The sequence below is a fragment of the Melanaphis sacchari genome, unplaced genomic scaffold (assembly GCF_002803265.2).
Source record: "Melanaphis sacchari strain LSU unplaced genomic scaffold, SCAv2.0 Contig42_pilon_pilon, whole genome shotgun sequence".
In the NCBI taxonomy this organism is placed as follows: Eukaryota; Metazoa; Arthropoda; class Insecta; order Hemiptera; family Aphididae; genus Melanaphis; species Melanaphis sacchari.
The window spans coordinates 2,621,806-2,693,894 of record NW_020271275.1 but is presented as its reverse complement, the minus strand read 5'-3'; the positions used below and the strand labels follow the sequence as shown (position 1 = coordinate 2,693,894).

The 72,089-nt window shown below is 28.3% G+C and overlaps 1 protein-coding gene across 4 annotated transcripts; it reads right to left on the bottom strand.

The window, feature by feature from the left end:
* Positions 1–21,891: 21,891 nt before the first annotated feature.
* LOC112597619 (gamma-aminobutyric acid receptor subunit beta-like) lies at positions 21,892–68,899 on the bottom strand. Of its 4 annotated transcripts, none has more exons than XM_025343730.1 (9): positions 68,529–68,765; positions 58,868–58,953; positions 37,295–37,362; positions 29,874–30,100; positions 29,585–29,667; positions 29,196–29,333; positions 28,227–28,511; positions 25,928–26,346; positions 21,892–22,433 (listed from the first exon to the last, which is right to left on the bottom strand). In XM_025343730.1, exons 1-9 carry the CDS (start codon positions 68,663–68,665, stop codon positions 22,140–22,142), a joined length of 1,737 nt encoding a protein of 578 aa, XP_025199515.1. In that variant the 5' UTR covers positions 68,666–68,765; the 3' UTR covers positions 21,892–22,139. The 4 variants fall into 4 exon arrangements, with proteins under 4 accessions (XP_025199515.1, XP_025199516.1, XP_025199517.1 ...); XM_025343731.1 differs by having other exon boundaries at positions 21,892–22,430; XM_025343732.1 differs by lacking the exon at positions 68,529–68,765 and adding an exon at positions 37,601–37,639 and having other exon boundaries at positions 58,868–58,912.
* Positions 68,900–72,089: the final 3,190 nt, after the last annotated feature.

Below are 72,089 nucleotides of genomic sequence, written 5' to 3'. Positions count from 1 at the left end.
CAGCGACGAAATAATTTTGTAACTTAATTATTTCTCTTATCTACAATCCCGCAGACATTTAACTGTAATGTATACAATGTAATATATTACGCGCATAAGTGCATAACTACATCAGTCATATATTATTTTATAACCCGTGTATGATATTTTTAACAATATAGTTATTATTGTTATTATGTAATTAATATTTATTTAATGCGCGATCGCACAACGGGCCAGATGGAATATTACCATTGTACAATTCTGGTCTGAGTGATATTTTTGGTAATTCGTTTTTTCTGCATTAACTATAGAATATAGATAATACTTGCATACATAATTACTGAACCTGGAACCAAATAATAAATATGTATGTATATATTGTATATACCTAGATTTATGTTGGCTGTACATAAATTATGCATGTAGAATTAGTTCCAGATCGAATCATAATGAAATAAAAAATCGTTTTTAAATGAAAAACATAATCATGAATAAATATTATGATTTAATATAATATATTGAATTTGCTATAGTTTCAGTACAAGGGGATTTTATTTTAATATTTTCAAATCATTGATTTTGGAATCGCTCTTGGTTTAGATTTGTATCTACGTAAATAGGTATGCAAATATGCAAATATAAAATTTGCATGGCAATACGAATGGGAAAATGATATCAATAGGTCCTCGAAGTACATCCCTTTCTTCTACATTTCTCATAAATTGGACGAACAAGCTTTCAACGGGTATCAACATTTTTGAAATCTTTAACTGCAACTATATAGTACGTTGAAAATGATTTTCACTCAAAACGAACGTACAGACTTTGATTTAAAATATTGAAATATATTTTATTTAAACAGTGACAAGCATATACAAAATAATATTGTAATTAAATTTAAATTTATATGTTTCTAGTTTGATAAACAAATAACAGTGAAATAAATAAATCACTTTTGGGGATGCCAGTGACCTATTCGATGGTCATATATATTTTTACCAATTAAATGAGTATAACTAATTGAATTCCGTAATGATGATAATAAAAAAAAAAATTATGAAAATCCAGATTTAGAAATTGTGATTAATTTTGAAAAAGATCAAATTAATGCATTAAATTATATATTTCCTTTTGCAACTCAATTAACATGTTTTTTCCATTCATCAAAAAATATTTCATAAAAATGTCTAAATCTGGGTCTCTCTTCGAGATATTTTAATGATCTATAATTTAATTTATTAACAAAACAAATCCCTGCCTTATCGTTTTTACCAACTAATATGATAAGTATACAATCATTTTTTTGTAGAATTAAAATTAAATAATTTTATTTATTATTCAGGACAATGTTTTTGAACTTAAGTAGTTTAAATACTTTACACGTGCATGGTTGTAATCATAATATTATATAAAACTATATATATGTTCTCGTTATGATGGTGCTTTTTAAAAAACAAGGGTTTTATCATGCAAAAATGGATTGACGGTGAAAACCTAAGAAAAAGCTATATGATTCCGGTATAGAATATTTTTAGTACTTTACCGTCAATTCATTAAAACACAGTCATAATCTCAGCTAAAGCAGTTGACAAGCGATAAACACTTACGATCAATATTACAAATTTATAATATTTTTAAATAAATATGCTGTTGACAAAATCCATTAGATTTGTTTTAGTTATATTATTATGATGTGCAATATCAATAGTAGTTTCTTTCTTTTTTTTTTTTTTTTTTTTTTTTTTGAAACATTTTATTTTTATTATTTAAAATTTGATATCTTATAAAAAACATTTTAGTTTTAATAAAACAAGATTTTCATTGATACATGAGTATAATGATTCCTAAAAAAAATATATGAATGAGCAAAAATTATTTTAAGTCAATTTATTGTTATAAAATTAAAATAAACTCAAATAGCTAATAATATTTAATACAATTCGTTTTATCAAATTTAAATTTCTAAATTTTTCAAATATAATTTTATTGGTATTTAGTACAGTAACTACTGTACCGATTTTTCTATAAATTACAACAACGCAATACAAGAACTCTCATATTCCCTTTTCATAAATTGTAAGTAAAACTATAATTATAAATACTTTAATTAAATTACAATTTTTATACTCAAAAAGTTATGTTATCATCAATCTAATTAACGTTATAAAACGATTATTTTACTAATTTTCGAAATATTATGTAATTGAATAACAAAATAAAATCATAGAAATACGTAAAAGTTAAAAAAAGTACTTAAAAACAAGAAAAAAAATTAATTTAATGAAATTTGATTAATAAGAATGTATTCTTAAAATATGAGAATTATCATTTTGTCAAACACTGGAAAAATAATATATACTAAAAAATCTAATCTTAACCCCTTAAGTCATAACAATAATTAATAATCGTGTTGAGCACAGTGAATAATATACTAACAAAATATTTTGGTTGGTTATGTTACCTTGTTTGACATTGGATTCTTAGTTTTTAAAGTCTCTAAAACACCGTTTCTACTGATGATCATTTGCGATCTAAGCAAAGTATACGGCTTCGTGATCAAAACCCTATAAATGTAATATAATAATACTATAATAGAATATTAACGAGATTAAAAAAATACAGTCTTGTTATTGTGTTTTGAGATATAATAACTTTTCAACCAGCCATGGCAAAGCCGTATTTAAATATTTAAAAAAATGGCAAACTTGGCCAGGATTCGTTCACCACTGCTCAGAGATTTTATTGAAATAAAAAAATTCGAAAGACACTTCAACGAGCTCAATCATCTCAAAATCAAAAACATGTTATTAAAGGTGATGTTTATTTATATTAAATAATATATTACATAGCAGTAGATATATAATTATATCTGTGCTATATTTTTACTTCAAAAGGTTATGTTCTCTCATTTTCATTAACTTAGAAAAGTTGTAACTATCCTTTAACCTCAGAAAAATACCAATCGAAGATATCGATGTATAATATGATGTGCCAAGTGCAATGACGATGGTATAAATATCAGGATAGTATCCTAGAATCCAAAAGCCAAAATTCAAATCATATTTCTTCTAAATGTTTTTGCTTTTTTTTTAATTGTCTAGTTTTCAACGTTAACTCTCAGCTAATGGAAGTATAAAATCAAAATTAATTTCTGTGGGATGGGGAGTCTTAATATCTTATAAAACTATAATTTTATTTTAATACCATAACAATACATAACTAGTACGAGAGTACTGTGTATAATACATATTATATTACTTTATAATACATTCAAAGCATAATTAATTTATACTGGTGACAATATACATTATTTTTGTATAAAATGAGTTATATTCATTTTCAAAATCTGAATACCATATTGTAGGGTTTTAGAGTCAAATTTATAGTATATAAATTATACCAGTACATTTTTTAACCTGTTGAAATAATGTTATCTCCACCAATATTATAAAAAAACAATTTAATTCAGTGTTATACACAATTTTAATGAAAAATATTATATTTTATAATACAAAATAAACTATTTTATACTAAATTTTAATACTTACTATAATTAATTAAAAAGTCCCAATTATAGTTGAGCAAATTAATTCACTATAGATCTGTATACGCTTATTTAAACAGAACGTCAATTTCACAAAATATGTGTTCCTAAGTATTATAATTAATACGATAATAATAAAAAATAAAAATATTTATAAAATACAAATAATAATATATGGACATTGAGTGCGTTGAGTAATTGACTTTAGCTATAAATTTGAAAAGAAAATATAATATGTTATAATAAAATTTAGTTTTAACTTTTAATTTAAAAATAACATCAGTGATATTTATGTTTATTATGAAAGTAAAAAGTTAATACAAGGTTATGGAATTTACATGTTTCTAAAATCCTCTATTTTTTCAGTTTGTCTTGTGACTATGGGCTATAACAGAACTGCACGATTAACAACTTCACCATCTTTCACCCGCAACCTACTCCACCCACCATTCAATAATCATATTTTATAAAATAACGACTCTTTACTGTAGGTAATATTGATTTACTGGAACAATTAGATTTATTTATAATAATTATTTAACTGCTAGTTTAATAAATTTGTGTTGCAAATTTTAAATTTTGAGACTTCTAAGCACGCTTAAGCTTTCTCGAAGGGTGGCCTAAATAGTCTATGTGATAATAATAATAATAATAATAATATATATATATATATATATATATAAATGTTATATTCTATTCACGTGTAGGTCGATTGTCATCATTATACATAAAATCATTATGAGAAATTAAATTGTATATTTTTTCCAGTTGAATTGATATTTATTAAACTATTAAATATAAATCGATATCGTAATTTATATGTACTATTAATTAAAGTCTGTTGAGTGTGTTAATAGTAAATCTACTGCTTTATTGAAAATATCTTGTTTATATACTATGTTAAATTCATATTCTATTAGTTTTATTCTTATATTATGATTTAAACAATATGATATTTTGATTTTATATTTTGGAGATCTATTTAAAATAGAGCCGATAACTCAAGAATTAATGTGAAATAGTTTTTTGTGTTGATATAAATTTATTTGCACCAAAATAGACCGGATAGATGACTATCGTTTTCTCTCTCCTATAAAATTATAACTAAACCTAATGAACACGCGACAGTTACTAACATAGTGTTGGCTTCGTCGTAATGCATTAGTACTGCAGGCGGTGTTATTAATTTATTTTTTAATTCATTAAATATGTTTTCGTGGTCTTTCCCCATTTTATTTTATTATATCTTTTTTTTTTTTTATTACCTTTTGTTAACTTGATTAAAGAGAAACTGATTTTACTGAAATTTAGAATATACCGGTAACATTATTTGCTTATAAAAAAAAAAAAAAAAAAAAAAATTGATTTACGTTAGTCAAAGAATTGCTCGAAGTTCTTCATTGTCTGTAGGACGAATACCTTTACTATCAATTAAATTTTCTAAAATGTTTAACTCTATGTACCCAAATCTACATTTTAATAACTATAATTTTAAATTAAATTATTTTATTACTATTATCATTGTTAAAAAAAAAAAAAAAATGCTATAGCAATGTTTATATCATATTAATTTATCCTTAAAAATTTTCATTTATTCTACTTTATTTTTATTTTTTATTCATTACAATAGTTTTTTTTACTAAAAAATATTTAATTTACTTCTGTGTAGCATACAATTATTATATTGACTAATTTTGTATTATCCAAATCTCACTTTCACACAGCAATTATTAACTTGGAGTTGACGAACTACTATATTACTATTATTATTGTAATAACACCGCATAATATTGTTTAGTTGGAAAAAAATATTGTAAATTTATTTTTAATTAGAAGTTAATATACAATTTTAATAATGTTCCTTGTTAGCATATTTCGTTGTCAAATATAATACTGACTTTCTGATGAGTGTTCTATACCATCTTAAACATGTTTTGTAACTTTCGTATAAATAAATAATATTCTCACTGCTCATACAATTCGCCATATTTGCCAATACTTATAATCAAAATAATTCATAGTATCGATATAACCACAATAGGTAAGAAATAGAATTACAATATTTCGAGAAAAATCAATTGTATTTATTAAAATCTCAGCCCCCTGCCACACACAGAAAGTACTTATTAAAAATGTTTGGTTAGTAGAAGGTGGAGGGAGTATTTCGAATTTACTTATAATAGCTATATTAAAATTTTTTTTTCAATGATTTATCACTAATTATTATTTATTATTTATCCATAGAAATCGTTTACTATGGGATAAATTTACATCGGAGCATTATAAAAAAAAAAAAAAAAAAATTGTAGTATAAGAGTCTAAATAAATATCATAAAGTATCAATAAAATTAATTAATTCTTAGAAAAACGTTAGTACTGTAAAATCGTTATTCATGGTAAATTTTTTTAGTTCTTTAATAAATTATCTATATTTAAACTTTTATCAAACCCATCTGTGGTCATCATCAGAGAAAATGTTTTGAACAAGTTTATTTTATGCATTCATAACTTCCGGTTTGATGGAACTCGATCTTGACTAATCAAAATATGTAAAATATCAAAGAAAACATATTTCATACAACAAGACAACAATACATGACAAACAATAATTTATTTGTTTATTTCATTGTAATATGGTAATAATACAATTTTAATAATATAAAATAATTTAAGGTTATAGGCTTATTATAATATATCATGCAGGTGAAAAAACTGAACATCATTAATGAACTAATTAAAAAAGAGCGATGTAACTTATAACTCTTAAAAGTTTAAGGACACTTGAATTTACTTTTAAAATCTTGAGAAAAAACGTTATTTTTAATACATATTTTTTCTAATTTAATATAAAAAAGATTAACCATAAATAAATTAGGTTGAAAAAACAGTACTATAAAGTTTTTATAAATTTTAAATGTACATACCTATAATGTTAATTATTAATTAAATAATTTAATTGTCTATTTATTTAAACGTCTCTTAATTAAAAAAAAAAAAGTACTTACGATTGTTAGGATCCCATCATTAAAAATTAGATCAATTATAAATTTATCGATGTCTATAACTGGAGTGAGTTTGAAATCTATATTCTTAAAATAGCTAATAGAAAACACGGAGTCAAAATTCCATACCAACACATTGGCCATAAAATCGGCATACTAAACTGGAAAAATATAATTTAAAATATTTTCCGATAAGTTCAATAATATATTGATCAAATTTAAGTTTAGTGTTTGAAATTAAACTAATAAAATAAACTTATATATGGGTTGACTTTGCTAAAGAAGAGTAATTATATTTGAGTTGTTTAAATTACATGACTTTATACAGTGGTTAGTGATTGTGAATACTCTATAAATCTAAATTATTATCTATAAACGAAAATTAACGGCCATCATTTACCAACCAGAGTAATCAAAAAATTAAACATGCTATTCTGAAATTCAAATGAAGAAAATTTAAAAAGAAAAATATAGCATGTATAAAATACTAGCTTATTTTTTAATATTTTCTTAAATTATTGCTAACAATTATTCGTTTTTTTTCAACAACGTAATTTGAATGTTATCTTATATTATTGTTTATGCATTTTTAAAAATACAAACGTAAAAATTACAGTATATTATATCTATTTATAAATATATCATGAATAGCATATTCCATACGTTAAGTTATTTAGACAAGCATATTCCAATTCAGATTATTTAATTAAAACCATTAAATGTAACCCATTCACCTAATATATGCCCTTTTCGAAAATCAAATACAGATATTATGGTATCACATTTTTACTAGAGGTAAATATTAAAACCAACAGTTAAAAACCATTTTAATCATTTTATTATAACAAATTCCGAGTAAACTGACCAATGTTATTGATATTTTAAAAATGTGAGAATTTTTATAATATTATAGTTTAAAAAAAATATATGTATAAACATCGATTGCAATCAAATCTCATGATGAATTCATGTTTGTTTTTAGAAACTGTATCTAATAAATAGTATAGTTCAAACGATCGAGTGTATACTCGATAAATAAATAATATACATAAATACATTTTACCATAAAAAAAATTATAATAATAATAATAATACTCTTGCAGTGTTTGTCATTTGCTAATAAATTATTAATTATTATTCATTTTAAATAATTTTAGACTTTTTTAAAATTTTAACGCGTATTGTGGATTTTTTCAAATAAAAATAATTTTACCTTTAATTTTGTTAATTTTGCTGTTATACTTAAAATATTTTAAATGCACATTAAATCCCGAGTAACTTTATAAATAACTAATTTTCTACTTTTTCAATATTATAACTATATTGCAGCTTTAAAAAACCAATTTAAAAATTTACAATAAAATACTAAATGTATAATATTATATAGAAAGGTTCATACTTTTTGTGACTTGCGTGCAAAATCGTTGCTTAGGTTTACAGATCCTTTATCATGAGGTACATTCTGTTTTGTAGTAAGTTCTAAAGATAAGTTAACGTCACACTTAACTGTGATTTCGGGAAACACAAAATGATCACTTTGTGAATATTCTGTAGCTTAGATCAAATAGTAATTAATATTGTATATTATTTACTTATCTACATAATTATTTATGTATAGTGTACACGATTGAATCTCAACAAAATGTACGTTGTATACTGTAGCGCATCCCCCCCCCCCATCATAACCATTGAAGACAAACCTAGAGTACGTTTGTTGAAATTCAGGTATGTTGTTATATTTCGTTATTAAACGTTAAATTCTGAAGTTAACTTACAAATAAGGCTACATATCTAATTTGATAGAAATTAAACAAAACTAATTAACTTACCAATAGAAATATTGACTTTTACTTTTTTCTGATAAATTTGTCGTCGCCGTTATCCAGTACTGTTCACTTTAAGTTAAATAATGTATCTATGCATGTACTTAATGTATAAACTGAAAGTACCATTAATCTTATCAAATTATTAGTTAGTATAATTTAATATTTAATCGCTAATATATTTTATAAATATAGTTATAAAGACGCTTTTTTTTTCTTTTTCAAAAAGACAAAAATGTATTTACACAACATTTTTATAGAAACCCGTAATTAAAACCGATCACTGAATATTTTAATATACTGGATTTCCAATAAAGTAGTTAAACCTATTGTAAATTTTTAAAAGCTAATAAATCAGTCTAATATTTATGAAAATGCGTTTATTTCTTTATATTTACACAATAAAGTGTATGAATGCCACCATAATTATTGATTTATTCATAGTATATTGGCATAAACTGTAATTTTTTATAACCTTGCAAAAAAATATTTGTAAGATCCCTAATCACTTCTTTTTGGTATGATTGCTGTTTAGTGTTTGCGTTTAAATAAGAAGAGGCTTTTAAATAAAGTTGACACGAATTGACTAAAGCCGATAAGTTAAAACTAGTTGTTATAAACTTAAAAATGAAAATAAAAATGTATTATAGAGTTTGTATAATTTAAAACAGAATATACAAGTACTTTTTTTTTTTTAAGAAGTATTATGAAATTATTGACTGAAAATAAATTCAAGTAAGTGGTTATGCAGCTTTGAAAAGGTCTGTGAACCACACTAGTTAATATATAAGCTGGGATGTTAAGTAGGTATCTCTGAAACTCTGAGTACAGATAATTTATTTTATATTAAAATATCTAAAAATATAGTATGTTATTATTATTAAAATTAATTAATAGTAAGTAGTCTCTTAATATTTCAACAATAAATGTGTTAAATATTGACAAATATTTTCATTATACAAGTGTAATATCCATTAATTATTTTAAGAATTTAATTATTTTGTTTGAATTTTTAATATTAACTAAATTGTAGATTGTTATTGCTTTAAAATTATTTAGAATATTTTAAATATAACGTATAATTTCTTATTTGTTTATGTAGCTTTAAAATTGTTACAAAAGTGATAATAATAGATAGTGTTAATAAATCGTATATGAATTCAAGTTCAATATCTAGTTGTATAATATTGAACTGAAATAATTCAGTTTAATTACAAATCAAGTCTATATATATATATATATATATATATATATATCTATAAATTTTATAATTGTTTCTAGTGTTACAAATCAAAACCTAAATGTTATATGCTTAAGATTTGTTATTTCTAATAAAATAAAATAAAACAATCAAGAATGAGTTCAATATGGGCCGTTAAGTCAATGATATAAATCAAATTTGGTCATTATTTTCAAATATATTATTATTTATAGCATTTCGCCAAATTTAATGGTTTTTTTTTTTTTTTTAATTTTTTTACCCGAAAAAAAATTGTTTGATAGTTTTTGCAGTTTTTAGCTGGGGTGTTGATATATTCTATAATCATATTTCGTGTTCATACAACATACTATTATAAAACTATACTAAATGTAACTACTACATAATATGTCTTGTACTCTTTCCTTCACTTGCACACTATATAAGTCGTGACCGCTCTATCGCTCTTTATTAATATTTAGTAAATACTATGTCTGGGCGAAACGTGAAAACGATGGCATTACGTGGATATATTGTTACGAGCGTACGTCCGCAAATCCACAGCAATAACACGCACCGGAAGTATATCACACGCATGTAACACGTTATTATATATTAAACGAGCGCGTACATCACTTTATATATAGTATAATATATATGTTATTTTTATTCCACGGAAACTCACGGTATTTCAAAGACGTGAGGTTTTACGAGAGTCTTATGTCGTGGACTTTGGGGTTTGCGGTGGGTGCAAATCCTCATGCAGTATAATATAAAAACAACGATCAAATTTCTTGTGTCTGTATTGACGCCTATAGAAACTTTTTAATCTTCGTTGATCGCGGCAATGGAAGATAATATAAAAGTAAAATCATCCTTTGACTTTTGTATTGTATGTTGCTGACGTATGTGTGTTCTGTATTTAATTACTAGACTGGAGCTGGTTTCTCGCTGTACCGACCAACTAGCTGTGGATATATTATGTTACAGTCAATGAAATGATTTAGTTAATAACGCAAACACCTAGTCGAAATTATAGTAAAATACATAAAATTCATACAAGCATACAATTTTATTAATAAAGACAATATAATAAAAATGTAAAAAGGTAAGCGAGTGAATTACACTTTGCATTATATTAAATATCAAATAAGTCACTGTTATGGGTGTGTTAAGTTTGAAGTCAATTATATTTCATATAGTTACGAAAAATGATTCTGAGCGAAAACGGATTATCATTTAGTGTCAGCATATGTCCTAAAAATTAATATATTCCATGATATAATTTTTTGTATACATAGGTTAGGTTATAATATTATGGTAAATCGATAAAATTTATATTAAAAATATTGCATGTATTATATTATTAATAAATTATTATTATTTAATAACATGTATTATACCAAATTATATTAAAAGTTTATATAACTCAAAATGTAATTACATGATTTTGTAAATACTATAAAAATGTAAAAGTAGGTACATATTATAAATGAATAATATCGTAAAACAAACTAAAAATATTATTACGTACCTATAGTAAAATTAATAATAATGATATAATAAACGTAAACTTTTAAGTTCTTATGAATGTTTTTAAATTATAAAAATATAATTAACAATGTTATTCATCGTTAAACTGTATTAGAAATTTAAGTTCGAAATGTCTTTAAAAAGTAATTCTCTTTATTTTTTTTTTAGTTTTTGTGGTTTCAGTAAAAACTTATGTTACTTATGAAGAATCTTGTATTAGATTTTCAAAACTTAGATAGAAAAGTTTATATATATTTTTAACTACAAAATAGTTTGCGATGTATTGTGATTTATGTTGATACAATCATACATTTTTTCAAACTTTAACTTCATATGGATATGACGATATAAAAATACATTGTACATAATATATATTTTTAAAAATTGTTTACATATATGAGAAAAAATATGTGAGATTTTGTATAACATTTTGACTTAGTGAATCATTTTTTAATAATAATTTAATAAAAAAAAAAAAAAACTAAAGAAAATGGATAAATTGTCACACCTATAAGAAACTTAAAAATAATCAATTTTTTTGAAAATTTTATCATATTTTAAAATAATATAAAAAGTGAATAGTTTAAATATTTAGTGAAAATTTCGAGTATTTACTGTTGTTAGTAATTTAATTCGTAGGTAATTTGAATCACAACAAAAATTGTTTGGGAAGAAGTTGTTATTACATAAGTGCATGGGTTTTCAGTATTCACCGTCATACAATTCAAAATTATAAATATTTTTTTCATTAAAATTTGCTAAAATAAAAAATATTTAAATTATAATTATATTAAAAAAAAAATGTAATATTTTATTTCATAACTATTTTGTTACACTTATTGACTGTTAATAGTATTTTTTTTTTATGTTATTACTCAATTACCATTGATATTTGTATGTCATTTGTTCTTAAGCCAATTATAAGAACATATATACATAGTTGATAGAAGCTTTTAACGTGTGCATTTAATTGACATGCTGATGTTCTATATAGTAGCCTCATCGAGCGATTACCTCCAAAAAATCCTCTTTGACTCTACAAATCTCTTAAATATAGTAGCTGAACCTAGTATTCTTGATTTCTATATGTATAATAATTGTTATTGGCCTACTAATTATTTTACTGAATAATAAATTATAATATTGTTAATATTTTATGATTATTTTCTAAATGCAATTTTAAATTCTAACAATGTTTATGTATTACAACACTAGTAACAACTTATTGTATATAACATGTTTAATATTTATACAAAATAAATGCATAATACGACAGAATAAAGTTTCTCAATAAATTTTATTCAGCAACTTCTCGAATAGTTTTTATACTAAAAAACTTAAAAAATAAAATAATTTTGAATACTTAAATAAAATTTTTTAATTCACAAATTCCAATTGTAAAAACATGATGATATTATTTTTGTGACCATGTCACTGTGAAAATGTATCATTTGCGTTTTCGATTCCTAATCCAACCATAACTAAATTAATAACATTCCCTAAACAATTTCTTTCATATTTTTAAGAATACATGAACTAGAACAGGGGTCGCCAAAATTTTTTTATCCGAGGGCCACATAAAATAAAAAAATCTCTTAGCGGACCAAAATGTATGCACACATTTAATTTTCATATATAATTTATAAATTATAGCTAATACGGCTGATAATTGCTCGCGTGTGCGATAATGACTATGGAAACTATACATATTTTTAGAATATTTGCCGTTATTTGGCGGGCTGGTGAAAACTTATTCGGGGGCCTCATCCGGCCTACAGGCTATAGTTTGGAGATCCCTGAACTAGAACATTATATATTATATATGGTTCAGAAGTCATTTTTTTTTTTGAGCCTACAAATTTAACCCTTGGTCCACTACTGCATTTCTCATTATTTATCATGGATACACCATTTATAATCCATTAATTGTTTTTTAAACTATGTAATTGTCTAACTGTCCAAAGAGTTTTGTCAATTTTAAAAAGAGAAATAAAATTATGATGGAGAAAAATTCCGGCAATACCCCTAAAGAAAACAAGAAGAAAAAAAAGAAATAAAAATAAAAATCTGATAGATAAATCGAGGAAATCGAAAATGAGAGGTTAAACCCTATGACGTTGCTTTTCGTGCAGAATATATGACCATGATCATCTCATGTGTTGACATCAACACAAGTGCGTCCAATTTTAGCTTGGCAGTGTTATCGAATTTCTCAAAGGAATGGTGTTGACTTCGACACCTTTCACGTGGCTTGTGATGACAGAAGTCTTTAGCTATGTGAACAACAATTCTTATGTGCTGGCCTAATCTCTGAAAATGAACACCGAGGTAGACCAGAGTGACTCTGGTGATGTGGTCGTGAAAACTGTGACATCTGACCCCACGGATAAGAACGAGAAAATGATTTGCGTTTTTTAATTTTTCCGCGAGCAACTGCGCGACCGTGCCATTTGTCTCAATATACGTTCAATTATTGCAGAACAGTCGCCTATTTTTGAAAGTTCTCCGAAGTGATCTCTGGGGAGTTTTCTGGATCATAAATTCTGATTTTACGATACCGTGCTACCGAGATTTGAATTATATGAGCAGCCAAAGGGTAGTCAAGCTTGATAGATGTTCAAATAGGTTGATAAAAAAAGGAAAATAACCGAAAGTGCTCAGACGTGAAAGACAGTATGTTATCTGGTCGTTCATTTCAGGCGAACGTGTTGTGGATGTCGATTGCGGATGCAAGAGACGACAGTTTTGTTATAATATGTCGAGACTATACGACTGGTTAATTAACTTTAAGCGAGAGTAGCGGACAGTGCCCTCCCCCCCCCATGGATACCGGATGTTGACCTACCGGTACCCATGGATATCGATTATCGGCAGTTACGTAGATTCGGGCAAGTAGCGACGGAACGGATGTAGCGCCGTACAGCGTAAGTGACGTTATGGTTGGTTGCAAGACGCGCTCGTAACCAACCACATCATTTCCGAGTTCGAACGCTACCATCGGAGCACCTAGGCGAAAACAACATTTTGGACATGAACCAGTGCGGTGGTTCACCGAATTGTTGCTTTGTCATTTCAAGAGCCGAGCGCAAGCCGTTCCTGCCATTACACTCTAAAATCTCGCAAATGCACTTGTACTCGCCCAAGTCTCTATTATGGACCTTTAACGCCGCCGCTACTATCCAGGTGTACGATATTGCACGGGTCGCTGTTGCGCAATCCATGACAGTCCATACTAGTTAGTTAGGTCACACGCCCGCAACCCTATATCCAACACTGCACTCGTCCGCCCAGGTCCGGCTGAGATAATACGAATATAGATAACTAGTGACTAGAATATTGTTCGATTTGCGCGCACGCAATCGATTCCGTATCCAAAATTTTATTTATCTTTTTTATCACAGTAGTTTTAAGTATTATTGATTAGTTGATTCTTCTATTTGGTTATTGTTCCGAAAATGTATTTTGTTATATTATATTTTATTATGAATTACATATTTTCATGTGTACAGAAAAAAAAATAAAATATATTTATCATTCAATCATTTATTACTACTATTATTAGTACCTACAATATTTATGTTTTATTATTCGAGTTGAAATGGTTAGAACCCGGCAAAAATTCCAGGAGATCTATCGTTCTTTTTACGGTGTTGGTGAGTTGCGGCCCGTCCCAAAATAACGTACGAGTTGCAGCCTGGGTTTATGAGAGGTACATACGAGTTGCGGCCATACAATAATGTATATTATATATTACATATATATATATATATATATATATATATATATATAATATATACGTGGCAGTGAGATGTAAGATTATTTGAAGCAATTGCTTTATATCTGAATTAGATGGGTTAGTAGCCAAGTCTGGGTGGATGTATAATTATGAGATCTCAACATAAATATCATGACAAATATTATAATTAATATAATATAATATAATAATATGCTAGTATGCTACCAAGTCACTGTACTGACATGCGTGTGTTGTCGTAGTTATTTTAGTTCTGTTTTATCAAATCTAACAAAAAATAACAAATTTTTAAATTTAGTTTAAGTATAAATGTATACCACTAATATATTAATTTTTAAAATTATAATATAATATATAATATATAATATAATGATAATAATATGACCTTAAATAAATATAATATTATAATGTATATTTTTTTAGAATAGTAATTTGCATTAAATTGTTAATTATTTTAAGCTTTAGTAAAAAATTATCATTAACATTAAAGACTGTTGTAAGAAATTTCATTGTATTTATTTATTTATAATTTAAATTTTAAAATGTATAAAAAAATTGATTTTTATTGAGGTGGTCCGTGACGTATCGAAAGTTCTCAAAGTGGTCTGTAGTAGCAAAATGATTGGGAACCACTGATCTATATCATATAAAAATATAACTTACCATATACATAGCGAATCTTTTATTTATAGTTATGTATATGTAACTTAGGTAATGATAATTACTCGGCCGCAACTCACCTGTAGCTAAGATATTACCGGGCCGCAATTCACCGGTCATCAACACCGGAAACGACAAGTCGGGCTGCAACTCACCCTCAGCTCTATTTTAAATTAAGTTTTGAGTGTAGTACCACGATGGCTCAGTTTCTAGATAGATCACTGTAATGGGTGCGTTAAGTTTTAATTCAGTCAACTTCTTTTACTAAACCACAGTGGTATTATACATAATTTACTATATTATTAGTATTTAATTATTATAATAACATATATGTGGTCTGGTGAGTGGTATGACATGGTGGTTAGCCTCAGTCGCTGACGTGTTCCGAGATTAAGCATCGACCGAGTATTTAGTAACAAATCCGCGCCACACATACACGTATTCTAAAATAATACCTTCCTCCGTACCTAGTGAAATCCGACTAACACACTAATAACCATTGTTGTCGAAGCCTACAATTTATAAATAAAAAAATAATATTTATATTAATTATACCATATTGTATTACTGTTATTGAATGTTTAGTTAATAAAAATTAAGATACTGTAAATGTCACAAACTGTGTAAATATATTTATACAATAAAAAGATTATATTTTAAAATTATTATATTTTGAAAACTGTATTTAAACGTTACCTAGAAAAATTTTTAATATACGTAAAAGTTAAAAGTTCCTAAAAATAATATTTTTGAATGATAACAAGGTTATAAATATCTTTTTTCGTTTTTATAATACATAATCTCGACCAAACTTTTTTTTGGCGTTCAAAAAACAAAGAACGAGTGGGAAATGATTACCACAATACTGCCATCCTGACTAAATTCGAACTAAAAATAACTTTAAAAATAATTATGTTGGTATAATTTTTAGAATTTTAGTTATTATATAATGTACTATTTACCTGAAATTTTAAATTAAATATTCAAATCTTAAGTATAATTGTATAAAACATAATTATTTATAAATTTCAATTTTTTTTTTTTAACTACAAAATAGTTTGAAATTTTTAAAATTAATTTATTGTGAAATGAAAAAAAAAAAACTAGGAACCTTGTAGGTATTTAATTTTCAAACATTTTTACCCATTCATAAATTGTTATTGGCAAATTGAATAAAAAAAAAATTGAAAATTTCAATTGTCTATAAATAACAGAAAAAATTCAAAGTATTTTGAAAATTATACTATTTAATATATAAAATTATTATGTAAACATTTCAAATATTTACGAATACTAATTTTTGAATTACAACAAATAAAAAAATTGAATTAGTTGAAAATTAATTTAACATAAAGATTGTCGTTTTTCCTTTATTTTTTATTTGTTTTTTTCCGATTAAAAAAAAAATTGATTTAAAACAAACTAGATTCATACATGCATGATACATATCAATAAAGTTATGTTAATAAGAAATATTTATATTATTTTATTATCTATAAATTTTTTTTTGACAAAAATTTGTAAATCTATTTATTTTGATTCATAATAAAATTACTATTATAATATTATAGTTAAAGCGTCGTTGTAATAACATTTTTTGGAGATTAATTTAATTATTTTGAGTTATAATTGATGTTTTAAGTTAAAAAAAAAAAACATTTTCATGGTACAACGGTACATGGACATGACTTCCACAGAAATTTAATTGTAAATAATTTATAATCTTGTATTTTATATAATATGTAAAAAATATTTTCGATTAACCTACGATCATTCATCAATTATAATATATTGTATTATAAATTAATATCGTTGTCACTCTTAGCCACCTAAATAAATTAAAATAAATACCTAATAAACATTGTTTTATACATAATATGGGAATTTTTTCATTTATTTATTTTTTACATAATATTATTATTGTCAATGTCATAATACTATATATTTTGTGGAGTGTTTACTGTAATTATTATAAATTATACAGAATATTTTTATATCATGAACTATTTTCAATTTAATGGAGAAATTATTATTATATTATGTAGATAAATGAAAGAATAATAGGCTCACAAAAACCAAACGAAAGAACAAAACATATATTTGCTTCACCATATTTATTGAGCGTATTGAGATTCAGTTGACTAATATAATTATTTCATACACTTCAATTGAGTATTTAATTATATTTATTGTAACTTAATCGACGTGTAAAATATTATATATAATATACACACACACACACATATATGTATGTATATTATATATAATATTAGTCATAATAATAATAATTTGATAAAGAAAAAGAATGAAAAAAAAATAACGGAAGCATACAATTAAAACAAACAATATAATAATAATAATGTATAAACTATTTGTATGTAATTAATAATTATTATTGGCATAAATAAGGGGAAACATAATATAACATATAAATATATTATTATCATAGAATACAAATAATAATAATAATATATTATTATTATTATTATTATGTTATTTATGAACGCAAACGAATAACGGTTTTACAATAATAGACTACAAAAACTTAAAATAATAACAGTTTAATATAATATAATAATATTATTATTACCTAACGAGATTTAGAATATACGACGGTAGTTTCACATTTTTTACAATTTTTTTTAGTTTTTTCATTTTTTTTTTTTTCATTCTTTTTAAATAACAACACGCTACCGTTTGCTGATTTAAACACTAAGGAAGTCAAATTGTATTATCGTTTAAAATGTGCGAATCACAATCTGAAAGTGCTTTTAAAAATATTTTCGTTAAATAATTTATTAATGTCTAAACATTTGCGATATCTTATAAATATATTATATAATATTATATCGTATTTAATAATATACAATAACAAAATTCCATTGTAGTTATTGTAACAACACATTATACAACGTGGGTACATAATATTATCATTATATAGGTAATATTGGTATAAAGATGAACAAATTAATACATATAAAATACGATTTGAGTTTACTTTTTGTCGTCCAGGATGGTTGCATTCCAGATCATATTGTTATAATACTACATAGGACATCGCTGACGACCAGTTTTTTCTTGATAATATATTTTGATTTCACATTTTTAATTTTGAGTTACAAGAAAAAGATTACAAGGGCTAGATTTTTTTTTAAATCGAGATAGATGCTGTTTTCTGACAGCATTTTGGTTTGTGGTCGGACTAGGATGTGTGGAAGGTTGATATTTTCAGAATTTATATTTCCGTTAACGAAATTAAAAGTTAATTTTTTTTTTTTTCAAACGGATTTTTTTTTACAAATCGTGATTATGGCATTATTATAGTTTTACTAATTCCATCACATGTCACAGTGTAGCGTTCAATTTGGGTTGGTCGCTACGAACCAAGTGAAATTACTTCAACGACCACGCGATTATTTAAATTATATTACATTACTATTACCAATATTTAAGCAAAAACCGTCATAAAATTCAATTGGAAAATTTTGTGATTTAATCGTATTGTTACCTATAGAAAAATAAAGCGTACTTCAAATCGTATTATAATATATATTATTGTACGTTTCGTTATAGTATTGTTAATTTTTTATTTATTCTCGATATAATATCATATAATACCGCCGATTACGAACACTGTTTATAATGTCCAATCGGCCTTAATTTAATATATTTTATTATTAATACGCATAAAACGCCACATAAACACATTTTATATAGTAAATAATTAATTATGTATATTTGGTAGTGTATGGGCGTACACCACCATGCGCACATACCTACCACACGCACGCGCATACAAATATATTCAGATTATTTTCACATCACGTTCTATTCTAAGTATTTAGTTTTGTACACGTGGATATAATATTATCATATTAATAATAGTACATATATATATAATTTGCGACTTATAAAAATAATTTTGAGAATTGAGAACGGCGATACCTATTCAAATAATAATAATAATAATATAATATTGGGAATCAATAACAAAAAAAAATAAAAAAAAATATGTCTTACCATTATCACTAATTATTTCAATACTCGTTTTCGTCTCCTCTTAATATTACAATACAATCGTAATTATAGAACCTATACATGTTATAATAATATATAAGTTGTATATAAACTAAAATATGCCACTGTGAAACAATGAGCTAATCACTGGGCAACGCTATATATAAATAAATAAATATATATATATATATATATTTATATAAATATTACCTTAATTATTTAATAACTACTGTTAAGTATGTATTTTGTATGTACACATGTCATATACATAATAATAAATTAGTGTAATGTATAATATATAGATTTTTTTTCAGTATAAAACACTACAAATAGTCGACTTTTTTTAATATTATAATATAATAATAATTATTACATAAATTGCTTTAATCTTCATAATTTCAGTCCTAACATAAACTTAACGTAATAATAATAATATAATAGAATTTTAGTACTTATTTTACAATAATAATAATCATTAACAGTCGCAGGTGCATTTCGCGACTATGGAAATACGATGATACACATATCACATATTAAATATTAAATATATTATAATAATGAATACGTACATTTCACTTAGGTATACGGAGTCGTTTAGTATGATAGTGCATAAACTGAAGGCAAACGTATTACTAAAAATCTTTGCACACTTTGTAACTATGATTATGCAGGATGATTAATTAAGCATGCTCGCCTCTTTCTTCTTCTTTTAATGCAATTATTTAAAATCTCTTTTTTAAGTTATTAAATATATTTAAAACCCATATTTTTAAGGTTAAATACTAATAATTCAGATTTTTTGTGTTATTATTAAAGACTGTTCTGCGGAGATACAAACTTCTGTTTTTCAAACGAGAATTATCCACCCTTCCCTCTATAGTAAATTATTTACTTATCCTAAGAATTTTGAAGTAAAATACAAACAAATGACAGGAATTTCATATATTTGTAAACTTTTTTCTAATTTTGAATTAGGTAGATCATAACATTTTCAAAAAAAATCATCTGTTTAATAATATACTATACATGGTGCCCATGGTGGGTTCTCGTTTGGAAAACAAAATTCTGTATCACCTTACGAAACATCTTACTTAATTAACAAAATTGCAAAAGTATGACAATATAGTTTTTAAGTGAATTAAAAATTTTTAAAAATCAGAAGAACTTTTATAAATGAATTGTTAAATGGGGACAAGCATGCCCTGTAAACCACCCTGTATATGAATAATGCATGGACAGTTAAACCTATGCATTATCTTATTATTGGGTAAGAGGTTTTCTTTTTTTTTTAGTGACGAATTTATTTTGGCGAACAATTTATCGGAATAAATTGCGAGTATGAATTTTGGTATGTACTTTGCATTCGATTTTGTTTTAAAATGTTGTTATTATGATGATATTTCTGTACAAGCATTAAATTAAACATAGACATTATCGTACATATTATAAAATGCATATATAACTATATTAATAATCTTATATTATTTATAAAATAATATCTATACATATTATGTATTATGTATTGTGAGCTAATATTGGTTTAAATAGTTGTTGAAAATGTTATAAGTATTGTCATCTATAAGTATTAATTTTTTATATATGAGTACAGAGTACATGCATTTTAATAACACATACTATTATTAATTTTCTTATTATCACGCTTTTGGAAAAATAATATTAATTGATGAATTATTCACCAACCAAGGGATATAAGTTATAGATTTCAGTATATAATTTTATCATCATAATAATTATTCATATCAGTCTCCGTTTTGGGCGTTTCCGGCGTCGACGACCACAATGTAATATTGTCAAAATATTATTGCTCTCGCGTTACAAATTATTGTTTATTGTTCATTGGCGTATAATTATTGCTATAGTTTTTCGTGAATTTCGTTGTTTTCGGACGAAAACGACGGATAAATATTATCATTACTGGAAACATTCAACGAGAAATCAATTTCACTTGAATAAACGAGGTTATCGCCGCGGAAGTGCCCGGTGTACCATCATAATTATAAAATAATTTTAAAATAATATTATATTTTGATCAACAATTTTGAGAACGCGATGATCAAAATGCTACACCTTCAACGTCCATCGAATACAATTAATGAAATCATTGTCACCCGATCAACATATCGCTCAACATAATAATAATTATAATAATATATGTTAATTGTTATTCTGATTTACTTGATAATAATAAATTATATCATATTATTATTATAACGTAGTCTAGTTCTACGCGAATGAGAATCTGTGAAAAACCCTGCAGGTGTTAGATCGATCCTGTCTATAGACTTATATCATAATATACATAATATAGAGAATATTATGTCATACGTAGTACGACAAAATTTAATAATAATAATTGCATTAAGACTACTAAATATCGTATAGTACAATATACATAATACATATATATATATATATTTAATTTTAACGGAATTTGTATTTCTTTGAGCTCTTATCACCACCACTAAGTCTAAGTGTACAATAAAGATTATTTAATCGCATTTAAGTAATAATATATATATATATATATATATATATATATATATATCTGTGTGTGTGTGTGTAGGTATATAAAACGGCGATCCGGTAAACACGGTGACCGATGAGTTCAGTCCGCGCCTAGTAGCACCAGATCGTCGGCGACCACGTCACTGATGTGTAGGTATATAATCCAGTACATAAGATTAAAGCAGATGAAGCACACCGGAAACACGATCCTCGAATACTTGTCGATATCGCTGGGCGTAATGCCGTAAAGCTTGTTGATATCCTTATTAGGGTGCATGACATGTTGTGTGGGGATGGGCGTGATGTTGTCGTCGTCCCCGCGGCCATTGATGGTGTTCTCTAGTGATCCCCCCTTGAGGTAATTTTTTGGATCATGGGCCTTGAATCGCACCTCCTGGAACAAACGGGAATCACTTACAAGGGGCACCGCAACTTATGTCATAATCGAAGATCGATCACAATAGATAAATATACATTTTTCCGAAAATATTGCATTTGTTTTATTATTAATATTTGATTACTAAAATAATATATTTTTTCACCTTATTAAATAAGCTTATACAACTCAAAATATATTACTATTTTTTTGTGAATACTGTTAAAAAGCAAAAATAGATTCATAGCATAAGTAAAAAAATATATTTAAATAAATCGTAAATATAATTTTGTAAAGTTAAATTTAAATTAAATTAATTTTATTTATAATAATAAAATATACGTAAAAATTTGAAGTTCCAAAATTAATGTTTTTAAGTTATAACTAAATAATTAACAACGTTATTTATCGTTTTAATAAATAATTTTGTCGAAATTCAAACTTAAATTGTCTAAAAAAAAAAAATGTTTTTATATATTATTAAGATTTTATGGCTCTGGTATAAATTACTTATAAAAAATATCTTATTAAATTTTCAGTACAAAGATATTAAAAAAAAGTTTTTATGAATTTTTAACTACTAAATACTTATAGTCACTTCTTATAATTTTGAAAAATATTGTCGAAATTCTAACTTAAAATGCGTGTAAAAATATATCGAGGTACCTAATATATTTTTTAACAACTTTTGTAAAATTTTCAAGAATTTTGACCCAGTGAATAATTTTTATCGATATTTATAAAAAAAGAACTAGTTTAGCATAAACATTGTCGTTTCATTTTGTTGTTTTTCCCAGATTATAAAAAAAGACTGGATATTTTTAATTTTGATCTCATCAAAGTACAATATTTATTTTATTTTTATCCAAAACCACACTAAAAGTTAAAATATACAATTTTTGCCCTTAGGCACAATAATCATATGTTATAGGTAATGAGGATTTAATATGGGTTACGAGAGAGAAGAAACCATTCAGTGAAAGCACTACCTATTTGACTTTTTTTTTTTATTTATAAATCAATGTGCAAAATTGGTACTGTTTGATTTGTGATCGCAATAGACGAATTGCGGTTGTAATATCATTGAAGGTAAAATTACCGTCTTAATTGCGGTTCTTATTTGGTTATCGATTATCCAATAAGCTCTTATCCAAATTGCAGTTGGTCAAAGTTCAATGCAAGACGTTGTTAAATTGACTTTAATTTTTAAAATCTCACTAATTTCGATAATGTGTTGTGAAAAGGGAAAAATTTTACGTTTATTAAATCATTTTAAATTTAGACAATATCGTCCTCTAAAAACAGAAAAAAATCTTTTTATTGTACCAATAAAAATTGTAATGCATAACTATAGATAATCGAACCTGTGTTTTTAATAATAAAAATAATCATAAAAATCACCAAGCAGATCCTATTCAAATATTAAACAGACAAGGCTAATGAATTATCATTTTTGGAAAAACCAGGAAAATAATTGGTCTAGAGGCGGAAAAATATATTAATATTTTGAATAAATTAACAGGCAGAGACATGATTCGCATAGGTAAATAAATAAATTAAATTAGGTTTTTTATTCATTAATTTTGGAAATAATTACTTATTTATATATTAATATTTTACATAATACTATAATACTATAAGAAAAATAATATTATATTATCAAGTAAATTTTAATAAGTAATATAAAGTTTATTTTTAGGGAAAAATATTAATCATGCTAAATTACAAAAGTTACCAAAATTACCGAAATGTGTGGATGAAGTACATGATTATTTGTATATGGACGAAGTGATATTCACGAAAGGAAAAAATTTAGTTATACTAAACGATAAATCATGCAATTTAATAATATTTTCTTGTGAAAATAATTTGAAATTCATGTGCAGTGTTGAAATTATCTTTGTGGATAGCACTTTTGACTATTGTGTAAATTTCTTTCAGCAGATGTTTACAGTAATTGGTTTCAAAAATAATAAATATGTTCTTATTGCACTTAGTTTATTAAAAGATAAGAAAAAATTATCGTACAGAATTGTTATTTTTACGCTAAAAAGTAAATGTTTGGAAATTTAATATTTAAATCACAACATATAGTTTTCAGATTTTGAAAAAGGAATTCTTCAAACTGCAAGAAAAAAAATCCCGAACACCACTTTGGTTGGATGCAGATTTCATTTCTGTCAAGCCTGGTGTAGAAAAATTTTTAAATTATTAGGACTGACTATAGAGTACAAAATAACAACTCGGTAAATGAAAACTGATTGCACTACGTTGTTGAATTGACTTTTCTTCCTCCAGATTAAGTGGGGAATGTGTTTTTGAAATTAATCGCCGAAAAACCTATAGATTTAAGAGTTACTGAATTTGGTAACTTTGAACAATTATGTTTGGAGAACGAATAATAGAAGTGAAGTGTTCAATTCTACATTCAAAACTGAAAACCGATCGCCACATCTCAATATATTTGAATTTTTTAAGTTTAACTAAAAAACTCATATTGACACATATACAAAAATCAATTTAGTACGTCTTATGGAAACCAATAAAAAATGTGAAAGCATAAGTCAAAAGTTTATTAAAAATAAAATTAAACAGTATTTGAATAAAAAAATTGTCTCGCTGACGTTTGTTAAAAGCGTATCTATAAATATAACTCATTATAATATTATATATTTATTATTTTTATTTGATAAATGTGTATTTTGTATTTTAAATGTAACTATATATTATTACGGAATGTGTAAGTGTATCTATAAATTTGTATTTTGAATTTAACCGTCGCACAATAATATGTAACTATACATCAATATTTAAAACATAATAATCAACAATGATTAATATTTAATTAATAATTAACATTAATCATATTTCCTAACCGTAACTAAATTTTGTTTTTTATTTGTTTAGATTCCGACCGCAACAAGGATTTTTTTTTGTTTTACCTATCTTAATCCTGACCACAACTCGGTATCAACCGCAAAATCAAATTCGCAAATCATGACACCAAAGTTAAAAATTGAAGATAAATAATTATCGTGTACACATACAGACACGCAGAGATACACTGACAGACACATACACATACAAAACACATTATTTTAAAATCATTACATTCACATTTTAAAAATCATTATAACAGACCTGAGGGTATTCCCTTATCACACAATGTTAAACAACTCAAAAATTCAAAAACTTGTAATTCGAATTTTGATTTAAATATTTCAACATTTTCAAAATGATTATCATTATAATCACAATAGAAAATGGAAGTTTTCATTTAAAAACCAAATTTTGCATTTTTTAAATTAATACGAATATTTTTTATAAGTTAATTCCGAAAATTCCAAGACTGGGTTTTAAGTGACTGCATTGTTAGAAAAAAAAAATGGACTAGTAAATTCGATTGTTGATATGCTCTATCATTATAGAACATAAATTAATAAACTATATCATTAACACGTCCAGTGTTTTTTTAAATAATTCAAATGGGCATAAACATTTGCGACGCTTACGGTTTGTCGAGGCGTGTGGTCCAGGTCTCCGACCATCAGCGATCCTGACAACGTGCCGGTATGGCTCATGTGACTGTGCCGGTGACCTCCACCATCGTAACCATGACTGGACATGGTTCCATGCGACGCCAAACCATGGCTGGACATACCGTGTGGAAGGGTGCCATGGCCAGACTGGAGCCCGTGGCCGCCGGATAGGGTACCGTGTCCAGACAAGGTGCTGTGACCGGATATCGAGCCATGACCGTGACCGTGACGTGATGAATGTTGAGAATGGGCGTGCGAGTGGCCGTCGTGAGCGGAGTGACCGCCTCCTCCACCACCACCACCTTTCTTCTGTTCGGCAATTTTTTGTATTGCTAAAAAGCGATTCTTCCGCATTTGTATCCTCTTAGCCATGTACCCTACGGTAGCATATTCTGTAAAATCCAACAGCAATCGTTTCCGGTTAAAAATTGGATATAATAACAGTAAAATTATAATAATATTAATAATAATAATAATAGCGTACAGTCGAATTCATATTGTGTTAACAATATTATTCGTGGAAAAGTAATTTAAAATGTTCCAATTTTTTACTAAATATAAATATTAGATATAAAAAAAATTGTCTAACTTTTTGATCGTTATTCAAATTATATTGGTTATTTTTTTCATTGATTTTATATAGTATATTCGTGTTTTGTGTTACATTTGCAATGGGAACCAAAAACTAGTACAAAAATATATAATATCTTGATAGCCAATTTTTTGTTATGCGAATATGCGATAAATTGTATGCACAGAAAAATATTAAATTTTTTTTTACCGTACATTAGAGAAAATATTAAGTGGTGTACAAGCTACTGTATTAAGTAGGCCACAAATAAATATCCCGTATACAGTTGATAATTAATTATTCCCAGCGATGAAATTTTAATAATGATTATTATTTTGATGATGTATCATTCATCCTGAACAAATTTCCGGTGATAAATTAACAGAAGTGACCAATGGCGTTTTGTATGAAGTGATGAGTGTTTGTTTCAGATGTGCTCAACATTATGCGGGCTTTGATATGCAAACTAATTACACTCTGGACCGTTAATTGGTCGGTGAGAGAGACAAACATTTTAACTTCATCATCAAAGGTAAACAATATGGTATCCATAATGAAGTTCGATATAGACGTGGTTTTAAAACGGTTGTTATATTTATGATGACCCAACAGATGTGTTTATCTGCCATAGCTGTTATAATAATGACTCAAAGTTGTCGCCGAGAGTACAATTTTGTATTGTATTTGGTAAATATATATATAGTGTACGGGAGGTGTGGTAACATTATTTCGCTGTCTTGTAAGATTGTTGTTTGGGTTTGGATGGTAGTGCATGTTTAATACTATATTTTACATCAACAGAAAGCTTTATCGATGCCATCAATGATATTTTTTATGACTTGTTCGAAAGATCATTATTTATGTTTATTACTGAGGAGTCATTTGTTTTAGAGCAATATCGATGTCTGAGTGTACCAATATTCTTTAAAGTACTGGAAGAGGAAGTAACCTAACCTAATCTAACTATTCCGCTTGAAATTATCCGTAAGGTCATATAAATAAACAATCATGAAAGGTTTAGATTAGTGTACTGGAAATTAGAGTCTTCATGTAAGCGATATGATTTTTAAAAATAATTAATACAAAATATAATTAAATTATTATATTATATTATACAGTTATAATATTATTTTAATTAAAATAACAATAGAAAAATTACAACTGTGGAGGAGAACATGTGATCAGTATAATAATATTATTATTAATTGGGGTATTTACTGAGATAATTTTATCAGGTTTTGGATTTTGAACGCTGGTTGTAACTAGGTATTCAAACATTGAAATAAAAAGAAATCAAACAAACGTTTTAGTATTAATAACCTCTATTATTCTAGTTATGTGGTTTAAACAGGTGTATAAGTTATGTTAAAACCTAAGAAAAGTAAAAAAAAGAGATACACGGCATACTACATGGGGGGGGGGCATAAGAAGTAAAAAAATAAAAAATAAAATGTCATCAGATAAAAAAAAGCTTAGCCCAATAATATTTTTTTTTATTTAATTTTCGTGGAAGTTAGGATTTATAACCTTATGAAAATACGTTAAAAACATCATAGCGCAATTAAATTAATATAAAAACAATACCTACCACTATAACAGTGGTAGTATGGAAAACATAAATACGGTAAGCAAAAAGCTTATCACCGATCATATGGCATCAACAGTATACAGTATTAATAATATCATAGTGTAACCACTCACCTAAGAGTGAAGCGAAAACCATGACGAAACACGTGCCCAGGTAAACGTCGATAGACTTGACGTAAGATATCTTCGGCAGTGCAGCATTGGTGGATGACATGAGCGTAGTCATGGTCAGCACAGTGGTAACACCCAACGAGACGCGGGCGGGTGTCGCGCACCTATTTAGCCAAAAGCTTACCCACGATATAATGACGATCAGCCCGCTTGGTATATAGATCTGAATTAAGTAGTATCCCATGGACCGCACAAATTGGATTTCGCAAGCCAGTCTCGAATAGTTTCCTGCAACAGTTGACGGTTGTCGTCACTACATTGCAACATAATTGATCATAGAGCGGAACTGATCTTGGCCAAAATCAAACTATCATCTTTCGGTCAGTAAATTGTTTTATTCATAAATTATTTAAAATACCAAAATTTTAAGAACCATTCGATACAATCATAATATGTTTACACTCATTAAAATTTATACCTATACAAATTTCTCCTTCCTCCCAGATAAGGATATTTCCAATTTGCCCGTTAAATAATAATACTGTACTAACGTTTTTTTTTTTTTATTATAATATTTATAAGAAAAATTTTCTAGATTATAAAGTTAACAATTACAACAAAAAATATAAAATAAATTGAAATATTAAATTATCGAACACTTAGATACGTATTTAATGCAATTACTTTTTATAAATTTTACAATATTATTCATTAAAATAAATATCCATTAGTGATTAACACGAAACTTAATCTATAAGTTGCGGTACGTATACACGTTCAACGCAACCGTGACAAAATAAATATAATAAATATATGTTTACAATAAAAATCGGCAACAGAAATAAAATCTTACATTTGTGACCAAAATAGTTTACTGACTGAAAACAGTTATTACAGAATGGCCGAAAAGGGTCCCACGCCCCAGCTACAAACTATCAATTATTATTATTGATCGTTTATCGATCGTCGTACCCGTAGTCAAGCTTATTTCCATCGCTCGCTGACGGTGCCCGAGCACTTTGAACTGCGGCAAAGACACTTCGTTGGACACGCCCACCGAGTTTGGTCCCTTATTCCATTTATACCTGATGTCCCTCATCGTGTATCCGACTAAAAATAAGACAGAAAAAGAAAAACACTCGTCAGATGAAAAACGAAATTTATTATTACACATCATAGGTTTTTAGATTTATATTATCATATATTTTAAAACCGTCATTCGTCGTAGCTAGCGCCTAGCATATTATTATTATACAGTTTAAAAACAACACCGTTTATTTTTTATATAATATAATATACGTGGTGGTTGCTATTTGTACGACAACGGTTTGTAAAAAAAAAAAAAAAATTATTAATCTTACAGCTCTCAATCTCGATGTGGCACAATTGTCGGTCCATCGGGAAGTACTGCAAATTCATGGGACATGACGCGGTGATGGTTAGGCTGTGAAAATTAAGAATGAAAAAAAAGTAAGTATATATTGAATTACAGATATAACATTTTAGGATGCAAAGAAGGAGAGTGAAACATGGGTTACGGAGAAAATTTCCCAGGAATATCAGAAATGGTTGAAAATGGAAATTTATCAGAGCCCTCTAGTACTTATTATTATAATAATATAATATAGTCGTGATGCATTATGTAGTTACCGAATGCTCCGCGTTATGCTCCCCGAATGGTGTATCCGGATGAATTCGTTACTGGTGGTCGCTATGTGGAAGTACGACTGCTTCTCGTTAACGAAGAACGTGTCAGGCACCCAGATATTCTTGATGAATTCCGATCCCACAGATAGGGTCTCGACACCCTGCCGCTTAGTGAACGCTAACCGGGGATCGGTCCAGAACTGTCTGAAGTAAAAGTCCAGCGTAAAGTCCTGCAAAATTCGCGAACAACGACGGTGATAGTGAGTATATGGTAAGTATAGATATTTTAATGTGATCTATTATATACGCGTATTGGTATATTAGAATGATAATATAATAAATTACTATGATAACAGTCTTGTAAAAAGTACGTTTTAAAAGTATTCAAGTACATACATAGATACTCAAAAAAATAATTTACATCTAGGTATTTACCAATAACTTTATATTTTTTGATTATATTTTGTTTTAATTTAGAAGCCAAAAAAAACCACATTTTTTTATTATTGTTTTACGTGATTCAATTGAAAATAGAAAATTTAATATGAAAAAAATATTTAAAAAGTTGGTAATTAATTTTAAATTTGGGCACTTTTAAAAAATATTGAAAATACCTTATATAGTATTATTTAAGAATTATTAGAATACTTTTACACGAGTGCTCTACAAGACTGAGTTTATGAAATTTAACGATAAACTACGATCTACGATCGTCTAAGTCATTGGTCGGCCGGACCTGATACGATCAAACGTCTAAAGAGATCGCGAATGGTTCTTGAACAGCTGATTGATCAAAAGATTAGCGTTCCTTCCGGTTCTTTAAGAATTTTTACTCGAATTTAACTCACCGCTAACGACAGAGCTTAATAATAATGTGTCGGAAAGTTCATAAAACTACAAGTCATTGTAGTATTCTACGTTGAAGTAGGTTTTTTTTTTTAATTGATGTGATAACCGTAACCGTAAGTTATACGTAAGCGGAAAATAAATTCATTTTTTCAAAGTCAAATTATACGCAGAAATTTCACCAAGACGTTTGAAAGTATCCAAAAATATAGTATTCATTACTACTATAATATTATTGTCTAATATATATTATATATCGTAATGGTAACGATACGTAACTAATATTTTCGTTCGTCACAATATTATATTATGATTATACTATATAAGTGAACAAATATTACTGTGAGATCAAGTATAATAATAATAATAGTAATAATAACAATAATAATAATAATAATTAATAATAATGATAATAATAACAATGATAACAATGTAAAATACAAGTATAATAGATGGGTAAGACATGCAACAGGGCTAAGAATTAAAATGCACACGCTAAGGTCTTTCGTAGGTTTATCGTGCATTATTATGCATAAGTATGTGTGTATAATGTATATACATTTTATGCGCGGTGATGCTCTCGTCGTAAACGAACCAATATCTTAGCATACACGAAGAATTTTTTTCAAATCAATTAATTATTTGTTTTTTTTTTTTTTTTTTTTTTTTAAGCGTTCAAAGACGTGATGTTATATCATTCGACATTTTTTTTTTTTTTTTGGTCGTTCAGTATAATTTATCCTTAAAGCTTAAAATCGAAATACCCCTCGTATTTTCTAAGATATAAAAACGACAAAAGAATCACCTTATTGAATAATATTTTATAATATTGTATACTTCCCGCAGATTGAAACAGTTTTAGAACAATTGTTCGTTTTTTATTTTAAATTTTTTCGACATCATGCTTTGACGCGAAAAACCATGGCGTGTATTAATTGCAATCTACGTCATGCATCAAAACATGCGATATCATCATTTAATAATATTATACATAGGTAATTTTACTGTGTATCGTTATATTGTCTGCTATTCCACATAAATCAAACAAATTGTTTATTGTATTAGGTGTACCAGTACTATAACATTATGAACGTTCAGTGTTCGTTCATTATGATAATAATTCATTTTCATTTTTTTATCCTTTTTTTTTCTTAGAAATTTTACCAAGACATCCGTAAGTTTAAGTTATGTTTGAGGGAAGGTGTTTGGTTGCTTGCTTAAAGAGAAAGAGATGGCGCCCGTATTCAAATTTGCGACTGTACGCTAATTGGAATCACCGTCTTGGTCCACTTGCGGGCCACTTAGCGTTCATAATAACAATAATAAACCTACCCATAGTTCATGATAAAAATAATCTTTGTTTACATATAGTATTAAACCATAATAATTTTATGAATTTTCCATTTTATAAGATTGAAGGACTGCGCACGAAAATAATTAAGGTGTTTCGGAATTGTCGAACCACAAACATCGAACGTGATCTCTTGGTATTGATAGAATGGAAAATATATTTTGCAATTAGTAAACGTGAAAATTTAAGGGATATTATACGTCAGATTTTGAACATACTTCTGTTAAACCACCTAATACATCACAAGAATCACAATCAAAACAAAAAATGTGCTAAAAGTCTCTTATAGACAGTATGATAAATAATACATTAAAGCCGAGTTTATAGCTACATCGTTGCCGTGTCGTGACTTAAAGTTGAGCTAGGCCCAATTCTGGAAATTTTTCAGTAAATCGTGATTAATGTAAACTATTATGACAAGAATCAATTAAAATAAGATAAAAGGTACACTACATAATAGACTATACGTAGCCTTTGATCTGACTTAATACGACGTAATAATATATAAATACACATATCAGGTTTCATTTGATAAATTAATATATTGTCGTTACATAACAGTCAGTTTATATTGTAATCCTCGTCTAGATTTTAATTAAAATATTTTATCGAACGCATTTATAATTTACATTAATCAAAAACGTTTTATCCAATTGCACAATAAGTACAAACGATTCAATCCGTGTCGCGTCTCCAAATATTAAAATATACAATTTCATTTTACCTAAATTATGATAGATACGCATTCTATTTTTGGTCGTGAAAACAAATATTTATGATGAGAATATGTATTTTTTAATACCAGACGGTCACGGTTTTTTTATCTGTTGGTTTTCGTGCTTAATTTAACGTTTTTACGTTAAATATTATGCTAGGAAAAATATTACGAATTGAAACTTGAATATAATTATAGGTACTATAACTTCAAATACCGAAATGGGCAACGATGACATAATAAGAAAAATAAGTTTGTGGTCGGTGTCAATAAGGACCTTTATTTATTCATTTTTAATTAAACTCATCACCGAGAATACATGTGAAATTAAATTCGGCCGGCTACGGAAGGATTATTAAAAAATTACTTTCTGTGTAGATCGTAAATTTGATACTCCAATATGCATAAATAAGACTGGCAATTATTAACGATTTATAAAATTAAATTAAATTTAAATAATGAAGTTTCTTTTAACTAAGTTACATAACGTTGCATTACATTTTTTTTAAATGTAACTTTCATCCCAGCGAATTTTTTTATTACCACGATATGCGAGTTATTAATTAGAAAATCAATTTAATTATTATGTAAGGTTAATTAACTTAATATTTTTTCTATTTAAACCTTATTCAAACGAGATATTAAAATTAGTTAATTATAGCCTTGCTAATACAATAAAATGCCTGTAACACGAATGACTGTTATAAAATCATGCTGTCCGGGATTTTCGCTTGTTGACAATGACGTCATTTTTATAAACTTTTGCGATGTGCAATAAACAGTTTTGCTAGAATCCAACACGCGCAGAAATAATATACAAACGCAAAATCGGTGTATATTACACGCACATTATATAGAACAACTCGAGTGAAGGGTGTTTGTGTTTTTTGACACTCGGTCGTTGGTGGAACGTCTATTCGATGTACAAACACGACCTTAATCGGGGGTTTAGAGCGAAGGGAAAAAAATATTAATAATAGAAAGAAACATCACTCACAAGCGTTTCTTTACTCATTATATACATAATTTTATTATATATATTTATTTATTTATTTACGCTAGACGTCATTATATCATGTAACACACCTTTCGCGTCCATCTGATCGACGATGAAATTTGATCGACACGTTTTACGTATGACGTATTACGACGATAAACATACTAATATAAATAGCATAGCGTCGCGCGTGAACAAAAAAATGCACCTAAGAGGACTTCGACGACGGAGATCGCGGTCTCAGCTGAGTGCTCGTGTCTCGCCAAACAACTATGATCGAGCATTGCCGCCGACGTGCACGACTTTATTATAAATAAAATTATAATAATAATGTTATTACGATGCATGACATCGTTATTGGACCCATAAAAGAGTCGTTATAGCTAATGTACACAATGTATAACGGCGTGTGATGTGATCGCAAATAACAGTGTGACGCGCACCGTTTGCGTCTGTGTACATTGTATAAATCATGTCGTAATGCAATATTATTATTATTATTATCTTATAATGATATGTGTTGTTGCATTGTGTTTTAGGCGCCGCGAATTCGGTCTAGCGTGATATTTCTGTACTGGTAAACTTTTCGATGGCGGTGCAATAATAACGAGACTCGAGAAAATATTGCGACAAAAGAAACTAATAATAATAATAATAAAATCCAACAAACCCACACGTATATTATAATATACTACATACATATTATGACTATAACCATAATATATATTACGTATACCGTTATATTATCATTGATGCTATTTTTCGGAACATTGAACGGAGTTATACAAAAATACATGGCGCTATTTCTCACAACTTCTCGCATTTCAATAGTTTTCTTATGATAAGATATCATGACGATTCGAGAATCTATAGTAATGGATAAGCGTGTTTCACAAATTGTATCAAAGAGCATTAATACCTACTGAGTATCGAGTAAATTTAATCACACAAATTTTGCCAACGCCCTCGTCACCCTAAAGGTTTTGATTTTTTTTACATTTTCAAAAAGATACTTACACTATAAAAACAATGTTCTCTCCAAATTTTAAACAATGATAACTGACAAACAGAATTATTTTGGCGGTTAAATAAAAATTTCAGAGTGAATATTTGGTATAATATATGTTTTTTTTTACCGTCATCTATCTCGCTCATGTGTGAGTTAAGTACAAGATTGTAATTTGAAAAAAATTCTAAGAAAAATTAAGGGTGTCGCGTTCGACTCGAAATCTTGATGCGGTCGACTTGTGACCTTCCTTGTTAATAGTTAGAACGTATTGGATAGTTTGAATTTCGCTTCGTACAGAATCGTTTGCGTTCAAAATACAATTTTAACGGGATCACCACACTAGTTTTTGTGGCGTTCCGGTTCGTATATTATTATTTTAAGATTAGGTCCAGTGACGGCGATTGATCGACATCGGTGCTTTTGAAAATGATTTAATAATGTACGTCACGGGGACCGTTCGCATAGTATTATGAAGGAGAATAAATAATTATACGAGTCAGGGTTTTTGTCATGAAATCATGTTCAATGCCATTCTACAGAACAAAAAATAATTATTTGGATATTTCTGCGGAAAACTATCGTAAGTATTACATTTTTATACAGTTACACATGTTTTGATTTCGTTACACACGTTTTGTATAACATATACATGTATTATATTATTATTATTTTCGTGACCGATCTTCTTCATATTATAGTTATGTATAGGAAATCTCTTGTGTGGTGTCATTCAATTCAGTCTCTCTTTGAGACGTGACAGATATTTTGGATTATTTAAATTAAGGAATTTCTAGAACTTAATACTACTTTAATATGTAGTTTAATTGTTCGTCAATCATCGGTAGCCTCCAAATTGATTTCCGGTCAGTTTTCATAACGAAATATTATTAACAGTGATGAATAGATAAACTTCCTCGTCATGATTTTTACACGCTAATGGATAGACTAAAGAATAAAAAAATGTACGTCAACAAATAATTTACTAAGCAATATAAATACGTATTAAATCAATACAAATCGTGTTTGTACTATCACAACCTCCATTTCGCTATAGCTCAAAAAGTACGTATAATTACCGATCGAGCTATATTATTAATCTGATAATAATAATTGCTTGATCGCTGACTCGTTCATAATAATTATTAAGTGTCGATTCGAAGTCACACTACAATTATGCAACGATAATAATGTATACAATAATATGCTGCGTCAATCAAACATTTTCTTTGCAAATAATGTAGACTGCCATTGATCATTGATTTTTTTTTTTTTTTAATGAAACGAAACATAAATGTATTGCTGCGACGGCATGTAAAATCGTTCCGATTCGGTAGTAACCATTAAGCACAAATAATAACCTATAATATTGTTACTAGCCATCCCTCCCATTTGTTTTGATCAACTTCGACCACTGTACAACATACGATATGATAGAATTTATTATTTTAGTTTTGATAAACACATGTTATCAAATAATAACAAAGCGTCGTACGCATATTATGGTGACGCAGATGGTTATGTGGACACCGCAATTGTCAAGCACCAGAATTGCATGCAGGGAACGTCATTTGGTTCCTTTCGTAGTTTTCGTAGCGATTTTTAGTTATGACGAATCATAACTTAAATAATTATAAAGTCAATAATAACGATAAAATTGGCTCGCTAAAAAAACGACATTGTAAATAAAATATAATATTATATTGTTTCATGTTTCCACGAGTCGTTCAAACATTATGTTTTGAAACAAAATAATAAGCAAAAGAAAGCGTCTGTTCAAACGGACGTATTATTGGAACACAAAATAATAAAAACAATTCAAAAATAATGATAATATTATACGCCTGTGTATGTATATATATACATATGTATACAGTATGATCAAAATTTCGTTTTCCAGCAATGTTCTTCAACATGAATATTCGAAATGGAGAAGAATATTATATTATTATAATACGATTAAAGCGTTAAAATAAATGCAATAATTATTGCTTGAGAGATTTTTTTTCAAACTCCTCTAAATTAAATCTGATAAACCATGTAATATAACAAGCTTAGAAACGAGAATATACATTTTTAACGTAAGAAATCAGGATCTTTATAAGTTGTTACTCAGTTTCATAATTTTTGATTAATATAATAACATATTTCCATTTATACGATTTTCTCAATTTTGCATATTTTCATTAGAAAATTGCCGTCGTGAATTTTCGATCAGCCTGTTATACGTATATACAGCATACATATAAACACATAATATTATGTAAGCCTTTAAATATGTATGCGTATTACATACATATATATAATATATAAATATTAATATTATATTTGAGACATATTATAATATCGATTAATACAACATAATATATTATACGAATATAGAAACACTCTTAAAAATAAACAAAATCATATTATTTCGTATCATATGATTAATGTCAAAAATTTAAAAATAACAAAAACGTTTTAAAACAAAAAAAATATTTTATTATTATTATTAGGTTATTTGTACCATGAGTACTTCGGACACGGAGCTTATACTGAGAACATACATGGTGACTCCGACCTCTACTGGGGGACCTGCAATGATAGGTTAAAACGTCAATACTAATTATGTATGACTATTCCACAAGTATACATAAAAGGGTTTATTTTTCTATGTATTATAATATTAATGGATTTACAATTTCAATATAGTATGATTAAAAAAAAAATAATAATAATAAATAAAATAAAAACTAAACGAAAAAAGAATAAAACAACAAAGAATTTTGTTTAATATTTGTATCGTTTAGAATTACAAATCTCATATTTTTACCTTTATTCCCCTCTGATCCCGTTGACAAACATAATCAACCTAAAAGGTTAAATGTCGTATTTTAAATATCATCCATAAAATTTTTTTTTTTTTTTTTTGAAATTTTTGAATAAAATCATCAGATTCAGTCGCGAACGGATCGACTACTGAACGTGACATATTAATACAATCCGCACATACATAATATACAATATAATACAACTATTTTATATACCTATAGCTATACTTGTGTTCTAACTATAAACGTACACTCGTGATATGATACATATAATCGGAGTTGAGTTTTTTTACGTCTGTTCAAAATTCCACAAGTTGGATGTCATTATAGACATCGTTGTCAATAGCAGACATCGAAAAGATAAATTTTAAGGCTTATCCAATATTATTGTATGAGTATCATTGAGCTCGTATTATATATATATATAGCTGTTTAAAATGTCAGTCAAATAAGCGTGTATTGTCACAAAAGAAATTTGATATAGGTTTACCTGTTTCATATCTTTTAAAAATTGGAATATTATTCAATACCATCGGCAAGAACTAAAATGATGTATTTATAGAAAAGTGTAGATTAAGTCACGATGTTGAGTTTTTTCCCCGTGATATCAACATTTTCGAGATTCATTGATTCCACTATGTGCGTTATCTCATGAATTACATTTTGTTTACGTGCTCTAATTACAAGCTGAAGATATACAAGATTACAGAATAAATAGTTTAAAATTACACCGGATTTCATGAAATTTTAGGTTTAGAACATAAATATAAAGATTTCTGCAAAACTACTATATTACTAATATATCTTAATTTTATCGGTTGTTATGACGTAAATTATTTGTGAACTTAGACAGATATTTTATTCATGTTATGAAAAGTAAATAATCAGTGTCAAATTATATGGCTAAATATATGTTCTGAAACAATATTTTTCTCAAGTTTAAACAAAAATATAACAAAATGTTTATATAGTTAAAAAATACTGTAATAAACAAAAAACAACAGACTTGTTTTTCAATTTGTTCTTAAAATGTATTTTATTTATTGATAATGGAAATAACTAGGATAGAAATCTAATACAATTTTAACAGTTTTGTAATATATAATATGTATACTTATATTTGGTTGTTATGCATATCGGTTATTATCACATAATTTTCTTGGTCTCTTGAACTTTAAGATAAGTTAATTTTACTATATATTATTATTACTTCCTATGGGATTGAATTTTGAAATATTTCCACTTACTACGAATTAATATCATTGAATAGATAATAAAATAAGACATACAAATTTTTAACTGAAAATTAATTTAATCCCTTTTGCCTTCTCCTTTTTTTCATACCTAACCAAAAATCAAACCACAAAAATTTCATAGTTTTAGATTGATTATTCTAAAAAATAAATAGATATATATTTATTTTATTATCGATTATTATCAATTTTTCAATATGAAATTAATTTATTTTTCTTTTACACTTTTACGAAAATCATTTAACAAGATATCAATAATATTTAAATTAAATTTTTTAATACAAAATAAGAAACTGTAAATTTACAGTTGATTGCATTTAAAAAAAATGATGACCTAATCTTTGTTTTAAACCTTTGTATGGTGTAAAATTTTACTTAAAATAATGTTTAGTAGAGTAAGAAATTTATTATATTCTATACGTTTAATATTATAAATAAAAATCTTCTGCAGCGTGAATGAAAAAATGCCGAACTAGCCAAAACTAAAATAATTCATATAATGTAATAAATAGTAAAAATATAAATTATTATGTATTGAGTATTGTAAGGTAATTTTATGAATAAATATTTCTTTATGAGCACAGTTTTTTCATATAAAAATAAAAATACAAATCAAATAGAATAATATAATATTGAAAAGAGAAAAAAGTTTACAAGTGAAGGTTATCGAAAAGTTTGGCCCGTTATTTAGCAACCTTATATAATATGAAAATTGAAATGTCACCCCTTTATCACCAAAATAATAACATATTTTATTTTGGTCAATTTCATTCCGTGATTTTTACTTAATGATTATAAAATTATTTATTGCACGCATTCATTTATCTAAGTGCATCGAACTCGAAACTTTGATTAGTACAATATTATTATAATTTATTTTAGAGTGCTTTACCAAATATGCTCATCCCCTTTTTTCTTTAATAATACAGTTGTTCAAAACCTTTTTTTTTTTTTGGAACTTTTTAATATACTTAGAGTACTTTGTAATAATTATGAGGTTTTATATGAAGATACAAACTTTTATTTTTTTTAATTTGAGAACCTCCTTTTCTACTTAAAATATTAAATGGATAATTTTCTGAAAATATCGACTTAAAAAAAAAAACAAACTTCAAACAAGTAGTTTTTGAGTTTTTTAATCTTAACAATCTATAATAATAATAATAATAATAAAAATAAAAATAATAATAATAACATGTTTGAAAGATATAAATAGGCAGTATGATAATTTTAAATATTTAGTTATTGATATCAATTTATCAATATTTATAATTTGTTAAAATAGTTTGATATTATAATACATATAAAATATATTTTTTTAAACCATTTAAAATGATAACTATTCTTAACATGTTATAAGTATTTTAATAACGAAGATATTTCGTTTATATTTTGAATTAATACATAAATATTTTCAAAACAGTTTACACCTAACCATGTTCAATAAAAAATCAGAGTTCTTATTTTTAAACTAAATGTTTGTTTCACCACAAGACACACAGTAGTAGAAAAAATCTCAATAATTTTGAATTATGATCTTAAGTTATATGTGCATTTTAAAATTCTAATTAAATCAATTTTTGAATATATGCAGTATAAACTGCGAAAATTGGGAAAAACATACTAAGTGAATCTCTCTGTATAAGATAGTTCTGGATGATTCATTTTGGTTATATGAAAACTTGTTGAGCCGTTGAAAAAGGAACGTGGGTGAACAAGTCTGATGGAAAAATTTACGCACGTGGACAACAAGTTTTTTTTTAAATGGATTTTTTCTGCCACCGTCCACGTTATAAAAAAAAAAAAAACCAGTTATTAACGCTTGAATTAACTGTAGGATTTTCATAATATTTTCTTTCTCTAATCTCTCCATCGCAATCACTTCCACTTACTTATTTCAACACCGTTTCAATGTAACTCTGTGAGTAATGTGAAAATAACACACATACTTAATCAAATAGTATAACCCTGTAAATAATATATACATTACAAAATTATATTATCTCACTGTTTTAACTACCCTACTACGAGACATATTTAATTAATTTTACTGAGGGCTAAAATTTTCGTACGTGTTATAACAATATTATTGCATTCATCGAGAGATAGGTCCTATTTGCATACATACAGAGTGATTGCTAGGTAAGTATTAATTTTAATCATTATCTATAGGTAATTAAAATTTTATTTTCAAGATCTTTTGCTTGGAAAATTTGTAATACAAGTGAAACCAACGTTTTGCTGTGGCTTATGACGTTCTTCTCGCCATTACAATAGTATATAGTAATTTATTGTCAAAATTATTATCAAATTTTGATTTCAAAACAGAAATCCGTGCTCTTAATTTTGTTATATTATTGTACTTAACCTGGCTTATTAGGTAAACGACTTATCTGTACAATTTAAACGGTTATAAAATAAAAAACTATGGCTTATCTGAGAAATAAAAATATTTTGCAGTAGGTTGGCCGTTTAAAACACAAATATTACTTACGAGTTTACGACCGTTATTTATCATGTCTTTAGAGTTTGTTGTTAAAAATCATCATCAGGTATAAAATGTATTAATCGATTATAGCACAAAATCGATCTGATTAATTTACAAAAATATTATTCATATCATGGTTCATTAATTTGACACTCCAAAGTGAATGCCATGATATTTTAATTACAAAATAATAAATATCAATATGTTACAATCATATAAACTAACAAGTTCAGTGCTTATAATTTGTGAACAGAACGTGTGAAAAAATGTGACATTTTAATAACGCAAAGTAATAAACTCACATTACCGTGCTATAATATACGTTTGCGATTAAAACAAAGACGTTATAATGTTGCTATAAATATATGTATTGTGTATAATACTATGGGCGTACCATTATTGAAAGTTTAAAGACATCAATAAGTCACTACACAACTTTTTATGAACAATATATTATGTGTATAGTTGCGTTTTCGGAAGAGCAAAAACATTATTAATTTCACTTGTGTTCTTGATCACTTCGATATGAATACATATAAAAAGGTAGGTACTGAAGGAATGTTTTTTTAGCAGTTTTTATAATTTTAGCTGTTTGTATTCGACGTGAATAAACGTTTCAAGATTACTACATGTAAACTAACGATAACTTTGGGTACACTGAAAAACCGAATTTCCATAAAAAATAAATCGTTTATTATATGATATAACATCATATTAGTAATCCGTCATTTGACATTCACGTTTTTGTACACGTAAAAAAGCTTATATCGCCACTGGACACTTTTTCAATACATAACAAATCTAAATAGTTAATAATTGTGGTCTTTAAGTATACCTATTCAAAATTTCTAAAAATCAAAATTTGAATTGCTGTAGAAAAAAAATGGAGGTGAACATTTTTTGTAATGGTGGTTCACATTTTATATATAATGTAAAATATAAGCTTCGATTTTATAATTCTTTTTTTCATCAATCCTGTATACGCGCACAGAATCAATAGTTAATAGTTAAGGTATTGTAATAATTACTGTATCATTTTCTGGAGCTTGGTTATTGTCAATTTTCCATCAATTTATTAATGGTTGTGGTGTACGGCGAATATTTCGCGTTCTAAAATCGTATTGACCGACCGGTACTATGCGACCGAGTCCTGGGAATTCGTAATAATTGGCCTACGAGCTATTTATAGCATTATCATATACACATAACCAACGAGTGTATATCGTTATATTTGCCACCGAGGGATGGTATGACGTGTTATTAAATTATTATTTTAACGGTAAACAAGTATTAAGCATTGTATGAAAAAAAAATACATTTGAAAATATTGTTTTTCATAATTTTAATTATTTAGGTAAAGAAAAAAATATTAAAAAATATATAATTATGTGATATATATATATATATATTTTAATATTTAAAACTTTGAACGGATCTATAATTATATTGGTAACGGTGTATTTTTTTAGTGTATCTAAAGATAAAAAAAAAATTCTAAGAGCAATACAATAATTGTATTAATAACTGTTTTGTTAACTGTTAAAATAATCACCATGTGTATGCGTTTTATTATTAAATAATAAGGTGTACTAGCCATCTGATATATTGTTTTTTTTCTTAAACGAAACCGATGACGTTTCTATTTATTTTTATCTTTATTTTACCTATCTATGAATCTGATTTTTTTTTTTTTAATTTGACTTTTGGTTCCTTCTCATCACGAATTACCAAACATGAAACAACTGTATATTTATAATAAGAAATAAGACAGACAATTTCTTATAACATACCATTATATTATTATTTTTAACTTTTATGACCGAAATAATAATAAAAAAAAAGTTAACACATGGTGATATATTAAGTGGGAATACTCATTCTTAGAAATCTACAAAATCTTGAAAATTATCCAAATCAAGAAGATTAAATATTATATCATTATTATAAATAAAAAATAAAGTAATTATCGCACACAACCACGGTCGAATATACAAAACATAATAGGATTTACCAAGCATATTATTATAGAATAGACGGTGATGTCCATCATCTTCAACTCGGATTCATACAACATATATGATATAAATATACATTTATAAACATATATAATAAATATATCTATTTATAAATATACAACTCCCGACAGTATATTATATTATTATTATTATTACTATTATTGTTATAACGAACGGCTTCATATTCGTTACAGAAAGCATGATATATAACATTATAATACACGACGTATGTAATTTTACGATGAAACGTTGATTAATGTTTTTCACCATTTTCCCGAAACGTTGCACCAGGGGCCTACCCGAGTTGTTGCGCATTTATACAAGGTACACTGCGTTATTTATGTTATTAAGTAATATTATATGCTAAATGATTCCAAAAATGATCATCCGACATCCGGCACTATGATTGTATTTGATAGAAGTGCATTATTTTTCGTCGCGGTCCAAAAACAACTGCAAAATATCGGGAACCGGAACCGAAAACTAACTTATATTTATACGCCATGTCAGTTTTGTTTTCTGCTTTAGGTATTAAACTCGAAATATTCTCATAGGATTATGTTAAATTTGAAATATTTTTGTAACGTACGATTTTGTATTGGCGATATATACCGTATCGTACATAAGTAAAAACGTGTTTTAAAAAATTAACAAAAAAAAGAAATGTATTAGTACGCAATAACTCTTCCTGTCATTAAGTAGAAGAGAGGAAATTAAGCTTTTGATGTAAATTTTTTTTTTTTTTTTAATCACATTATGAAATCAATATTTTTATACTAAGACATACTTTATGTCTATTTTTCGTTTATTATCACTAATACATTTTAAACGACACGATCAATCGTAATTTATGTACATATACGGAGTGATCCATTTAAGTTTAACGTGAGATACTTATTATTTAAGAAAAAATACTTATATTATTGAAATTATTGGCATTGGAGAAATAAACACTGATACGTATGAAATATACTATTATTACGATATGTTTTAAAATGTCGGCGAAAACGAATATGGTGTTTTCGATTGAAATTTGATGAGAAAATTAATGTGTTTACGTGTGTAAATATGTAATCATATAGCATTGTACATTATTATATTATTTAATAATAATATTATGTATTTAAAATATCATATTGTTTTCTCTACCCATAAGATGTTCGTGCCACGTTACGACGAAGTCACTGTTCGGCGCTACTATAATATATAATACAACCCGTCGCCATCCATACGTAACGATATTATACTATTATTATTGTATTACAGTTTTGCGTATTACCGCACTGCAGACTTCCATCAAAATCGTGAACAGCGTTTCTTTATTATACATTTTTAGATTTTTAGATTTGTTGAGTCCTTGTTCGTGTTATTTTATCAAAACTTGGGCCAAACATAGTATGTATCATTTAGAAGTTTAAGACCATAGTAGATGGGTATGATATGACAAAATTATATAAAATATCGTTTTACTAAAGAACGTACCCGGTACACGATGGCGCTGTTATATGCGCAGAGATCCAATGCCACTGTGAGCGAAAATTGTAATTATTATTATACAATATTATGTTGTCATAAAAGATATTTTGATTTTATTATTATGATATTACAAGATGTATTATAACAACTGTCGTCACGATACCTCAAAAAACCTTCGTCGTACATTACTATTAAACATTTGGATGGCGATCCTATGAACATTGTACATCATCAAAGAACAGAAGTGGTATACATTTTTTCAGATCTTTTGTTTAGCTCTTTTCTATTTCACTCTAAATTCATATGGAAATTTCTCAATGCTGTCTGATCTTGGCGGTTTTCCTTTCGGTGTTTTACTCTCATTACACTTAACGTTGCTATTGTTATTACACTTCCATCAACCCGATGACATACGCATTACCGGCTCATTCCCATATTGAACTCTTACACATTTTCTTTTTTATAATTTATGATAAAAAAATAGGTTGTATTTTTTCTTTGAAAAGATATACAAATACATATTATAACTATCGTCAAAAATATAGTTAAGAGGGCTTCTAAATTCACAATAATAAATTCTGTCAAAAAAAGATTATCTATTATTCCATCGTTGGCTAAAACGTTGTGTATAATATACTTAAAGCTCGTACAGTTAATAATTATAATTGTTTGAAATTGTGTAAACATACTGATACTAATAATTAATCGAAATAAAATGATCGGGCCAAATGCACTAGGCCATAGTGTCCAATACTTTTTTCACGTTATTTCCGAATAATAAATATGTGATGTTTGTTCTTTGTTACTCTAGGACTTAAGCTACAGATTTAATTAATAATTAATAATATTATTAATACTACAAACCATTATCTTGCATCTAATCTGGCGCAATGTATAGACAAAATAATTATATTACTGAGTCGGTATAAACTAGTTGTTCAATGCAATTACAACTGTTTACGAATACGACCACTATAAAGATAACGATTGTATGATACTGATAATAAAATATTCAATCACCAACATTTATTAAAAAAAAACTCTTTACTAAAAAATTAATATCTTGATATTCACGCAGGAAAATAAATACATGACACGAATAATAATTATAAGATGCGTACCTACACATTTCATTTTGTACATCGTTGTCAAAGATTATTATCCTTAGAAAAAAGAACAAATAACCGAAAATCTATTTTCTTTAAAGTTTTAAAAAAATTTTAAAAAGTCGAATTTGAATAAATTCATTATTAAAAAGAAAAATAAAGGTTATTACAGTCGATAAATTTTCCTATTCTTAAATTATAAATAAATTGCCAAGATGATAGAACAGAAACTATTTTATCAGACTATTCATCGCACTATATAAAGTAATAATGTGGTATAAACATAAAAATGTAATAATATCTTTGTGCTTTAGAGAATTCATACGATGGAATAATAAAAAAATATATATAAAACCTCGTGAAATTAACCCAATGGATTTTATGAGCCGCGAGTGCGTATAAAACTGATCGTTTTATGCTGGTGACGCGATTATAAGGGGGTAAAAAAAATCGCACGGCCATCTAACAAAGGCGCTGTAGTTGTATACCATAGCTATATAGTACCTGTATAACCTGTATACATAAGTCTTTAATTCGTTACGTGTAGTTACAGAGGAAAACCGTGACTCATTGTAATAAAGCGCTTACAACAATAAGTTTTAAATGAGAAAATATATTTTAAAAAACGTGTATTATAATATTTATTATATGACTATTATTCGACACTCAACCGCGAGTGTCGTTATTATATATTTTCAAAAGAGTAGAAAAACGATCAGAACACGTAAACTCGTTTTTATTTTTTTAATTACGAAATGCAAAAACCACCATCGCAGCACTTAAATGTATATTATATAAAATAATAATAATAATGTACCTACTAGTATAGTCTGTTTATTTCCCCGCGGCGATAGCGTTTTGACGGCTTATTCTTCTGCATTTCTGAATCGCGAGTTGACCTAATTACGGTAAATAGTTTCTCATTGGTTGTTTTTACATTATGTTAACTAGTAGACCATCGGATGGATCGGCTACCAACACGTCATAGGTCGTACGATACAACGTGTATGTCACTCAAGTTTTCGACCAATACCCACCCAACTATGGAACAATATTGTAGTCTCTAAACGGCCACCATATATTATAAAGACTAATTTACGGAGAAACTATTTTCCATCATTTTTGACATAATATATAATAATATGTCGGTCGAAAACCAAATCAGGAATGTTAAACGTCAGGGAAAAAATAATCGCACAGACAAAAAGACTGCTGGATTGAAGATTTTTTTCAAAATATTGTTACAAAAATATTAAATTGAGAAAAAAAGCTATTGACCTGGACGAGATCAAACGCCTAGACGCAAAAATCGACTGAAAGAAGACAGAAGTGTGTCACCCTGTAAGTCTCATATATATATATATATATATATATATATATATTTATATTTTTTTCATAATATATGTATTCGTCGCGCGCAGGTTTCCATTGTAATAATGACACAGACCAACGCAGCTGCTGTACAGGCCATGAATATCAAACAGTCGGCCGCGCTCAATAATGCAAAGCCATCCTCGTCCGAACATAATATCATACGCACCTACGTCCGACTTTTGGACGATACGAAAAAGTAGCATATTTTAGGCAGCAGATGTGAAACCGTTGTCCGAAGAAAAAATCATTCACTTTTGACTGTGAATTTCCAAGAAAATATAAAATATTATATTGAACGCGAGCTTATATTACATATTATTTATACAATCCTAATATTGTAAACGTTTATAAATGATTTTCTCCGTGTAAAGTTTTCATAAAACATATATATATATATATATATATATATATACATATATGACAATAATAAAAATAATAACACCCATTTCCGTTGGAGTGATATTTTCCAGGTTAGCTAATGTTTTGATTGATTTTTGTTTTCACCGGAAATTTCAACCACTAAATCTTCGCTTCGATATAAAAGGTGATAATATTCTTTTAACCTTTTTTCTTTACTATCAACTACTTTACTATAGATTCATCGTACTTATAGATTATATTATACACAACTTTATATTTTACGAGCGGTGAACGACACTGCTACTATTTCCGATTTTTATACATAAACCCATATGGTTTTCAGATACACATACCATAATTTTGATGGTTTTATATACATAAATGTTTATGTTTTGATTTTATAGATGCATCATCAAATACGGGGTGATTAATCTGACTTGCATCAATTTTCAAAATCAAATTTAAAGTTAAATTGCATGAGATGCTTCGCAAAACTCAATATGTATTATATTTAAAACCTCATATAATAGCAGCTAGGTACTGTAAAAAAAAAAATTAACACATTATATTTGATTATTTGATATAATGAAAAATATTTACTTTTTTTAAAACATCTTTTCACACAATTTTAAGTCATTACAAAGCAATATTTTCACTATTTTCATATTTTTTAATCGTTATTGTTTTCAAAATATTTTCTCTTTTAAATAAATTACAAATATTTTTAATTGCATACTTTGAAACAAGATATTATTATTCATGGTATGTTTTTATAGATTTTTTTTTACAAAATTTAGTACGAAACCCAAATGGTATAAAAACACAAATGTCTAACTAGTTATAGAAAATAAGTGTGTAGTCAATTTAACGGATTGCATCGTTGGTGTTCTATACTTATCATTTATATGACGTACAGAACGCGTAAAAAATATAAAATAATAGTGTATATAAAAAAAAAAAAAATCGACTATCCTTATAATATAATATTGTACACGTTGCAATATATTATATTGTATGTTATATGTATATTGTATATATGTAGCTATTGATAATATTATTATTACGCAGTCGGTTGGGGTTGCTCGCGCCATAGAAGACGCAAGATCCGTAAAATGCGGCGGCGGCGGCCACTATTAAACTTCATTGGTATTCCCACGAGAAACCTCACGTGTTATTATATTATTTATAATATACGGATGCGAACATCGTCGGATTTACATAAAAACGTACTAAAACGCAAATGATTTTCTGCAAATACCGTTTCACCGCAATTCTCGGACGGCCGCCGGCTGGCGCGCGGTGCAGTGTATACCACGTACCTTATGTACCTACGTGTGGTCCGAAGCCCATCAATAGATCAATACGGTGATTTAACTAAAATATATTCTCTACAAAAGTACAGAGAAACGGCGTACGAATTCACTCCCGAACCTGTGACGCGCCGCGAGTGTGGGTGGTGTGGGTGCGTGGGTACGTTGATAATATATAGGCGCGTATATACTATATAATATACAACAGGCAACGCAATTGGTAAAGGTTATTCGACACCGCAGTTATCGTTATTTGAATAGTACCCACATCATGCTATAACAATACTATTGTAACGGTGCCAATAATTGTTTTCGTGTCCAGGCGTTGGTCGATGGTTTTTTTTTTTTTTTTTGTTTTATCATATTGCATTTTAGTACAATATGAGTACATTCAACATTTCAACATTTTAGTGAGACACAGTGCTGTTTGTCAAGTTGCAATCCGATATGAATATATATATATATATATATATATTAAAGTATTTCTATCACAAGACAATTTTGCTGTGCATTGAGAAGAAGAAAGTTCTAACACTTATCCCATTAATGCAGGTATACCTCAAAGAAAAATTCAAGTTCCAATTCTCTATGACATATTTATTTTCGACAATTCACTTTAGAATGTAACATACATTCGCAGATGATACTATCCTCAAATCCTGACACTACTTACTCAATAATTCACTCCAAGAACGCCTAAAAAAACTCCAAAATTGTTTAAAACTCTGGAAAAGAAAAATTAATGGAGAAAAATCAACCTACGTAATATTTACTATACGCTTCATCAACGATCTTCACTTATCAATCAATATCAATACAATTTCCCCAAAAAAATAATACTAAATATCTAAGCATCTCTCTAGACAAAAAATTAACCAATAAAATCATTATTACATATACGCTTACACCTACGTGTGCCTTTTATATTATGCATTTTGTGTTAAAAATGTATTTATTATATGAATATTTATAGATTTTAATTTTTTTTTGTAGTTAAAAAAAAGTATTTCTAATGCTTTTAAAATTGTACAAACGATAATGTAATAAGGAGAACGTTCATATCAAAAAATCCTTATTTTATCTCATAGACGTATAAATAATGCTACTAGTATTACATAGGTGCTTATGTATTTATAATAATATTAAACACGCAAAGGTGTGATATTGACAAAACAATATTTTTTAACAGCCGCAAAATACATCACTCCTTTACATTTTATACGCTTTTATCTGACTCTATTCTGTCCATTTATAATATGTACATGTCTAAGTGTACATGCTACGCGTAAAGCTCACTACAATAATAAAACCTGTTGCGTTATCAAGTGCAGAGTGTGTTAGGATGATTATCATACAGTTTGTTTTATATTAAATTATATAATACTCTTGTCGTTGTTGGTTTGTAAAATAAAATTGTAAAAATAAATGTATACACATATATATATATATATTATTACGAAATTTCTTGGATATATTTTATTACACTAAAAAATATATATATATATATATATATATATATATAGTATACACCTATATATAGACAACAACGATAAAACGACAGTCTACAACGTGCTTCAAACCCAACGTTTATGTATTACAACAAAGCGTTCCAAATGGTTTGTAACATAATAATAATAACAATAATGAGACTAGATGAGGTTAATGATTTAAGAATATATTCGTTTGGATGCAACTAGTTCAGCTAGAATGATAATATAATATAATAATAGATAGAGTGTATTTAAGTTACTTAAAAATGTTTAAATTATAAAAAAAAAAATAATAAAATTAATAATAGTAATAAAATAAACACATTATAATATAAGTGGTCCGATATGCATAACATTATTATATAATGTAGTTTGCTTAAAAATATATATTTATTGTACCATTTGCACTTCAGACAACGAGCTGATGCTCAACACGTACATGGTGACACCGACTTCTACTGGAGTACCTGAAACCCGGCAGATTAAAAAAAAAAAAAAAAAAAAAATCATAAATGATACGAATTATTGGAAATTTTCTGAAGCTGCGATAATATTATACACAAATGTAACATACATTTTATTGTACGTATCATCATGGTATATATGTGTAGATATTATAAAACACGTCATATTATATTGATATACATTATATTGATAATTATATCAATAATATTAAATCGACAAATACTTAACCGTACATTGTCAACGTATAATTCGTTTGTAATATAATACCGACAATCTTATAAGTAATAACTAAAGACTAAAGAAACGAGACTAGGTGCCTGTAAATATTATATTATAACTTATAACACTAATAAAATAAACCTACAATAATTTCGATGTCTGAGCTAAACAATATAATATACGTTATTCGTATATTTTAACTCGTTTGCAAATCTATATATCTATTATTATAAGGCCAGTATAATGCACATTGTGACTTGAATTAGGCATATATCTTTATAAACCAATATTAAAATATCGTTCGTTTATGATTATTTGTACGTACTAAACTGGATTTTTTCTATATTTTAATTAAAAGTTACAGCTCGAACGACGTTAAATTTAAATTTCATTTCAATACCTGCTCAAAGACGTCAATATTTTTACTAAACGATCAAAAAATATAATAAAAAAATATATTTTCATAATATTATCGACACACACGCACGTCAAATGCGTAATGTTATGTAATACGTGTAATATAGTGTAATGGGACGCATACCTGTCTGAAAATTATCAACGGGCCGTAGCGGTCATCGTGCCATTAAAAGTAAAATAATCATAAAATGTAGAAAATAAAGTATGACTTTCGAACTACTTAGATGTATTTTGAAGAAAATGTGAAGAGAAACGTTTTTTAACAAGTACCATATAATCTGTTGTAATATTATTATATTGGACAGTTCTATATGTATTAAAAATGGTAATTATTGTTTGACAAATGGAAATCGATATTTTTCAATCTGTGTTTGCAAATAAGAAATTCAGACGCCATACGTGTAAGTATATAACAATAATAGGATGGCTTACCAAGCATGCTCATTATTTTCTGTTGCTCCAATAATGCAATTACTCTAAATCTGAACAATAAGCAAAGCATAATATTTTTGAACTTTTAAAATTTATTGTTAAACTTAGACTTATGTTTTTTGAAATAAAAAAAAACCTTCTTCTAAGAAAAGCAGTTATTATCTAAAAATCAAAAGTTTGTATTGCCTGCACAAGACACTTTCTCAAGAGTACAAAAAATCTCAGGAATTCGGAAATATAAAGTGTGTATTTAAAAATCCATAATATTAGAATTTTGATAAATTAATTATCAAAAGAAATATAGGTGTGAGCGTGCTTGACAATTTACTAGGTATGTATAACACATTTTAAAACAATAAAACTGAGTCCAACGACACTGGGTAGTGTACCTCACGACGTTTTGCTGGTGAAATCCACGAGATTTTAATTTATTTCGGTTGACCGGTCGCGTATGCGGTGAGGTGGTTGGGGCTGAGGAGAGGATTAATGACGTCGGATAATAATAAAGGTTTCGTTTTTTTGTAGTCTTTTTTTAAATTTTTTTTTTTCGTTCAAAGGCCGCCACCGCGTGAATATAAAATAATATATTATATATTTTCCAAGCCGATTTATCATTATTTCGCGCGGTTGAAATGCCGAGGTCGCGGCGCTATTTGAACGCGGTCGTCGAAAAGACAACGTAACTATATATTATTATTGCAATGTTATAATAAAATATATTGTCGTTATTGTTTTGGAACAGTTTTCTTCAAAAAAGTTTTATACGCATTGTTATGGTCTAGACGAAAAATAATACATTATCGACTAAATATCGATAAATTAATATCGATCGAGATAAAAACGATAATAATCGATAATCGTGCTCGTAAATCAACATTCCTTTAAGAAAAGTGAACACTTTTAGCCGATGTACAATGACATAATATCATACATAGACCAACTAACACAGTACGACCCGTCGATGATTAAAATTTTGCAAATAGCGTTCAGCCCAGACGATGTAAACTATGTATATAAAAATAATACAATTATATTTATATACGTATATCATGTTCCTAAAGCAGTGGTGATGAGCGCAAGAGGGTGGGTGCGTATGTGCGTGCGTGCATGTGTGCGTGCATGTATTTGTATATGTATGTGTTTATGTTACGGGTAAAGTACGAAAGACGTATAACGTGAACACTTAACACTATATATCCAAACCTATTGGATAAAGTAAAAAAAAATATATTTATGAAACGAAAATAACGGTTGTACCTTTAAGTTTTAGACAATACGGGTAGAGTCAAACTAACAGAAGTAGAATGTAGAAATTTGCTATTTTCGACAGTTTCTATTAACGGTAATCAGCACTGTGAACTCGGAAATAAAAATGGCACCATTCTTTAGCTGTATTAGAGAAATCAATAAATTTACCGTATGTCCTGAACCGATAATAAATAATGTAGAATTTTCAGCCACAAAAATACTTTTGCGTGAAATATTTGCACAATATTTTTCAAGTGGTCAAGGCTTAAAAAATGTCAAACCAAATGTCAATAAAATAAATATAAACGTAAATCCGGGAAATACTTCACAATTAAAAATGTCAGTTAAAATCAATTTTCTCTAATAAATAATTTTATTGTACCTATTCATGTTTCGTTTTAAATTTAAATTAAATAACAACATTTCGTGTAACACGATCAAATATTACGATAACAGTTATCATCTCATCAGTAATTATTTTTTGGGTTAGTAATTTAGTATGATTTGGTTTTCAATACTAGAATAAGTCTGTATAATTGAAGTAGATACATGAAGTATATGGTGCGTTGATCGTGTTGAACAAATATTGTTCTTTTATGATTATAATATAGTAATATTTTATTAAGAGTTCACTGGGCAATGTATACATTATACATATTTAAGATGGGTAATTTTATATTATCCAGGTAATATATACACTACTCCTTTTTTTATACCTTACCCGTAACACAATATATAAAATAAATTATACATTTTACATTGTATACCACGAAATGGTACGACGTAAGCTGTTGTAGCTATCAAAAAATTAAGTATTATTGTCAAGTTCAAAGTTACAACTCTATAAAACGCGCATTACCAATGACGTTTACGTAAACGTGCGCCCATTGTTCTTGGTTTTTTTTTTTTTTTTTTTAATTTAAACGAACCTGTGCATGCATATATTATACACAGTTTTGTAAAGTATACTCGAGTTAAAGTATTCAAGTACTTTTTGAATAATCAAATACGTATTTTAAATAATTTTAAAAAAAATACTCGTATATTGAATAAAAATGAAAGCATTCAGCTCAGTTGATTTATAATAAGACAAAACAAAATGTTGTGTAAACAATTCAAAAATATTCGAAACTTTGAAACTGTCTATAAATACTTTAAATTATCCGTATTCGTACGGAAGTAGTTTTTTCTCGGTGTATTCATTCTAGTGTTTAAGTACGACTTTTTTCGAAATAAGTATTTGTATCTGTATACTTGAGCACTTTTAAAAAGTATCTTTTACAAGACTGAGATTACGGTGTACGTGTTTTACGCACCGCATAGGCTGTGAATACAGTAAACGAAAACGGAAAGGAAAATACGATAGTGCTGTGCGGAGGTGGGAGGAGGGTGAGAAAACGATGACGTACGCTGACAAAAAACTGCCGACGAAGCTAACACACGTAAGATACATGAAATTGTGTATGGATCGGCGTACACCTCCTTCGGGAAGCCGTCGACCGCGACGTAAGTCGAATAACGCGTATATGCGTGCACGCATAATATTATATATATATATTCATTTATAAGTGCGCGCACGTATGTCCGTGTGTGTGTAGCTTAGGTCTTACACTCCTTAAGTGCGCGTGTGCATTTACTAGCTAGATATGTATACATATATATATAATATGTATAGTGTTCCGGGGTGTGTTTAGCCTAAAAAAGCCGAGAGCCGGTGAAATCGAAAATAGAGTCACGGCGCTACAGGTCAAATCGATTTTGGGAGAGATGATGGCCGGAGTTTACACGCCCACATACCGTTTCACCGCCACCGCCACGGCTCAATCCGCGCGCGACCCGCACCGTACAACGCTACACCCAAACCCGGTGGGTGTCGGTGTAACAGTGGTCTACGATAGTGCTGCTGCTGCTACTGCTGCTGCTGCTGCTGCTGTCTCCCCGTACATTGTATACAGTGTACACAACCGCCACCAGAAGCACCCAGCACCACGACAGTGCGCTATTACACACACACACACACACACACACACATAATATATATATATGTACGTATGTATTCAACTCGTCCAGCCACACCATCGCTCGTTTCTCACTATGTCTCGCCCTCTCTATGTCTCTCACCCTCTCACCGCACGGTTAGGTATATATATATATCCTATCGCGTGTATGATTTAGATCTGGTACACTACCGATGTGACCTATATATATATAGTTATCTTCGTGGAGGACGGGTGACGTTGGTCGAGTGGGTCGGATATGTATGACCGGAGGGGTGTACAATATGCGTTCCGCACACCCACATATCGGCCACCCTAGCTGCAGACTCTAACTCCGTAAACCACTGTACCAGTGTCCGACAAACCGACCTATGCTGCCGCCTTGCCACAGCATCGGCAGAATGAAGCCGACGTCGGAGCAGCACAATCGCGGTGGCGGGATAACCGTATCTTCTCGTTGCAGGTAGACATTATGTATATACATATAAATGTAATATGTATAATGCATAATATATTATGATACTTATATCAATACACATGCGCGCCGCACCTAATGTGGGTCAACTGGTCCATGCACGCCATAATATTCACTGTATTGTCATCAACGCAGACACACCGTCACGGATTCCAATAATATAATATACAGATCTATGGCCACGTGACTCAGAGAATTGGGGAATCATATCATACCTAATTTGCCATTACGCATAATAACCCTCTGTGGTGTACACTATTATCAATTGTACGTGTAGATATACTAAATTAGAGAGGTGTGGATTATTTGTTTTTAATAAATAATTTTTTTATGTCTTCATAACTCTATTGACTTATTTCCTTGAATGTTTATTGCATAAATATTTGTAAACTATAACCATCACCTATAATATAGTCGTTTAAAATATTAAAATTGAAAGTGATCGAACATTTAAATTGAATAATTTTTCAAGTCACAATCCAGGAATAAAAATTAAATTTATTAACATTTCAGTCAAATTTATCATAAAAATTTTTTTTTCAGATATAATAATATTTTGTTTTAAAACTCAAAGAATTTTGTGGTGGCATATATTTCTAAACATAACGATATGTGTGTTTGTGGCACGTCTAACCAATTTTATGAGCAGACGGGACTACCCCTATAATCTACATAGATATTCAATAATAATAGAAGAAAAAAAATTACTCTATTAATAGGCTAGTGAATGTAATATAATCGTATAAGAAAGAAATATACGATAGAACAAATAAAACGTGAGACGTATGCCATCACTTAAAACGAAGTGTATCAGTCCACCCATCTGGTTAGGTGCGATCTATCATTAAAACACTGAGTGTATATTGAAAGTAAATTTTCAACGATGGCAAGCAATCATTTCGTTAAGAAGGTGATTAATAAATAATAAATCAAAAAGCCTGAATGTTAAAAATGTTTTTTTTTTTTTTTTTTATCAAGAAATAAAATTATCTGACATGTATATGACGCGTACGTGAAAAAGCGTTCTTAAGAATTTTTAAACAAGAAGTTGGACACATTTTATTTTTTAATAAGAGAGAAGGCAATGTTTAAAAAAAAGCCGAACACGAAAATTAAAATAACTACACGTCATATTTTTAACAAATCGTATCAATTTATAGTTATTTATCTATCAACTATATACTGTGCACGACGCACAGTATGTTTATTATACTCCAGTCATTACAAGTTTCACCGTACATCGTATATATGTGATGTAATAATGTACGTTACACTAGCCAACCTATTTCAAATATTCCAAAAACAAATTTTACCATCAATGTACATTGTACACTCTATTCTTATGAAAGTCCCTAAAGATCTGTATAAAAAAAATAAGGTCGGAGTATTAGCGTGACGTATCTGATAATACAGTGATAAACAAACGATTTAAATGGATAGTTTTTTCCTGAATTTAATGTGTTTGTAGTATTGAATAAGTACCGATATAATATTAAACAACAAACGCGGTGTATTACACGCACAAAATAATATATGCACACAATGTGTATACAGAGAGTAAGAGAATATGAGATCCGTTTAAAGTTTAGACGAGTTTTTTACAAGAGAGTGACGGCGAAGGAAAATATATACAATTTCTTCGCATGCACTTATATAATTTTATTTGTGTGTATTTCCACATTTACTCGTAGATCGCCTAAACTGTCTAAACTTTAAACGTATTTATCGATCTACTATGAGCACATAACCGTACAACGGATAAATATAATATAATATATCATAATAAATTTATCAGTAGGTACACACTAACGTTTTTTTGGTAAATGCTCTTTCGAGTTTGTACATAACTCATATAAAATATACCATCACACATAAATGATGCAGTATATTATAATGATGTCTTATACATATGTTTAATTAGAATTTGAATTGGGTATAATTATTTGAGTATTTTAAAGTATTGTATATTGTATTATACCGCTTTATATTGCAAATTTTATCACCTACCTAATGTGTGTTATCATCTGAGAAGTATTTGTAATAATAATATTTTATTATACTATTATTTTAAAAATTTAAAACAATTTTGGAAATCGAAGTATTACAATAGTACAATAATAATACCATGAGCTAGTGATGTAAAAATAGTAATTAGAAAAACGTATCGGGTGAATCGTTAAAAAAAAAAATCATGGTTTTTTGTTATTTTATATTATAACGTACAATTTGGATAAACAGAAGATGATATAGAAATGAAATCGAGTTTAAAGAAAAGGTTAAATGCCCAAAATCCTGACGACCTTGATAAAATATATGAATATACAATGAATAAATTGTTTAATTTTGACGTATTAATGTTTATTAATAAACTCATATTTCAACAGTTTTGTTTTGAGTTTTTAAAAAAAAACAAAACGTTGCACAATGAATTAACTATAATATATTTCTTGGAATAATACTAGCATATTTTATTATCGTAATAAAACTAAATTAACATGAATAGTTTTATCATTCATATTAAATTATTTTTTAAATAATATTCATATACTAAACCCGTAATCAACTAAAGCAGAATACAAAATTATTCAATTATATTTCAATCAATTAATAATATATTAAATGCATTTTAATTTTTTATGAGCAATTAAAAGTCAGTTTGATTGGATCTATGCTTTTTAAATAATTTTAATGAGTTTATAGATACTAAAATCAGTAATTATGAATAAAAAAAGTAAATATCGAACTGATTTACCAAAAAACAATATAATGTTTTACGTTAAAAAAAAAAAATCATCTCTTGTAGAATGACAAACCGATTCAAATGAAAACATTATATTTACGTACATTATTATTGATATTAAACATAAATAAAATAAAACACATTGTAATAATTACAATAATCTTGCATGTCTTAAGGTCATACATTTTATTATAATGTAATGTAGGTAATCGCCGAATTTGAGCAATTTAAACGATAATAGTTGTACAATGTTATTACGTATTTCACAACAATAATATTATGTTTACAATGATTAAAATTGGTATTTTATAATATATACGAAGTACATATTATTATTGTATTGATTAAAGTATAAGATAATAATATTATTAAATATAAATTGTAGAATAAAATTATTGACTCACCTCCGTAATTCGGTCTTACTCTTTTGTCGTAACTGCCGCTGAACGAATCGAGTATGGCCGAAATGTTCACGTCTCCGAACATACTACTGCTGAAACAAAGCGATACAATCGTCACAGTTTGTCATTCAGAACGACCATAGTGCAAGATTGCTATGAAGTATCTCGCACGGAGGTCTTGTGCACTATAATAGTGCTTTGTAAAGTATTTATAATAATATGGTACCTATAACATTTTATTTATATACTAAATAAAATGAATAACGATGGGTTTTTTATGACAGCTGTAGCTTGCTGATAAACACATAATTCATAGAATATTTAATAGTTATAAGATTATAAACAAACGTAATACAGGGAAATAATTATAGGAGATATTATATAATAATATAGATAATGATTACTAGAAGCTTACAAAAAAAAAAAAATAATAATAATAATAATAATAATAAAATTATAAACGAATAAACAATAAATTGAATTACTAACAAAAAAACGATTTCTTTTAAAACGCATTGATTGTCATGTCAATAATTACTTTCACAGTCTCCTATCCTATCACTGCCGAGTTAAATGTGGGAACGGCCATTTCTCAAGTGATCATCGCATGTGCTCTATGCTCGAGGTTGTATATAGCTTCGTATAAAGGATATCCATTTTACGAACATCTCATCTTAACTTGTATATAACATAAATCGGTCAAATGCAATAATCGTTTCACCACTACATTTGCAGTAATGCCACAAAATGACTCCACTCTCAACTTTAATTAAGAATATAAATAATCATACACCAATATCACATTTAATGTATCGCCATCAGTTTAATGATATAATACAATCTCCAAATTTATTTGATCATCATCAGTCCATTCCCATTATTATTAACAACATAATTAAGTATAATTAACTTCAAAAATCACTTTTAACAATTTAATTTACATGTATTTCAGTGTTTAAGAATAATATATTACATAGAATTTAACCTATATTATTTTTTATTTGTTTAAATAGTTGTTGAAGTATAATTTTAATACTTGATTTCTTAATAAATTCAAAAAAAAAAAAATTGTATTTTATTATTTATTTATTTATTTATTTATTTATTTATTTATTTTTTTTTTACTACAGTTATTGTTACTAGTATTAGATTTAATAATACAAGTATAAACAAATGTTTCATTTTGTAATACAAATTTAATAAATACCTACTGAAATATTTTAAGAAAGTTCTAAGTTTCTAATATTTAAATTTGGTGCACACATTACACCTTAGTTTGTGTTTGTATAGCAACGCCTATTTTTTCATAAGTAATGGATTTTTAAATATTTTTTTAAGTAATTTCGATCCATAGCATGGTTTTAAAACCAAAATGTTATAATTTTAATTTATTCACTATTTGAAAATACATAGACTCTTTTCCATTCTTAAAATAAACTTAAATACCTCTAGACTTACATTTTTATGTAAATTTCGATATATTTTTTTCAATTCTTTCAACTGTACTTGTATAATAGATTTATTTTCAAACTTTAAATAACTGTTACTCGTCTAGTTTTAAGTATAGAACCATAATATTATAATAGGTTTATGAAAAAAAATGGTTTAAACAAATAAGAATGTCGTACAATACTGTTGAAACAAATAAATAAATAAATAGAGACATAATTATTATTTTTGATACCTATCCAAAAATAATAATTACAAGATAATATTAGTTATAAAACAATAATTTTATATTTGTCAGCTGGCGCGGCGTGTAGGCAATATAGGTACGTCACCGTGTAGATTGTTTTTAGACGCATAATCATGTGAATTCACAATCCTTTCTAGCTAAGTCAACTTCTATTTATTTTTAAATAAAATATTTTGCTACCTACCTACATTTTAATTTTATATGTTGTTCAAAATAAAATAAAAATATTTTTCATAATTTTAAAATACTTAATGAGGATGTTCTAAAATATAATATGATTCCTTTAATCATCTTAAAATATGCTATTAACATATATTTCGTACTATCAATCGCTCTATTTTATAACACTAACCAACGAATATACTAATAGTCACGTTATTAAGAATATCATATTACTAATAAAATTACTTATTATATTATATAATGTAGGTAGAAAAAAAAATATTCCAATAAAAATATTTTCTTCGTAATAACAACTAGGGGGCTCTACCCTCTGCTTGATTTACTCACCAACCTCTTTTATAACCTTAAATATTCAGGCTTATCTGTTTATTTTTTCTTTTAATTGTTTTCTTTGATTTCTTGTCGTGATACTCTTTTCTTTGTTTTATTTTTAATATTGTTCTTTGTTTTTTCTTGTAACGTGCATTCTTCATTTGATGTTCAAAACATCATTTTACCCATTACAAAAGATCTAATATAAAAAATTTTTGTTGGAAAAAAATAATAATATTTATGTTAATTTATTTAATTTAAAGTAGCCATAATTATTACTTGCTTATGATTTAGTTATAGTTGAAATTGTTTGACAAAACTATCGTATAATAGAAAGATATCAATATTACCTATTTTAGTTATTAGTTCTAAATTTGTAAGTTTAACGTTAACTGTGGCCAATTGAAAAAAATAAATAAACAATTTATTTCAAATTATATACAATACAGGTGATAAAAATATAGATGAAAAAAAAATACATGACTTCTCTTATTATAGGGAGATAATTTCAAATAATCGTTGAACACTAGAGAGTATTTAATAATATATTTAAAAACATAATTCCAACAGTTATTTTTAGGCCTAAAAAGGTAATTTATGCTTTGAATAAAAATTATATTTTTTGATTCTGTGATGATTACTTCCCAACTACCAATGTATATGACCATAACAACTGTAATAGCAAACGACAGTAAGTTTACAGTTAATACATTTTGTGCAATAATTCAGTGATGAAGCTAACTTATATACAATAGTCATATATTAACGAACTAATTTTAGAACCAAAGTATTTGAATTCATTCATCAGATGAGTCAATAAGGTAAAAGTTTTAAGAATAAAATAATATACATAATATACATTAGTATAAAAAAAAATTAATTTTTTTTAGTAAATATTTATTTATGTACTTCAAATGTTTAATATTAGTTTGTTTTTTTCCTAAAAAAAGACTAAAAATTACATAAATATGTCATTATGCCCTTAAAATAAACATTGATCCCTTCAAACAGTGAAATGCGTAGATAGATGCATTTTTCCTATGTGTAAGTCAAAAACAATCTGTTTAATTGCAATATACAGCCTAATTAATATATTAAGTGTGAGTTTAATAAGTAACGCATACTTTTTAATATTTATTATTAAAATAATTACGTCATTATTTCGTATTCCAATTTTAAAAATGTTAATGAATCAACTAACCGTGGGTAAAAACAAAGCAGAAAACAATACTAAAAGTTATTTAACAGCAATTTTGAAAAAAAAGGTAAGCAACCGTATAATATACGATAATATAATAAACGTATGCTATGCACTTGAAAAAATTTTTCATAGTATGAAAAATACAGACCAACAATTCGATACGAAGATAATTTACTTAAGGTATAATTGCAAAATATTATTTTTCTGTTCGATCTCTTTGTAACTTTATATGAATGAAACTACTCCCTTTGCATGTATCCTTTTTAAAAATGAGAGTTCCGATACTGGGCGTGGTGGTTAAAATGACGTTCCGCCAACACGTCATCACATGTCGTGCAAATATTTACTTTCCTACGGAGTTATTAGGTCTCAACGTCTAACCATATATACATAATATATTTTTTGTAAAGGTTCCAATATACGATGTGTGTTTTTCAAAAAAAGACACGTGTATATATGTATAGAACTGTAAACACAAAGTGTGTTTAAAATAAATTTCGTCTAGACTCAGCATTTGATATAGATTCATTAAAAAAATGACATGATAATTATTAGAAAAATTATCAAATTTATAATATGATAATATTACTTTGTACACAAATTTTAATTTTTTTTTAATTTGAACGATTAATTATTCAAAAACTTTACCATTATTGATAGTTTCGATAAATTTAGTATGGCAAATACTATTTTTTACAGATCGGCATTTAAATTTCAACAGTGTTATTAAATTTGTAATAATTTTTTAGTCTTTTATTGGTTATTTTTTTTTTCTTACTTATAGCATACACATTTACTTTAATGTTCCAAAGCACAATAATATTCCGGGGAAAAAATATTAAGCCAATTAAATACTTTCCGAGATAATGCACTGGTTTACCGTTATATTAATAATCTTTATTTATATACGGAACAGCTATTTGGTCAGGTGATCGACATCCAAAGTCCACACAAGACACAGATATCGTATAATGAAAACGACAGAACAAAATACAAGATACGAATCTTCAGAGTTTACTGGAAACCTATCGGATTTTTCTTTTCTTTTTTTTTCGTTATTATTTTTTTGAGATTTTGCCAAGATTGGCAAAGGCTGTGTAGGGAGTCGGTTACTGATATATGTTTTATTGTATCCATATTATATGTACTCAATGTGGCCCGGGAATCGGATAATAGAAAAGTTCGTGAAATACGCTTTGATAGATTTATGAAAGACGTGATATTATTTTTATCTACATTTCAAACCACTTGTCTATTATCACAACAATAATAACATATTGTACCCGATGTTACAGTTATTATTATTGTTATATCTGAATACTACGTCCACTGTATGATCTATGTACCAGATACTATTATTATTATTAAATAGCAATACAATGAAAATATAAAGTCTGAAAGTCAAAGAAGACAGATATTTATAGTATTATTAATTAATCATCTACTACTATTGGATGATTTTATAATTTTTATAAGAATTAGCCGTACTCAAAACTTGTTTTCTGAGTTAATAATTGAAAAAATAGAATAGAAAAAAAATACGCTGTTAGACAATGCATGGGACTAAAGACACGAACTTAAAATAATCAAAAATAAAACGATTTTTTATTCAAAAACAGAGCAGAAGATCAACCAGAAGAGTAGCGTTTAATCAGTGCAAATAATTAATCTCAATAACCTACCGTAGTACATGTATTGCAATACACATTATACACTAAGATTTTGTCATATAATATGTTTCTGTTGAACTATATTCAAACAGTTTTTAAGTATAAGTGTTCAAATATTTTCTAATCTATAGACTTTGATCAGGTTTCGAATATGAACATTAAATAATAGATATATTACTGTTTTTCGTTTTATAATTTCATGCTTTATCGTTCTGATATCGTACAATAGTACTATATATATATACGAGTATATAACTATATTGATAGCAATAGTGTATAATAAACTATTTCATAGTTGTTTAACTGCAAGTTCAAGTCATTGTAGTACTAGTCTTTGAAAATTCTAATTATTGGTATTTTATAACTTTTGGTCCCTTGCAACAGTCATCGATACATAACATCATTACATTGCACTGTAGTTTCCAAGAGAAGAATGTGCTTACAGACTACGCATAAATCTATCTATAAAAACAGCAAGACATGTTGTAATAATAATAATAATATGTGTAGGATGACATGTAATATAATATGTTGTAACAAATTTCGCGTAGTTTTATGTATCGGAAGAGTTTCGCGGCTATAGCACACGTGTTGCTTGAAAGTTAAAACTTTGTGCGAACTCGTCGTTTTCTCGTCAATATACATATGAAATATAATATAATAACAGTATTGCATACGATAGTGAAACACCGATCGTATACAACGCTATATAATATTATGACGATATTTCTCCGGTTTGAAAAATGAATATACAGCATAATATTAAGCCACGCGCGAAAACACTTGAAAAGTACGGCACTTCAAATAGAAAATGCGCACTTTGATACGTGTGCACGTGAGTGTTATGGAAATGACGGAAATAAAAGCATCGATTGACAATATAGTGTTAAGACATTGTTGCTGGTACTGACATTCTACTCTGAGTGCAAGTGTGTACAGTGTGCAGTGCAAGTGGTGTTCAATGACTTTTCCGGCAGTATTTATAATATTATTATTGTAGAGGAATAAGTATGCAAATATAGAGATAATAATATCATTATTCCAGACGAAAGATGGATTTGAACTGTCAAAAATATACGAGTTTCGCTTGATAAGCTACTACTAAGTATATTATTATCATACGGATGCTATTATTAATATTCATCTACCTCTGCGTACATTTTTTTTATGCGGATACTTCTAATCGATTTTTATAAAAAAAAAAAAAAAAAATAATAAAAACGAGAAACAATGATTTTTTTAGTTTAGGCAAACTAAAAAAATAGTAACTGTAAAGTTAACCTCTATGGTGAAATTAAAATTTTCAACAATTTGAAATTAATTCGCTTAAATTTTCAGTGGCGTGACGAACGGAAGAGTTAGGCATACGTAAGTGAATGTTTTCGGTTCTTGATTTTTACCGTAATCATATCTTGAAATAAAGTGAACACGAATTTGTGAGCTTAACGCCCACAGATTAATTAATATGTTTATTTCTATTGAGTAGTTTTTATATTGATTTCATGTTGAGTAAACTAATTTTAATTTTATTTTAAAATACCTATCAACAATAGTAACGTTTGCTAAGTTTTATACAAATACCTATATTACAATTCATAATTTTTTTATTTACTTTTTAATACATTACAATACTGATAATTTAATATAGTTGTTAGCAGTTTGCATAATATTTATAATAAAATATTAATAATTAAAGATTATGTACGGATATTAGCTTATAAAATGTAATTATGAAAAAATTAAAAATAAATAATATCATACCCTAAGTTTTATATTATTAATCACTACTTTTTTTATTACTTGTATTCGTTGATTGATTATTAATATTTTTTTACTGTTATATAGTGTCAAATAGGTAATTTTATTAAAATATGTATATAATGAACTCAAAAACCACTCGATGTCAAGTTAAATGAACGACTGACGGAAAAAAGATTAAACATATTAAGTTCGTATGACTAACTATTTCATTGGAAATAATTTTTTAATAATAATGATTTTTCAATCATTATAGAAGGTTCAGTAGCATCATTAGAGGTCAAAACCTCGTTTGTATTGTGTTATTTCTCGGATGAAGCTTTAAATTATATTTTTACCAATACCGTAGTATAATTTATCGTATACTTATGGTGTCATAAACTTGGGTGTTGGACGCTTTACGTCAAGCTTTCTTTTTTTTTAGAAGTTTGAATTTTCAGAATCTGTCGGATTTCATACTCAACCGGAATATTAATCGTTTTGCTTGGTGCGCATAATATAATGAAATATTATATTCACACAAACGTGATAAAATACACTCAAGTTCTTCTTGTATTTATCATAAAATTGTTCGTTCGGCCAATGAACTATGTTAGAAAAAATATGTATTTTAAACAGTATAATATGTTTTATAATATAAATTATGTATTTATACCGTGTCTCATTGATTTAGGAACTATTTCTCGGACGTTTTATGTTGGATTGAATCTAAAATGTCTTTAAAAAGCTAAGCGTAACTTAAATATATATTTATAGAAATATTTCAAAATTGCATACCTTCCAATACTATTGTTAGTTCAATGAAGTTTTTAAAAAGAAAGTTTTGATTGCGTTCATTGGCCATTGAACAAAATATTGAGTAATTTTTAAATTGATAAGCTCATCGTTTATAATATATTATAAATATAATAAAATATATATACGTATGTATACTAATAGTTATTATGCTACTATCATACATAACACTTTATACATTTAAATAATAATTACTATAAGACATTTATAAAAATAAATTATTTGAAGTAGAAATAAGGTATTTTTATTGATAAAAAAAAAAAAAAAAAAAAAAAAAACATAACATGAAAATCCAAAGTAACATTTAAAAAACGATTGATTTCAAAGTATTATGTAAAGTGGTGTACGAATCAAACGCATAAAAATATTTTATACGCTTAGCTCTACAATAACTGATGACACGATTAACACTAAAACTAAAACTAAAAAAATCCAAATCTAAGTACCCTACCACCGTAAACTGTCGAGAAAATATGAAACACGCATAACATACATGAGCCGAATTAAAAACAAAAATTAAAATGATAATAATAACGACATTACGTCCGGAAGACAATGAAAATATTTTGTCAGTTAAATTAATATTATTACCGAAGCAATACATAATATTATGATACAGATACACCTCAGCATCGAGAACTGTAATTGCTTAAATCAAACATATCCGTTTGAGTTAGACTTCTATTATAAGTATCTACTAACCGGGGTGAACATAATTTATGTTGTACAACAAAATATGTAGACACTACATACCACGTCTTATTCGCTGAAATTTAAATGCTGTTTTGAAATATCGATATAAACAGAGTTCTCGTTTTACTAATTTGATGTGTATCTAACCCTACCTAACCTAATCTGACCAGAAAAACCTTGATCACTTAAAAAGATAATGTGTAAAAAAAATAAAATATACTATAAGTATTTTAACTATCGTAGATTTTTCAGTTACCTATACTTGTATACCAGTAATATTTATGTTAGGAGTGTTTCTAATATTTATAAATAAATACAAATCGAATTATTGGTGACATGATTTCGTATACCTATATTAAAATATAAGTTTTATAAAATTAATAATTTTAATATTTGGATAGATATACGTGATTATAATTTTTCAGTAGAATTTTCAGAGAAAAATACATATTATATTTTTATTGTTTTTAGGGTTTTCTTCGTTTACATACAAAAAAAATCACCTCTAAGATTAGTCTTCTACTCACGGTAAAGGCCTTTTTCCGTAATTAAGAGGGGGTAATAAGGTTGGGGAAAGCGTGTTGCGGTACTGGAACATAATATAATAACAATAATATTATATAAGTATTTTATATACGCGATAACAATATAATATAATATAATATTATGTGTAGTGGTGCGTTACACTCGAGTCCCGGGCATTGTATTCGAAGCGCGTTTCGAGGACATACCCTCGCTGTATATGCATTTGTATATCTATACACTAAAATCCCGGCTCGAACGAGCTCTTTACGTCTCGAGGACACAACAATAACGGCGGCGGCGTTTATATAGTGGCTGTTCATCGCGTTTATTAGTATTATATTATTATTGTTATTATATTATTGTGTATAATATATACATATAATATTATGGTGAAATTAAAGTGTACATGAGCTCCGTCGAGTCTCTCGAAATCTAGGTTATGGTACTCGAATATGACAGCTCGCCCCGAAAAGACACTTTGATTTGCGTGAGGATTTTAAGGGTGTGAAAAGTGGTACCTACAACGACTTACAAGGTCCTTCCCATTTGGTTTTTGTCGCATATCTCGGTAAGTGTTTGTGCACAAACGACGAGAATTAGCGTATAAACGAAGCACGAACGTGCGATCTATAGGCATAAGGATAATTAATATCATCCAAAGTGAAAAGGAAAGGGGGAGGGGGCAACCGATCCAATGCCCCTCTCACAGTGTAGTGTTTACAACAATTCGGTAAGCTTTTGTGCACGAATCATCGCGTAGTACTTGAGACATAAACGATAAAAAATAAAAATTTAAATGTTTTAAAAACGGAATAAAAAGAGTATACTCACGCGGCGTGCGTGCAGGGCGTAGATGGGGCCCAAAAGGCGACGCAGGCCACCAGCCACGCGGACATGCGACGGACGGCCGCTGCTGACGACAAAGACGAAGACGACGAGTGCCGACGGGTGTTGGTCGCGTGCCTCATGGTCGGCGGCGGCAACGGTGACTTGGCGTCGGACGCGACCACGGCGTCGGTGGCCGCGTACGGCTGTCGAGCGCGGCTATCGGTGGCCACGGTGGCCCGCGGCCGGTGCGGGCCGTGCCCGTTTCGGTCGTGATGGCGGTGGTGATCGTGATGATGATGATGGTGGTGATGGTGGTGACGATAATAGTTGTGGTGATAGTGGTGATGGTTGCGGTGATCGTGTTGGTGGTTCACGACGGCGGCACTGCGGGCTGCCCGCGCGTCGGCACCGGCGCCCGAATTTGTACGACGGCGAGGCCCCGCCGCATCATCGTGGTCGTCCGACGGCACGGGCGGTGGCGGTTATGCCGCGTCGTCGTGGTCCCGCGGCCAACCACCGATCTCACGGCCGCCTCGAGGAACCATATGACGACGTCGTCGCGGTCGCGGTCGTCGCGTAGATAACGTGGTGGTGGTGGTGGTGGTGGTGCGTCTGGCGACCGCCAACCGTCTGCTCACGCTTCGCCGGCATGCTCCACGGCTTGGCCCGACCGTCGGTCGTCCGGGAAAACGCACAGTGCAAGCCAATCACGACACGATCCGCAGACTGTGCGTGCGTCTGCTGCCCTCTTACGTCAAACCAACATTACATTATCTAATCCTGTCTTTAATCCATGACGGACGACTCTGGCCGGGATATGTCCGGACGGAGCCGGGCGCCGCGTATACACATCGACGCGACGCTACCTTTACGCAGTAGATGCGACGACGCTGCGCGGCCTAGAAGGCGGTGGCTGGCGGGAGGAGGAGAGAAGACAATGACGACGACGAGGGCGCGAGATCGCTGCTACCGAGGCCACCGAAAGAGGACGCCGCGGAGCCGAGAGCAGATGAACAAAACATCCCGGAAACATAGAAAAAGCTGCTCGCACGCGTGCGTATTGCGTGTCGGTGACAGGTGCTGCATAGATTACGTGCGTGTGCGTGTGTGTGTGTGGGTCCGGTTGCGGTGCGTGCGGGTGCGCGCGTGCGTGGTGCGCTGAGAGCTGACCGTCCGTCTGCGAGCGCGATTGTCTGCAGGCGCTGCGGTCCCGGAGAGCTTTCCAGGTTGTTTGCGTCGTGGCTGGCGGCGCGATGAGAAGCACCGTGCCGCCGCCACCGCCGCTGCCGGTATTCCGTTTGGCGCACTGACACTCGCGAACAACGTCGTGCGGTGGCGGGTCGAAAAGGCATAGGCCGCGCGCGCCGTATTGATTCGCACGGCCACCTGAAACCCGCCACCTGTCCGGCGTCACGACCCCGTTCCGTCGCCCGCCGCCTGCGCCCGCGTGTATTGCCCGCGACCGCCGCCGCCACTTGTGGACGCGCTTCGCCTCGTTCCTGCCCGCCTTAAATACCGTCCACCCCCAACGCCATTCCTCCTCTGGCCGCGCTCGCTCATTCACATACGCCGCCGCCGCCGCCACCGCCGACACCACCCACCACCTATATAGGTTTTGACACGCACACGGGCGCGCCAGGGTCTAAGCATAACTGAACGAAACGCGTTCGCCCCGCCGCCGCCGTTCCATCGGAATATTGTCGAATTTTATTACGATATACGTACATTATTGTCTTTTGTGGTAATTTTAGTCTATGGTTGAATTTTGACAATGTTTTTGACGTACAAAAACTGATATAGGTACGTTGCCAGTTGTGTTATTGAATACTGTCATTATCTATTATAATACGGCGTATTCTAGAGAACGTTTCGGATTGGATAGGCCCACCCTCGATCAATTAGTAAAAATTCAGAAGCTTGTTTTTCAAAACAGATAAATACTACTAATAGTTATAATATGAATACTATATTGTATAAAATACTAAAAATTCGTAAACATTTTTACATAATTCATTTAATTTCATTATTTATTCTTCCCCTCCCAAATCTTTAATGGGCTGGGTCTATGAAAGAAATTAATCAACTGATTCAAAAGTGCCTAAGCAAGCCAATAATTCTACTGATTTAATTTAGAACACGTTATTTGTCGTCTTGAAGAGTTGCTAAAATTGTACTGTATGATAGTTATTAATTCTAAAATTGGTCAAGTTTAAAATTAGATCAGGGTTAATGCTCTGCACGTATTCGCCTTGAAAACCGCCTATATTGTGCAATTTTAAAGTTTTTCATTTTAACGCGTATTTTGAACAATTTGTTTAGAGGCTGGTTGTTTAATTATTACTGTCACCACTTTTGCCGCAATAATACTTTGAGAAATGACCAAAATTAACTGCACAGTTTTAGTGCGTCAGATTAACTGACTATTGTGCTATAGTGATACAACAATTATATAAATATATTACTATATATTATAAATACCGTATTGCAGTACATGTACACATTATTATACATACTTATTTATTGTATACTATTATAAGGGTTGAAGTTTGCACTGGCGTAAAGTAATTGCAGGCAGAAATAAACATAAGTTAAGTAATTTTTGTCGCAATCGCTCTGGTCGATCGTCTGCAGTCGTTTTAATAATATCGTAGCAATGCTTTCCCACCCTCTTCCACACAATACCACCACCATAAATCGGCTGGGTCCATAACGAATAGGTCCTTGACGCCCGTTCTGACCTTTATATATATTATACAGAGTCAACGACAAGATAATCGAATTCGTTTTCATTCAGTTATTGATGACAATCCGCGTATTTATATTTATATTATACTTGATACCTAAGACGAGTGCCTATTATTATACATATAAAATATTTCAAGCAGATAGTGCGTGAAGACAACGAGCTTTTAAGCAATAGTATAATAACAGTTTGATGTTGACGAAATAATATTTTATATTATGTAATGGCTATAAACATGACTTTGACCAGCTGTTTCCGCAATTGTACGGTGAGCGAGTATTAGGGTCCATTGAAAAATAACGCTTTAATAGTTGTATTCGACGACAAGAAGTTTGACAACGTAGTAAATGAAATAGCGAACGCTTAGAAGAAAAACTTTGTCAAGCTCATAATCATATTAAACAAAATGTAGTTAGTATCATCAGAAGGTTTTATGTAAATAATTACATTTTACTTTAACTGAAATATAAATTACGATGAAGCCATAATAATATAATATAATCGAAAGTCGAATTGTTTATTATATTAAGAAGTTTGATTGTTGATTACATTTATTACCTTAAGTTTATACTCTTATTTTCATTTAAAGTAAAACAAAAATCATATGATATATAACAAACGTTTGATGTTTGCAGGTGTACTTGAACTATAATTAAGGTGTGCACTGTATTTTTATAGTTTTAAATAGGTAACAAACATGAAATTAGTGGTAAAACCGTTACAAAAAGTCGATTGATAGGTAGTTAGCACGGTATCTATGAGTACATATACCGTTCATTGCACCTGTAACATTAGTATATTGAGCAATACGTAACTGAACG

Excerpts from the sequence above, each read along its gene's own strand:
- LOC112597619 (XM_025343733.1), bottom strand. The coding sequence starts at position 68,665 with ATGAGGCACGCGACCAACACCCGTCGGCACTCGTCGTCTTCGTCTTTG. Across the intron at positions 30,101-50,869 it reads CGTTGTCTGAAGTGCAAATG|GACTTTACGCTGGACTTTTA; the intron begins GTACAATAAATA and ends CGAATTTTGCAG. Across the intron at positions 29,334-29,584 it reads CCACATCGAGATTGAGAGCT|TCGGATACACGATGAGGGAC; the intron begins GTAAGATTAATA and ends TCTTATTTTTAG.